The sequence below is a fragment of the Bidens hawaiensis genome, unplaced genomic scaffold, assembly GCF_021521415.1.
Source record: "Bidens hawaiensis isolate Kalapana, Puna unplaced genomic scaffold, B.hawaiensis_p1.1 tig00044041_1, whole genome shotgun sequence".
In the NCBI taxonomy this organism is placed as follows: domain Eukaryota; kingdom Viridiplantae; phylum Streptophyta; class Magnoliopsida; order Asterales; family Asteraceae; genus Bidens; species Bidens hawaiensis.
This window is the reverse complement of record NW_027497803.1, coordinates 5,943-77,832: the sequence shown is the minus strand read 5'-3', so window position 1 is coordinate 77,832 and position 71,890 is coordinate 5,943. Positions and strand designations below refer to the sequence as shown.

The 71,890-nt window shown below is 37.0% G+C and overlaps 6 protein-coding genes and 2 pseudogenes across 7 annotated transcripts in view; 5 read left to right on the top strand and 3 right to left on the bottom strand.

The window, feature by feature from the left end:
• LOC143594642 (protein CUP-SHAPED COTYLEDON 2-like) overlaps positions 1-10,735 on the top strand; it is an 11,215-nt gene extending 480 nt beyond the window's left edge. The window contains exons 1-3 of the mRNA XM_077073905.1: positions 1-187; positions 9,639-9,922; positions 10,247-10,735. The exon at positions 1-187 is cut by the window's left edge and continues 480 nt beyond it. Coding sequence (XP_076930020.1) covers positions 1-187; positions 9,639-9,922; positions 10,247-10,735 — 960 coding nt within the window. The remainder of the gene's footprint in view (positions 188-9,638; positions 9,923-10,246) is intronic.
• Positions 10,736-21,890: 11,155 nt separating this feature from the next.
• Positions 21,891-31,517, top strand: LOC143594652 (uncharacterized). The gene is made up of 17 exons (XM_077073912.1): positions 21,891-22,067; positions 22,177-22,240; positions 22,395-22,503; positions 22,769-22,831; positions 22,924-23,027; positions 23,124-23,190; positions 23,264-23,335; positions 23,434-23,595; positions 23,676-23,749; positions 29,351-29,448; positions 29,523-29,630; positions 29,707-29,801; positions 29,893-30,027; positions 30,796-30,843; positions 30,942-31,056; positions 31,132-31,232; positions 31,308-31,517. Exons 1-17 carry the CDS (start codon positions 21,995-21,997, stop codon positions 31,395-31,397), a joined length of 1,578 nt encoding a protein of 525 aa, XP_076930027.1. The 5' UTR covers positions 21,891-21,994; the 3' UTR covers positions 31,398-31,517.
• A 3,299-nt stretch (positions 31,518-34,816) lies between these two features.
• On the top strand, positions 34,817-35,410 carry LOC143594654 (ethylene-responsive transcription factor ERF071-like). Its single transcript, XM_077073914.1, has one exon. The coding sequence runs from the start codon at positions 34,817-34,819 to the stop codon at positions 35,408-35,410; it is 594 nt and encodes a 197-aa protein (XP_076930029.1).
• A 4,958-nt stretch (positions 35,411-40,368) lies between these two features.
• Positions 40,369-42,858, top strand: LOC143594641 (protein yippee-like At5g53940). The gene is made up of 5 exons (XM_077073904.1): positions 40,369-40,505; positions 42,114-42,157; positions 42,276-42,384; positions 42,475-42,530; positions 42,604-42,858. Exons 1-5 carry the CDS (start codon positions 40,410-40,412, stop codon positions 42,680-42,682), a joined length of 384 nt encoding a protein of 127 aa, XP_076930019.1. The 5' UTR covers positions 40,369-40,409; the 3' UTR covers positions 42,683-42,858.
• A 399-nt stretch (positions 42,859-43,257) lies between these two features.
• On the bottom strand, positions 43,258-49,187 carry LOC143594651 (uncharacterized). The gene is made up of 21 exons (XM_077073911.1): positions 48,992-49,187; positions 48,663-48,765; positions 47,532-47,588; positions 47,374-47,401; positions 47,169-47,291; positions 46,973-47,084; positions 46,834-46,871; positions 46,641-46,694; positions 46,473-46,541; positions 46,253-46,369; positions 46,102-46,170; positions 45,926-46,005; positions 45,723-45,836; positions 45,416-45,620; positions 45,248-45,334; positions 44,520-44,690; positions 44,308-44,438; positions 44,093-44,225; positions 43,869-43,993; positions 43,622-43,804; positions 43,258-43,530 (listed from the first exon to the last, which is right to left on the bottom strand). The coding sequence occupies exons 2-21, from the start codon at positions 48,755-48,757 to the stop codon at positions 43,491-43,493; spliced, it is 2,031 nt and encodes a 676-aa protein (XP_076930026.1). The 5' UTR covers positions 48,758-48,765; positions 48,992-49,187; the 3' UTR covers positions 43,258-43,490.
• A 1,384-nt stretch (positions 49,188-50,571) lies between these two features.
• Positions 50,572-52,897, top strand: LOC143594653 (putative protein phosphatase 2C 39; annotated as a pseudogene). The gene is made up of 4 exons (XR_013146372.1): positions 50,572-50,631; positions 51,582-51,830; positions 51,925-52,211; positions 52,549-52,897. The product of XR_013146372.1 is annotated as a putative protein phosphatase 2C 39 (transcript).
• A 1,425-nt stretch (positions 52,898-54,322) lies between these two features.
• On the bottom strand, positions 54,323-55,938 carry LOC143594640 (uncharacterized). Its single transcript, XM_077073903.1, has 2 exons — positions 55,786-55,938; positions 54,323-54,850 (listed from the first exon to the last, which is right to left on the bottom strand). Exons 1-2 carry the CDS (start codon positions 55,897-55,899, stop codon positions 54,356-54,358), a joined length of 609 nt encoding a protein of 202 aa, XP_076930018.1. The 5' UTR covers positions 55,900-55,938; the 3' UTR covers positions 54,323-54,355.
• Positions 55,939-57,228: 1,290 nt separating this feature from the next.
• LOC143594649 (phytosulfokine receptor 2 pseudogene) lies at positions 57,229-60,416 on the bottom strand (annotated as a pseudogene).
• Between the last annotated feature and the right edge of the window lie 11,474 nt (positions 60,417-71,890).

Sequence of the window (71,890 nt, the reverse complement as noted above, 5' to 3'; positions counted from 1 at the left end):
ATGGAGTTTTTCAACCAACATTCCGATCATAACACTGAAGCTTGTTTGCCACCGGGATTCAGGTTTCACCCGACAGATGAAGAGCTTATCACATGCTACCTTTTAAGGAAAGTGCTTGACGGCAACTTCACCGGATTAGCGTTTGCCGATGTTGACCTTAACAAATGTGAACCATGGGAGCTTCCACGTAAGTGTGTTTAAACATTAGCCTAGTGAAGAAACACTAAGTGACCCCGGGCAGATTACGGATAATCTGGGGGTTAAATAGATGTTTCCCACGAGGGTTAGGTCCGGCAAGATGGTTGTTCTTCAGATGACCTGCAAAACAGACACCGTGAGCTCGTCACTGAGAAGGGGGTACCTCCTTGTGACCACCCTCCGGCGTGAGAATCAGACTAGATTGCTCTTGAATATAAGTGTATATTAAGAGAATTAGCTAGAGAGAAGATGATAATACCGTTCCAAGGTGTTGGAGTATTTATAGCCGAAGGTAGGTGTCCAAGAAGGTACAGCCGGCTGAATAGTGTTACTGTTCTACCAACTGTGGGCTACGCACGTGCCATCTGGTGGTTGGTGGGTAGGCAGCGGCTGATAGTGACCAGGCCGGCTGTGTACTATTCCTTTTCCACCAACTGCAGGCTATGGACGTGCCCCGACGGTTTGGTGAGTAGGCAGCGGCTGATAGTGACTTTAAGTACCAGAGCGTGCTGCTCGTTGTACTGTTGTCAGTGAGCTGTCGCTGCTTTGGTCAGATCTTTTGTCCATACCTCGTCAGGTACAGTACAAAAGATTCTCCAGTAGCGTACGGACTGGCTCATTTGGGCGGGAGTTTTCCCGGCTTTGGGCGGGAGTATTCCCGGCTTTGCTCATTCCTTCTTCAGGTGACATTACTGAATTATTCTGAGAGTTAAGTGTCTTGTGCGTGTAGCCTTGCTGTTAGTGCGGGTAGCCTTCCCTGATGGCTAGTATCCGCAGCTGCGGGAACAGGCGGAGTACGTTACCATTGGGAGGCTTTTCCTGCGGGAACAGCTTGCGTACTGCGCGTAAGGACGTCATCTCTCTGAGCGTGGTGGGTCCTGCAGATCTAGTTGGTCTTTGCGCAGACGTCCCTTTTAAGGTGAGTCTTGCGGGTCCAACTGCGCAGACGTCCCTGTTCAAGGTGAGTCTTGCGGGTTCAACCGCGCAGACGTCCCTGTTCAAGGTGAGTCTTGCGGGTCCAACTGGGCTCTGCTGGGACCTACCTCTTCAAGTCCCCCCAGTCCAATGTTCTTCTCATGAATTGTTAACAAGTGAGGTGAACTTTTGGACTTAAGCAAGGGGTTTTGAAAAGGGTTTAGTTTTAATGTTTTCCATTGGGATTCTTCCCGCGGAAGTTCTAATGTCACGTGCAGATTTTCCCACTGTTCTGCTTGATCTTTGGGTATGATGCGGGTAGGTGTGTAACCTCCTCGCAAGTCAGGACCGTTGAGAAAACCTTGTGTAGATTCTCCACGAGGTTTTGGTAGTTTTAGACATAGTGATCAATTATGTTTAAACAACCAATTCCATCTTGGGGATTCAAACAATTTAGTTCTCAATGTTCCCGCTATGCGGGGATGTTATATCCCTTTCCGCAAGCATGGCCCAGAAGATCCTTCTTGGTTTCAATTCCCTGCGGAGTGCTAAGTATGTGAAGGGTTTTGCCTTGACACTGAACCCGCACTCGTCTTATAGTTACTTTACTTCCATGGTATTCCTGGCGTCAATTCCCTGCATGTGCTAAGTATGTGAAGGGTTTTGCCTTGACACTGTACCCGCACTCGTCTTATAGTTACTTGGTTGCCGAGGTATTCTTGGCTTCAATCCCCTGTAGGTGCTAAGTATGTGAAGGGTTTTGCCTTGACACTGTACTCGCACCTGTCTTATCGTTACTTGGTTGCCAAGGTAAGGGGTAAAGTCCCGCTTACTTTTGAATCTTTTTGAATCTTTTTTGAAATTCGAAGAGTTGGTGAAAGGATAAGAACAGTCTAACCTGTTGAAGGGACGTCAGCGTGGTCTGACGGTTTCTTCTGACAGTTTCAGGACGTGCAGGAAGTTATGGCGACGTGACAGTATATGGTCATTCCAGACGCTTTTTCAGGCGCGTGGGCGCGTGGCCGCGAAATTTATGGCACGCGTCCTTTCAACAGCTGTTGCTAGCTTGCTCTTTGTCACGTGTCATAGTTTCATTGCACCTGCGATTTCTCTCTCTTCCGCATTAAATTCATCGCATTCATTGCGATGAGTATATAAAGGGGGAGAGGGTGCATCTTAATCCACACCTTCACTCTTCTTCTTCTAAGTGATTTCCGGCGAATACTCTAACTTTCTGTCGAGCATTCTCCTGAAATCACTCTTCTTTACCTCCAAAACATGTCTTCTCATGATCTTGAGGCTGCTGCCGAGGAGTCTGACGTGTATGCCGTGAACCCGTCCACGTCTGATAAGGACGATAAGAGTACTGTTGGCGAGTGCCAGTGTGCTCTTACCGTCGAACTGTACCAGTACATCGTTAGGAAGTTCAAGCTCGAGCCTTTCGAGCCTGAGTTTCCTAAGCCTCATCAGACGGTGTACGATGCCCCCAAGGGCAAGATAGGGGTATATGCTGCATTCTTCGTCTATGGGAATCTCAGGTTCCCATTGACGAAGTTTGTTTACCGTGTTTTGGAGAGACACGGTGTACATCTGACGGAGGTGTACCCGATGGCGATGGCAAAGGTTCGCCACTTTGAATGGGTGTGCCGCATTCTGGGCGCTGAGCCCCACGTTGACCGCCTGATGACCTTCTATTCGTGGAGGTGCATCCAGGGGTGGTATACCTTGGTCACCCGGATCAAGGGTTTGAAGATCTGCGCTACCGAGCGCAGTCTTCGGTCTTGGAAGCGGGAGTTCTTCTACATCTCTGCCCGTGTCGTCCCTATTGCGATGACATTCAAGAACGGGAGAGCACTCCCCAACCTTCAAGCCTCCAACTACCAGGAGGCGGAATGGTTTGCCAAGATCTCCCGGATCCAGACTCCGGTCTACCGCTTTGCGGAGTCTGGGATGGTGATGCTCGGGATGAGCCGGGTATGGAAGGATGCTGGGGCAGAGGCGTCACAGATTCCCATCGTCCTTGAATACGGTTTGAACTCTATCCCTTACGGTATGTTCCGTCTTCTTTGTTGATTTAGGGTTTTTCTTCTAACCATTTCTTTCTTTTTATTTCAGAGGGGAATGACTTACAATCGCTCCTGCATCCGCGGGAGGCTGGTGGTCCCGCTCGGATGGGTATTCGCGGTCTTGATGAAAACGAGTTGCCCATCCTTGAGCAAACGGCGGATCGGTTTGTGGAGGTCTACCCGCCGGGCCACGAGATATTGAGTGCCACGCGGCCAGGTAAGGAACTCTTTAACCCCCGCCCTCTCCATGCTCAAACCTCTGCTGGAATTCCTCTAATCTTGTCATCTTCTGATGAGGAATCCGCAGACGGTCCTTTTCTCGTGAGGAAGAAGAGGGCTGCTGGCGCGAAGGGCAAGGCGAAGGTTGCCTCCACTGCCGATCAGGGGAACCGGTTTGAGTCGGAGACCGAAAGCGAGGAGGCGGCGGGGAACCTTGGTGGTGCTGAGACCACTGTTCCGGAGGTTGAGACCGCTGTCACCTCCGGGCAGCCCAGTACGGCGACGGTGACCGGCGTGAAGAGGCCGGCTCCATCTGGTTCGTCCTCGCCGATCAGAACCTTCAAGCTCAAGAGAACTCGTAAGTATTCTTTATTTATCTTACCCGCAATTCTTTCCGCCATCATACTTATATCTTGTCTTCGTGCAGGCGTGGATGCAACCGCATTCCCGAGTGGAGCGGGAAGGAGCGTCCCTGGACCCATGACGGTAGGTTTGGTCAACCTACCCGAGGCGATGACCCAGGCGGCTGCGCCTGTTTCAAGTGTTGGTTCGGTTGCTCACCCGGTTGAGGCAACTGTTCCAATTGTAACTTCGTCTCCGCCGGCTGTCAGTGCCATCTTCACTGCATCTTTCACTGAGCCGGCAGTGATGTTTTCTGCGGGTTCCTCCGCAGCGGCGGCCACGGTTGTGAGTTCACTTCCAGTGAGGTCACCACCGATGGTCTCTACCGCGGCGGCTTCAACCGTGCCTCCGGTACCGGCGACTACCTCGTCCCCGGGCGGTCCAGCAGGTATGTTTGGAGCTTCTAGCCAATCTTTGCCTCCTTCCCATCTGCCTGACCTCTTGGATGGATATCCCTTAGGTTCGGGTGATGGGTTTGGCGGCTACCGGCCAGTTGTTGACCCTACAGGTGCGTAGGGTTATTTTGGCCTTATATATATATATATATATATATATATCATCTTTTCCTAACCGCTTTTTGTTTTTTGCAGTGTCGGATTCCAATGAAGTGTATGTTCCACGATGGAACATCCGCCGAGGAACAACCCTTCGCACGTCTGTGGACTGCGTGGAGTGGGCGCGCCACGCAGCTCCCAGTGGTGCGTTGGGGGAAGCAATGGCTAGCTACCAGGAGGGTAGGCTAACCAATGAGCTTCGAATTCTCCTTGCCCGGATGCAGCCGCGCGTCGAGTTGCTTTGTCGTGAAAACGACAAGTTAAAGGCTGCGCGTATCCAAGAAGTGGCTCAGGCGCGGGCTATCCGGGATGAGAACAAGAAACTTACCGCCATTGCTGCGGAGAAGGAGAAGGAGAAGGCCTTCAAGGCCCTCGAGGTTGAAGTTCAGGCCCGTCTCAAGGCCCTTTCCAAGGCTGCCCAAGCTGTTAACGAACAGCTTCGGTTGGCTAAGGAAACTGCTCGGAACGCTACCGAGAGGGCCACCAAGGCTGAAGCTGTTGCTGAGCCTCTTCGCGTCGAGAATGAAGAGCTTAAAGCCAAACTAGAGAGGCTCCAGCAGGCTCATGATGCCTTGGCCATGGAAGACGCCAAGAAGCTTCAAGAGATCTTGGACCAGAGGGGTATGCTTGACCATACTGAGCGTAAGCTAAAGGGCGTTGAAGAGGCTGCTGCTAAGGAAGTGTTGCTTGCCAACCTTAACAAAAGTGAAGCCGAACGCGCCCGTAACCAAGCTCAAGCTGCCCTCCAAGAGGCTCTGGTTACCAAGGAATGGCTTCTTCGAGAAGCGTTGTCGCAGGTATGCGTAGCTTCATAATGTCTTCACGCTTTTCTTTGTACTTAGAAAAGGTTTTGACACATTTTTTCTTTTTGTAGGTTGTGCATCGGGTCTTCACGGATACATCTTATGACGATGCTATGAGCGCAGCCCTCAACGCTTCCCATGATGATGGGGAAAAGGCAGGTTTCCTGCTTGGTCTGGGGTATGTTGAGAAGGGCATCCCGCCTTCCAACTTCCCTCTTTTTGACGTAGATACTGAAGTTGCTTATGACCAAGCAGTGAACCAGTATGCTGCCTTCCCGCATCCGGTGATGGAGAAGGTGAACGAAGTTGCTGCTGCTGATGATGGGCTAGCTATCCTCAAGGCTTTCCTTGAACCGCCACAGCCAACTGATGGTGCGGGTTCAAGTGGGTTTGGGGGGAGTGGTCCTGAAGTTGAACCTTGAGATCCCTTCCCACCGTTAGGATAGATTTATATTACTGTAGGCGGGTAGATACCCGGCCATTCTTGTAATTAAATTTTTTATGAAATATAAATGTTCGTACGGGTAAGACCGTCACTTTCACTGGATGACTTGCTTTATAAACGTTATATGACTTGCTCATGCATGTTACAGCTTAATTTGGCACTTGTTTTGCCGCATAAACAATATATGATTTGCTCGTGCATACTTTAGTTTAACTTAGCAATTTTCCAAGTGTTTTGAATAAGTTAACCGTTCGACGCGCGGTTGTCAATAGGTTAGTGTTCAGTTTTCTCTATCATGATTGTGCGGGTAGGACCGTCACTTTCATTTAGTGGGATGACCAATCTTCCCCTACAACTAACCTGCGTGAAAGTTTTCCTTAGAAATTTTTGCCGTTTTTCGTGTTTATGCGGGTTTTGCCGCCGTCCACACGCAACGACTTCACTTATTTATGCGGTGAAGACCGGCATACCAGTGTTTTGGATAAGTTAAACCGTTCGACGCGCGGTTGTCAATAGGTTAATGTTCAGTTTTCTCTATCATGATTGTGCGGATTGGACCGGCACTTTCATTTAGTGGGATGACCAAACTTCACCTATAACTGACCTGCGTGAAGGTTGACCTCATCTCTTAGAAATTTTTGCCGTTTTTTGTGTTTATGCGGGTTTTGCCGCCGTCCACACGCAACGACTTCCTTTCACACTTATTTATGCGGTGAATACCGGCATATCAGTGTGGAAAGTTCATAAGTATAAATGTAAGATCATCAGCGTCAATGTGATAAGGAAAATCATTTCCATTAGAAGTGGCTCTGGGCCTTTTCTTTACAAGTTTGGAATTGATCTACATGCAGCCTGTGTAATTGAGCTCCCTTCCATGTTGTTGGGATGGGAGTGCCATCGAGCCGATATGCACCTGGTTCGGAATCTCGTTGTTTACGCAGGATGTAGTCTCCAACATTGAAGCTGCAGTTTCATCCGTGTTTTCCCCAACTGGGGTTCTACACGCATTAGTCTGCTTAGCATTCATTACGCCACGAGGTGCGTAAGCGTCCCATCTCTTACAAATTCTTCGACGATGTCCTTCAAGTCTAAGCATTCCTCGGTGGTGTGGCCTCTTGTCCTGTGGAAGTCACAGTATTTGCTCTGATCAGCGTTGTGACGATGTCGGATTATTGGAGCCTTTGGCCATGGAAGCCTCTCAGTGGCGAATATCTCGGTGACGCTTTTGGTAAGTGGCGTCCATCTGGAGTTCCGGTTCGACTGTACGTTATCCCTTCGCCTAACCGATGGTGCGAGCCGGATGAGGTGTCAAAGTTTACCCTTGACAGCCAAATGCCTAGCTTCCGCTTTTTGTTTAGTCGGGCGGTAAGGACGTTGTCTTCTCTTGTTTTCTGGGTGTAGAGGTTTGTGCTCTGGGAAGATCTCTACCCAGTTGCTTTTCCGTTTCCGCGAAGCGTTTAGCTGCTGTCATGATGCCATCCCACGTGGATGGCATGCCATCTTTACCCGTTAAGGTGCGGATGAGCTCTGGGTATTCGGCGCCCTGGATGAAAGCAACGCGAACAAGATCTTCGCTAATATTGCCCAGACTTAGCTTCTTTGAATTGAAGCGCGTGATGAAGTCTAATAAAGACTCATCTTCCTTACGGATGCAGTTGAGGATCGTCCATTGCTCTTCGGTATACTTTCGTTGTTGACTGAAATGTTGGCTGAACTTCTGCTGGAAGTCTGCCCAATCGTAGATGTGGTGGACCGGTAGACGGTTAAACCACGCTCTGGCTGCTCCAACCAGCGTCATCTGGAAAATATAACACCACGTGGGTTCCGTCCAGTTGCTGACGGTTGCCCCCGCTATGAATCTGTTCAAATGATCGTCTGGGTCGGATGTACTATCATAAGTGCCGATGTTGGACATCTGTTTGGCACTTCTCGGGGCGATTGCTTCCGCAATGTCCCTTGCAAACTTGGACGTTCCCGCATTTGCAGCAGTTGGTCTGAAGGTTTTAGAGAAGTCACGTGGGTTTCCACCCGCGTTCCTTGGTTTGAAGGTTTCTCCAAAATTCCTTCTCGGTTGGAAGCCCGTTTCCTTACGCTTCCCTTTCGCCCTATGGCGAGGGTTTGCGTCGGAGTCGGATTCCTCCGAATCATCGTTCCAGTAGTCGCACTCATTGCTCATGTTGAGCTGTTGTCGAGTGCTTCCAAATTCGTCAGCCTGTTGGATGGAACGTAAGCGTTCGTCCAACTCAGCTTGGAATTCCTTCTGGCGTGCTTTCGCCCACGCTTTAACTTGTTCAAGTGTTTGGCGAGGGAGCCTCGTCTGTTGTCTTTCCACCTGGGTATCCCAGGGGATGATTGTTTACTGCACTTGCCCCGGCTCGAGTGACCGGGGTAGTGTTACTGCACTTGCCCCGGCTTGGGTAACCGGGGTAGTGTTCGTAAAATTTGTATTTTCGCCGGTGTTCCCCCCAGTAGCTGGGGTTGTGGTTACCGGGGTTTCTTGGTCACTCGGTGGCCTTGGGACCGGAGTAACTTTAACCATCTTTCCAGAAGTTTTGAAAAAACTGAAAAAGAATTAAGTTCTAGCTTTTATGCACGGATGGCGCCAATGAAGAAACACTAATTGACCCCGGGCAGATTACGGATAATCTGGGGGTTAAATAGATGTTTCCCACGAGGGTTAGGTCCGGCAAGATGGTTGTTCTTCAGATGACCTGCAAAACAGACACCGTGAGCTCGTCACTGAGAAGGGGGTACCTCCTTGTGACCACCCTCCGGCGTGAGAATCAGACTAGATTGCTCTTGAATATAAGTGTATATTAAGAGAATTAGCTAGAGAGAAGATGATAATACAGTTCCAAGGTGTTGGAGTATTTATAGCCGAAGGTAGGTGTCCAAGAAGGTACAGCCGGCTGAATAGTATTACTGTTCTACCAACTGTGGCCTACGCACGTGCCACGCTGGTGGTTGGAGGGTAGGCAGCGGCTGATAGTGACCAGGCCGGCTGTGTACTATTCCTTTTCCACCAACTGCAGGCTATGGACGTGCCCCGACAGGGTTTGGTGAGTAGGCAGCGGCTGATAGTGACTTTAAGTACTAGAGCGTGCTGCTCGTTGTACTGTTGTCAGTGAGCTGCCGCTGCTTTGGTCAGATCTTTTGTCCATACCTCGTCAGGTACAGTACAAAAGATCCTCCAGTAACGTACGGACTGGCTCATTTGGGCGGGAGTTTTCCCGGCTTTGGGCGGGAGTATTCCCGGCTTTGCTCATTCCTTCTTCAGGTGACATTACTGAATTATTCTGAGAGTTAAGTGCCTTGTGCGTGTAGCCTTGCTGTTAGTGCGGGTAGCCTTCCCTGATGGCTAGTATCCGCAGCTGCGGGAACAGGCGGAGTACGTTACCATTGGGAGGCTTTTCCTGCGGGAACAGCTTGCGTACTGCGCGTAAGGACGTCATCTCTCTGAGCGTGGTGGGTCCTGCAGATCTAGTTGGTCTTTGCGCAGACGTCCCTTTTAAGGTGAGTCTTGCGGGTCCAACTGCGCAGACGTCCCTGTTCAAGGTGAGTCTTGCGGGTCCAACTGGGCTCTGCTGGGACCTACCTCTTCAGTAGCTTAATTAATTAATTTATTTTTGTTACCAAATGAGATTTTGGCTAGCAGTACCAAAACAGTAGATAACTATATATATCTAATGTTTTGTTACCGCTGACTGCCTGACTATCTAATGTTTTTGTACCGTTTTAATAATTAATATATTGTAACGTTTTTAATTTTGGAGGCCCTTTTTTTGTATTTAATTAGATTTTAGAGACAGTTAATTACTTTGAAGGTACCAAAGTGTAACTTATGACTTATTTCTTTCACAACTTTAAACTTATAATATTTTTAAAATGTTATCAGGGTAAAAATAAGCAGTCTCAAATGCCCCCTTTGTACTGTTAAAAAAAAAAAAATTTAACGTGGAGTTGTCGTTTTAAAAAATTAATTTCTTTTTTTGTTAATAAATTGTGATAATTTTCTAGTGTTAATTTCTTTTTACAGAAAAGGCGAAGAAGGGAGGAAAAGAATGGTATTTTTTTAGTCTTCGAGACCGGAAATACCCGACGGGGTTGAGGACAAACCGGGCGACTGAGACCGGGTACTGGAAGGCAACCGGAAAAGACCGTGAGATCTACAGCTCAAAGACTTCTGCCTTAGTGGGTATGAAGAAAACCCTAGTGTTTTACAGTGGTAGAGCTCCTAAAGGAGAGAAAAGTAACTGGGTGATGCATGAATACCGTCTTGATGGCAAGTTTGCCTATCATTATCTCTCAAAGAATTGTAAGGTATGATATGATTAATTAGCAAGCTTAGGGTTTGTAAGAGTTTGAGTTTGCATGGTATTTATTTACTCAATGTTAAATTATTGGATAAGTTATTAAAAGATTTATTAGTTATCCGTACTAAAGTGTGACTTGAAGGTAGTTTAATAATGATAAAAAAATATTAGAAAAATTTATAATTATCCTTACCATATAATATAAAGTTATCTGTGGTTACATCAGTCATTATTGATACGTAATGCAGGTAAATAATTTACCTCATATTATTGTTATTATTATTATTATTGGTGTTTACATCAGTAATCTTATTGTTGTTACGTTTTTTAGGACGAATGGGTGATCTCCAGAGTTTTTAAGAAAAGTAACGCGGGACTTGTTGCTGGCGACGTTGTTGGTAAAAAATGGTCAACCGGCGGCATAAATTACGGGAAAGAGTCTAGTTGTGTTTCGGCTGTTTCGGATTCACTACCACCGCTGCTTGAACAAAACTATCCCTACGACAGCACCGGTGTTTCAAAACAGCACGTAACCTGTTTCTCCACGGCCTCAACCACCAATTACTTCGGCTCACAACCCCTCTTCGACTTCCCGCCACCAGAGCCTCTGACGTCATTTTCCGAACAAAAGAATGCAAGTGTGTCGGCCTTCCCTAGCATGAGCACACTACACGACAATCTTCAGCTCAGCTTCTTTAACTCCGCGGCAGTGCCACCCATGCACGGCGGCGGAGAACCAAGCAATTACCACATGATCAGTTCTTCCGGCGAGAACCAGAAACTTGGGCCCATGGAACTGGACTGTATCTGGAGCTTCTGATAAAAGGACGGCGGCTTTAAATGTATGTGTTGAACAATTTATGGTGCTTTAATTTATCCGGGGTTTAGGATATTAAATGTGAAATTATTAAGTATGGTAGGACGCTATATTATGTTGTGTACGTTAGTATGTCTGGTCTAGTCGTCTTTATATTTATAATTATTTGATCTATGATCATGATGTTTTGGTGGGCGACCAGGATGAACTATTTATGATCTTGTACCTTATCTTGTATTTTTGTAATCCATTAATCCATTAAGCATGATCATTATAAATCGCTTCTTCAATTTACGCAATGTGTAATTGTACAATTAGATTTTAGGTTATGCGGTTTGTTTCACAACCCGAAACCTTGAGATGGATCTTCTTACTTGTTATTAGGTTGCAAGCTTTAATAAGCGATTAGAAATTCCCAAGACATGATATGTTGATCTGTCTATTTGATCGATAAATAATTGATAGACTAAGTATTTGACTATTATGTTTATCATAACTTAATTCAAACAATTGACACATGAATTGAATAATCTTTAAATACTGTTAAAGCAATACAATGTGGACACATTGTCTTTTTCTAGGTTATCTACATGTGCAATTCAGTCACCATGTTTCCATTCTCATGTGCTCTAATATTCTGTCCTGTGTCATGTTGACCAAACACCAAAAAACTTATTTAAACCTTAATATTTTCCACCAAAATCATTTTAATATATATATATATATATATCTCTCTCTCTCTCTCTCGACTTAATTACTAACTTCACCATCCACCATCTTCTATATTCTGTTAATGTAGATCGTGATTTATCGTTTTCCGGTAAGGTTATATATTATACTCTAATGGCCAACAATTGTATATGATTTTCCGACAAGGTTATATCTTTTTCCGGCAACATCATATTTTCTTCCGGTTATTGTAGATCTAACATTTTATCTTTGTTTTCATTGTTAACTGATTTTTTTAAAATCAGTTTAGGTTCTAAATCAAAAACGGCGATGAAGCTAATATTTCTACGTTTTTACGTTTTTCCGGTGAGTTTTTCCATTCATGTTTACACCTATAACAATGTTTGTTTTATATTTATTTGAAGTTTTATATTTTTTTCCTTTTTGTTTCTTTCACATGTTGTTCTTCTAGATTCTAAATAAAAAGTTTCATCCATGGACATTATCATTATTCTTTTTCCGGTAAGGCCAATAATAAATTGTAAATCAGTGGTTTAACATTCCATAACATGTAGCATTACCGCGACTAGTTTTTTTATTTCTAAAACGAAACAATTTCGAATTTTAAATTTCAGTTAAAGTTGATATTTGTAAATGGTTGGTCAATATTCCATAACGTCTAAACTTACCATCATTACAATTTATTATTTTCTAAAACTATTTGATTTAAAAAGTTTAAATTTCCAAATTTAAATTAAAGTTGATTTTTTTATTTAATTGCTGGTCAAACGTTTAAGTTGGTCAAACATTTTTAAATTGCCTGGTCAAACATTAAAGTTGATTTTAACTTTAAGTTGAACTTTTTAAATGGTTGCTTAAACAAACATTCATAATGTCTAAAATTACCATCACTAAAATTTATTATTTCTAAAACGATGTAATTTAAAATTTATAAATTTCCAAATTTAAATTAAAGTTGAATTTTATGAATTACTGGGTAAATATTTCACAACATGTAACATTACCACGATTAAAATTTATTATTTATAAAACGAATATTAATATTTAATTTTCTCATTTCAGGTTATGTTCCTAACTTAATATAACTAATTTCATGAGTTGAAGATTTGTTGATAAGATATCTTATTTTTTTGTTTAATATTGATGTATATTTTTGTTATTTTTCATGTATTTATGTATTTTTCACAATTCATGTAATTTATTTGATTTTTATATAATCAATCATATATAGTTGTTGGTTTTGTCCATTTAATATATTTTAATCAGAACCGATGTATTAAAGAAAAAAAATATTTTTGTATCTTATATTTATCTATTTATTATTGATAATCTCTATAATTTATAATAATTATTATAATTTTAGTAAATTTGTTATTATTAATTCATTACCTTTTCTAATTAGTTGTTACATATTATTTTAACAGAAATAATAAAATTTACACCTTACCATTTTTATGTTTCAATATATTTGACTTAAAACATTATTATGTTATTATATTGCAAGATACGTTATATTTTTTATATATAACCAATTACGTTATATATGGAAAACACAATAAATAAGTTATAAAGTTTTCATGATTTTAATTATAAGATATTTAAACTTCTTTTAAATTCGGAAATTTGCCAATCTTTCAACAAATTTTTAAAAGTTTTAATACTCTCCATAATTTTAAACTCATTTCAAAATTTTTCCATAATTTTTTAGGTTTTCAAAGTAACGGATTTGATCTTCATATTTGTAGTTATTTCTAAATTAATTAGTCATATTAGTAAAAGTAGAACATATTTGATTTTAATTTTTGTGATTTGACATTAACTAGAATAAGTTATCATTTTAATATTCAAAAAACTGATTGTCAAACTAAAAATATACTTTTGTAAGGCCCCGTTACCGGTGTCTCACATTTGGACGTTGGATTTACTCATAAACACAGTTCATAATATCAGAGTTAATAAAAACATTCGCAGAATCTTAAAACATTCAAACCATCATATTACAAAACCATACTTTGTTGTCTTAACGGGCATTCAAATCATTTAAAACATAAAACATTGTCTTTAGAATAACACAACATTTCTTGAGATGCCAGCTTCTTCAAGTCCATGCCATGTGCTTCCTCTTATGTAAGCTGCCTCAATCTACTCACCTGCGTGCATACTAAAAGTCAGCTACGCTGAGTGAGTTCTAGTTAATCATACAACATACAATCTGTTCTCATACTTGCACACGTGCCCGAAGGGGTGTACATTATTCATACTTACTTTTCATACATAACTATCCGTTCTATTTAAAGAGCCTTCCGCTCTATAACCTCACATATATTATAAGAGTCTGGTCCCTAACATCACAGATATTATAAAGGGTCTGGTCCCCAACATCACAGATATTATTAGGGTCTGGTCCCTACCATCACAGATATTATTAGGGTCTGGTCCCTACCATCACAGATATTATAAAGGGTCTGGTTCCCAACATCACATATATTATTAGGGTCTGGTCCATACCATCACAGATATTATTAGGGTCTGGTCCCTACCATCACAGATATTATTAGGGTCTGGTCCCTACCATCACAGATATTATTAGGGTCTGGTCCCTTTGTTTCGTGTAACTGTACCGTACCTGTTCATACATACTTTCCTTGACAATACGTGCAATCTCCGAAGAGCGTTCACGTACCATCATCATAACATACATACATTATGCATACATCATATATTCATACATACATCATATCTTTCATCACACTTATCAATCATATCTTAACTACCACCTGACGGTACATGCAATATCCGAAGATCGTTCACGCACCGTCAAACAATCAACGTACTTAAATCATACAAGGCATACACTTACCACTTAAGATAAGTGTATTAACTATCACATCGAGTATGCACACAGCCCCGAAAACATAACAAGGAAGTGGTGCTAGAAACTCACCTCAATGCGGTTGCCTTCACCGTTTACGGTTATTCCCTTCTTGAGCTGTGCACGACTAACTGTATAATAATTACAGTATTAAGTACCGCTCTAGTAATCTCATTGCTACTTAATTAGTCTTACACGTCTAAGCTGTTTTACTTCATTAAATCATTACTTGGTTAGTTAATCGTTACTCATTTACCTTTAAAGGTATCTTTCATAAATTGCCAAACTCCAAGGGCTGTTATGTAATTACATAATTCTTTTCTAAGTTCAGGGACCATTCTGTCTTTATATTAAACTCCTAGTTCGTTACTTTTCCCTTAACGAATTGGATAAAGAACCACCCTCTGATTCGCTAAGCTCCCATAACGAACTAGCTAACGAATCACCCTCTGATTCGCTAAGCTCTCATAACGAACTAGCTAACGAATCACCCTCTGATTCGCTAAGCTCCCATAACGAACTAGCTAACGAATCACCCTCTGATTCGTTAAGCTCCCATAACGAACTAGCTAACGAATCACCCTCTGATTCGCTAAGCTCACATAACGAATTAGCTAACGAATCACCCTCTGATTCGCTAAGCTCCCATAACGAGCTAGCTAAAGAATCACCCATAACGAATCACCAATAGTTCTTATCCAGACTTTGACTCAAGGGTCAAAATCAAAATCGTCAAGAACAGCAAATAGTCAACAGATCTTAGATCTGCAATTAAACCTTCGTTTCTTAACCAAATATCACGATTTTGGTATCAACGGAATCGTCTTACCAGCGCCTACAAACCCCAACCATCAAATCGGCCTAACATCGATGTTTAAGGGGTGCGATTTAGGCATATAGGTTACGGGTTTACTTATGTTTACAATTAACCCATCAAATGTTAACCAATTTCCATAAGATTTGTTGTTTTGGATTCGTTTATAACAAACCAACACAAATCTATGATTTCCTTAATCAAACCGAACCTATATGAACGATTTCTAAATATAAACGTACCTTAGACGAGTCGGTATACGAACACGAGCTGGTCTTTGATGTTGTTTTGGTTCGTCACAACGATCTAGCACCAACAATCTTGGGTTTCGACTTCGGATCTTGGTTCGGGTTATAGGATGGTGTGTGTGTTTTCCAAGTGTAGGCTATGGTGTAGAGAATGGATAAAAATGGAAAGGTTTAGGGTTTAAGGGGTATTTATACTCCCTTAAGCCCATGGACCTAAGGCCCATTCTATTCCTTATTTTCCATCTTCTAAAGTCCAAGCCCACCTTCTATTAGTTTATTTATTTAAACCGATACACGACACTTTATAAAATGAACGAAATTTATTTTATTAATTCTTATCAAAAGCAGGATGTTACAACTTGTCATAATTGTAATGTAATCTTACTTTAGTTTACGTGAATATTAATTTTTAATTAATACTAAAATAATAACTGTGTTATTTTAGAACACAATATTCAAACTGAAATAATTTCTAATAATCAATACTTAATATATTATAAATTAAATAACTGTTTTATCATCATTTATAAATATTATTCGTCACATATGATTTAGTGAATATTGTTAAACATGACAACTTTTCATAATTTATTAATATTATTGTTTCCATGAATCAAGATATTTCAAATTATTTCTATCTTTACATGGAATACCAAATTCAAACTTAAACTACAAAATTTAAACTCCTTTTTAATTAATATATTTAAACTCCTTTTAAATTCAGAAATTGACCAATCTTTCAACAAATTTTTAAAGGTTTTAATACTCTCCATAATTTTAAACTCATTTCAAAATCTTTCCATAACCTTTTTGAAGTTTTCAAATTAACCGATTTAATTTTCATTTTTGTAATTATTTCTAAATTAATTAGTCATATTAGTAAAATTAAAACCGATTTGATTTTAATTTTTGTGATCTGACATTAACTAGAATAAGTTATCATTTTAATATTCAAAAAATTGATTGTGAAACTAAAAATATATACTTACCATAACCGTAATGTAATCTTACTTTAATTTACGTGAATATTAATTAATAACTAATACTAAAATAATAACCGCATTATATTAGAACACAATATTCAAATTGACACAATTTCTAATAATCAATACTTAATATATCATAAATTAAATAACTGTTTTATCTTCATTTATAAATATTATTCGGCACATATGATTTAGTGAATATAAACATGACAACTTTTCATAAAATATTAATGTCACTTTCTATTTAAAAAATTAAACTAATCACATATTAATTTCTTATTGTTATTATTTATAGTAGATTCAATTGATTATGAGATTCCACACGCGAGACATAAGTTTATTTTTATATTCACCGTTTTAAATTTGGTTATGTATGTTCAATTTTTTTATTTTTTTGAATTTGTGTTCACAAAATATTAATGTCACTAAATTTCTCAATAATATATAATAAACACGTATTATATTTTTATCCATTTTAACTAAAAAGTATTTTAAACATAATATAAATCTTCTAATTATAACATCCAAACAATTTGATAGTCTAAGTCTTCATAATGTTCACAAAGAATACTAAAAATATTTGATAATTTATTTCTTATACATTTATATTTTGTTTTCATTGATTTTGCATCATATTTTTTCACCTTTAATTATTTTCAAAGTCAACATAAAAATTTTTAGTCTTTCCAAAGTTATTTGAAAATTCATTTATTGTAAAACGGTTTCAAGTTTTCCAAGTTTAACAAAATATTAATGTCAGTGATTTAAAAGTTTGTTGCAAGATTGGTTAAAAATAAGAAAAAATTCATAATTTTTTAAATTTGACTAATTCCAATTTTTTTATATTTTGTAACTATTTTGAAAATATTTCAAAACAGGTTGTTTTAGAAGAGTATCAAATTTGTTAGGTATAAAATGACGACCAAAAAATGTTTTTATTGATATATCTTTTTGGTTTAATGGTTTAAGTCAGAAAGATATTTTTGTTGTCATTTTACTTTGTTTGTTGTTGTATGTTATTTTGTTTTAATAAAAACAAAAATTTAATAAAAACAACTTTATTAATGTTTAAATGTTACTCATTATTAAATATGTTATTATGGTATATTTAATTTGGATGCTATTGTTTTATTATATTTTCAGGTGGTGAAACAAAATGAGTTTCTTTTGGTAGAATGTTTGAAAAAGTTGATGGTGGTTTAATATGAAAATACATGTTGATGTCTTTTGTTGATGTTTTTAGGTTGTTCGATGTACATTAACTTATTGTAAGTTTTAACTTTTAAGATCTAGACAATGTAAATGGTTAACGTTTTGGTCCGAAAGTTTGAAGAAGTATTGTGTTGCTTGAATTTGTTATTTAAATTTATTATGTTTGTTATGTTCAAATTAACTTCCTGTAATTTGGAAGTTTTAATATTAAGACAACGTAAATCTATTACTTTTTGGTTGGTACGGTGATGTGTTAAGTGACAATGTAAATCTATCAAGTTTTTATAGTTAAAGAAATATTATGTTTGTTTAAATTGATATTTAAGTTGATTATGTTTAGTGACAAGTTATTCCACCCACGTGTCACGCGGGTATATACCCTAGTATAAACTAATTAATTACCGGTTTTATGTTTTAAAAATACCTTCAAAATAAATGGTTAATGGTAAACGTTGATGATTACAAACTAAATCAATAACTGATGAAATCAAAAGCACATTAATTAAAAAAAATGCATAATCAAATCAAACGAACATAAGGATTCAATTAACCGAATGATTAAATCAAAATCAAAAGTATATGTAAAATCAAGTTGAATCCAACTACTAACATTAGCTCTACCCGGATATGATCATATGTGATTTAGCCTTGCATTAGATGGTCTTCGATTATATCTGGATGTGGATGTAGAAACTATGGTTGTAAACGTGATTGGTTGGTCCTTGATGGTTTTCCTATAAAATCCGCCCAAAAACAACGGGAGAAGGAGGGTAGTTGAATTAGGTTAACATCCCCTTATACAGGAATGAATTTTTATGACAAAGACTAGGATGTCGAGACATAGCGTAAGGTATGCCGAGCCCAGCGTAAGCTATGATGGGTTGTCAACCTACGCCAAGTCAAAATGTTAATGTTCTTGCTTCTGCCCTCACATTTCCACCTAGCACAATCTACAACCTGCCTCGCGTAACCTACACCCACGTCTTGATCCTGTGAACCATCCCGGACCTTCCTTGTGCTTCCTTCCTCTTGGGTTTTGTTTAATCTTCAACTTAAAATCTCCATAACCCTCATTTAAGCTCCCATTACGTGCACATACAAAACTAAACAAATTAAGTAATTGCATTTGATATAATAAACAATTAAAAAAATATGATATTAAACCTTAGAAACACGTCATTTAACCCACTCGATCATCAAGGTTCCTTTTCTTAACGAACAAACACGGACACACAAACCTTGTTCGTTTAATTGTTCTTGTTCGATTGTTTATTCTGTTAAAGTTCAATAAACGAACATGGACATGCTCCATTCATGTTCTTTCGATTCATTTACAAGCCTGGGTGTTCATAATCAATTAGAACTGATTAATCCGTCTAAACCAAAACAACTTCTTGGGTTAAATGAGATCTAAAGGGCTCGATTCACAGGCTGTTTTAATTGATGGTTGTTGAGTTGCGTACGACTGGATCTGGAACATTGGAATTGGACGTGCAAACTGAACTGATCACAGTTTAGCTTTTATTGTTTCTATATACTTGTTTATTAATATTAAGTACGTATATGTATTGTGTAGATAATAAATCTTGACATGTTAAATACAAGCATATATACTACTGCTTTGAAAAAAAATCAGTACAAATTTCACACCGTCAAATCAGTAAAGTAGTTGTTCTTGGCTTCTTGCTACCTAAAATGTTTATCAAAACTTATCAAATTGGACCGTCAACACCTACACTAAACAATATATTAACGTTCTCATTCTTAAAATACCACCTTATAATGATCTTATTTTTGTAGATTATTGGCTAATATTTTAAACTGATCGTATATATGATATGCTTAATTATAACTTTTATAAATATATTAATGATAAGAACGTGGATATAAGAATGACAAGAAAAGTAATGTTCAAATCACGTACAATAAAATCACAAAAGTAATATCTCAAGACATGATGACCCAATTATAAAATGTGTACGTGAAATGTATTCGTACGTGTGTTTCATGATCAAGAAACTTAAGTTTGAAAATATAACTTCTTGAGTTGTTATATAACGTTTGTGTTGTATCATTGTTTTTTTCTTTTTTAAGTTGGTATAATAGGATGGTTGGATATGAGATCTTGGTCATTAAATGGGTGATTGCGGTAGGTATAAAACTGAAAAATAAAAGAAGATGGTTAAGTTCAGGTTTTCACATGGAAGCTAGGACTAGGAGGCTATTGAGGTAGGGGAAGACTATTATGTATATGATGAGGAAGGGACATATTTATTTCAATTAAATGCTACCCCACCCCACCCCACCCCACCCCACCCCACCCCACCCCACCTCACTTTCCCTAATTACCCTATTACCCCCCTTTGATTTTACAACTCCCCACTGACCCAACCATCTTACTGTGCCCCTACCCCTATACCTTTTATCATTCTCTTGTTTTATTGCTATATATGCATGTATACAATATGTATATACAAAGAGGGAGACTTAAGTGTAAAGGATTGATTATACGAGCCATTGTATTTGCAAACGGTAGAAGTGTAACTAAAATTTATTACGACAGTGGCATGAACCTGAAACAGTTGGGTGTATCCGTGCACTGTTATAGATGATTTAACCGAATCTTTGTAACCGCATACTTTTTTTTTTCTTGTTAAATGTCATAATTTGAAAGAGCATTACAAACTATGAACACTAATAACTATTTGTACCCTTGAATGATAATTACAAAAAACATATTAACCACACGAAACTATGATCACACTCGAAACTAAAAAGCAAGAAAGGGGATTTGAAATTTATACAATATTGATATGGATTGTTGTGATCTCAATATTACACGAGTCTAGAGATTCCGCATCTCAAATTTGAAACGATTCAGTTGACGATTTTGGTACGTCCTAACAACAACTGCTTGGTCAAGTTCCACTAATCTACCAGTGACTAAAGATTTGGTAAAAGTTGATGCACACTTGTCATGCCACTGCGCGCTAAGATCAGTGCTACTGATTATTCGCTCCAATTGATCATCAATTTCAAGCCATTTACTAGTTATAAGGCAAATTGGATGCTACTTTTTGTACTTAATAATATGCCAAAATTAGTTTCTTATGCTAGTATATTAGTGCTACCCTCGCCAAGGCTGTTGCCCCTTGGACCTCAGAAAGGGCCAGCCCGTTGCTGCACCAGACCTGCCAAAGGGCGATGCCCCTTTGAACCCCATATGGTATCAACGCCAGAGTGATATTTTATCACCAAAGTCAAAGTGAACTTAACGAGTATGTACACCACGCCTCTAAACTCGCATTAATATCTATTATGTTTCTCATTTGATTTATAAGTAAATTAGCCCAAAATAAGTTGATAACACTAAAATCACAAAACACGTTAACAAAGGGCCAACCATGAGTCTATTGCCTCAACTTTTAGCGAACGGATACAAGTGCGACTTGTTTGTTTACACCCATATGTGTTACCAATAGCTAAATAAGTTAAAAGTTAGATCTTAATTTTTTTAACTTTTGTACATGCATATACCTTTTATTCTTGAGACCATATAATTTATGTGTTGTTTTCCATGTGCGGGTTGTATATGTGATTTTCCTCTATTTATTATTCTTATATTAAGATTCATATTTACCTATATATTATTTTATTATATCAGTTTTGTTGCATGGTTTATTTATCTCTGTTGGTATTTGGTTTATTATTTATCCTTAGTACTGTTTGTTACTCACTATTGTATCTTTAGTTCAAGTATTAGGATAATCTTTAACATTTTAGCTAGTATTATTAGTTGATTACCTTATCATTTTCTTGTCATTGCAATATCAAACAAAATATAGAATAAGAACTATCGAACAAACTTATAGATAAACAATAAATTAACAAGTGATAACAATAACAGGAAACATCAAGGTAGTTATTGATCTTCCGTTTCGGATAAATCTAGGGGTGGCAAATGGGTTGGGTTGGGTCGAACGGGTAGGGGCAGAATGGGTCAACTAAAAAAAGGTTTGTTTTGGTTTCGGACGGAATGGGTTTAGGGGTTAGAACATGTCCAAGTTGGAACGGGTCAAAACGGATTTGAATAGATCGAACCCGAAAAAATCAATCAAAATGAAACTTAAAAACTGAAACTGAACAGAAATGAAACTGAAAAAACCGACCGAAACCGAAACAAAAACTGAAACTGAAAAAAAAAACCCATAAAATTTATTTGGGCCGTGGGTCAGGCCCGATGGTCTTTTACCGGGCCTTGTTTCATAAAATACAAATTCCGGGTCAACTAAACGGATCCCCCGCATCCGTCGAAACTGGAACTTTGAAGCGGTGGGTTTTTGGCTTATTTTGCACGAAACGAAACAAGTGTAAGTGTGTGTTTAATATTAATAATCGGTTTTCATACTTGAGTATCATCTTGTTGGTTGTTGTTAGGAAATGGAGGAAGAATATTCTCTGGTTGATACCTCCAAGCTGCTTCAAGCAGCTTCTGACTTCTCCTTTAATCCTGGTTACTTCAGCTTAATAATAATAATAATAATAATAATAATAATAATAATAATAATCACTCATTCACTCTGCTTATTTGATTATTTATTGACGTTTGTTTTGATGCTCAGGTACTCGTTCCGAAGCTGCTGTGAAGCAGTTTCTTGATCAGTTTCCTCTTCCTCTCATTATCAGGTTATCTCTTCATTTTGTTTTAATTGTAACTTAATTCATTCAATTTGAAATTGTTGACATCAAAGGTGCATGTGAAGTTAGTTAGTTAGTTAGTTAGTTAGTGTTTTATTTATTTATTTGTTAAGAAATTAATGGATTTTATGTTGAATTGAAGTGCTTTGCAAACCAAAGGAGATGTACCTGGTTTAGAAGATGCACTGATTGATTGCTTAGAGAAAATATTTAGAACAAAATATGGTGCCTCTCTCATCCCACATTTCATGGTATGCTTGCTTCATTTTGTCTTACTTTTTTTTAGTTATAAATAATCATTTAACATTCATGAAAACAAGTTAACAAGAATCACTAGATATCAGAGATCCAAGTGTCGAGTTTCATAAACAAATTTTCTTAAGATTCATGTTAGTTTGTTAATCTAAATGACATTTGGTCACAGTGGATTTATGCGATTAAAATTTGTTCTATAGAAACAAATTTGTTCTATATAAACATTTGGTCATGTTTATATTTACTTTTATTCTTGTTTAGCCTTTCATTGTGGTTGGCCTTCAAGCGAATTCTCAGAGAGTCAGAGCTTTATCATGTAAAACGGTAACTACTATTTAACATTTGCTGTTTCTGCTACATAAATTTACATTTTGTGTAGTTTGCTATATGATCAAAGCTTACGTTGTTAATCTTAGATTTCTAGCCTTTTGGAGCATCTTGAAGATAATACTGGTTTAGCTACTTCATTGATCAAAGAGAATGACGTGTACCCGCTTTTGCTTAGTTGTCTCATCGATGGGTATACTCTAAAATTGTTGCTTTTCTTTTTCAGCCATCCTATATTTCTAATTTAATTCTCAAATCTTAATTTTTATTTGATATTGTTATTCTTTAGTGATGAGCAAGTGGCTGTTGCTGCAACTGATGCAATCAAGAATATAGCAGTATCTCAACAGGGGATAGTGAGTTCAACTTTCTTTCTGATTTAAATATAATATAACTTCAATCTCATATTGTATTTGTATGTATTTGTAGGAAATCATATTCCCGTCCACTCCCAATGATACTACAGATATCACAAAATTAGCATCAAAATGTTCATCACTGGTATGATAGTTTTTACATATGTTGATATTAGTATGTGTAACCTTTGTTAAAACTTAAAAAGACATTTATTTGATAATTAGTTTTAAAATTTGTTTTAGGGTCGGGTTCGAGTATTGGCATTAGTAGTTAAGCTATTCTCTGCTTCAAGGGCAGCTGCAAAATTAGTTTACAACTCAAATCTTTTAGGTCTTTTGGAGGCAGAAATTCACAATGTTAATGATACACTTATAACTTTAAGTGTTTTGGAGCTATATTATGAGGTTTTTCATCATTGTCCATTTTCTTATTTCATTTTATTTTCTATCATTAGTTTTGTTTAATCTTGTGTTAATTTATGAAGTTGGCTGAGGTCCAGCATGGAGTGGAATATGTTCTCCAGACCAATATATTGCAGTTACTTATATCCATAATAAGGTACTTGCATTCTAAAATAACCTTGAAGCTAGATTTTATCAAAATCCGTCTGTATACGAACCGAACGTTCGGTAAATCGTTTGGCGGAAAGTTCGTATATTTAATAAGCTATCAGACACAAATGCATGCCCCGTCCGTTCATTTATGTTTGTTTACGTTTTGTCACGTTCATTCATTTCATTTTTTATGCTTGTTTGTTTACGTTCATATATATTTGTCAGTTTACGTTTGTTAATATATTCATTTATATTATACATTATAGGTCAATTATATTTTAATCTAGTTTTAATTATTTTTAGGCCCAACACGTTCGCATATACTTCTAATTAGCTCAGTTATGTTCGTTTGTTTATACTGTTAGCGAACGAACATAAACAAATACGTTCATTTGTTAATGTTAATTGTATTAAGTTAGGGTTTTAGCCCATATTGTTGGCTAAAGCCCATGGGCCTTTTATGGGTTGTTAGCTAGGGTTTAGTTGTGTATATATAGATGTAGTTGCTTATGTATTTCTCACACCTTCAAGTAATAAACATTACTTCACTACAACCATTTCTTTTCATGGTATCAGAGCTACGGCTCTCGATCCAAACCCTAGCCGCCACTTAATCTGAACCGAACCAGCCGGTCCTAGATCTGAAACCGAACCCGTCTACCTCCTGTCCAGATCTCGTAATCCTTTTTCGAGAGATATTCCGCCGTCACCGCCTCTCCCACTGTCACCATCACCCTCCGATTAGCAAACCCTGAAAATCCGACGCCGATCCGCCGCCGCACGCGCCCCCACGCGCCACCTGAAGACCGCCGCTGCCACCCACGCGCCGCCGCGTGACGGCGCGTGTACCATCCTCCGGCCGCCGTATTTTTTCAGGTTACTTATCTTTTGCTTCCGCACCACCCTGTGTTAGTTTTTCAATTCGGGATCGTTTAGTTTTTCAGTCTCAGTTCGCGTGTGTATTTGTTCGGATAAACTTTCAGATCCAATGGCTGATAAAAAGGCTTCAGAAAATTAGATTGCTCCAGGTATTATTAATTATTCAGCTGTTCTTCGCATTCCGATCAAACATGACTCAAAAAATTGGGGTTCGTGGAGTCTCTTTGTCCAAAAGGGTCTTGAAAGTATGGACAAAGACGATCATCTCACTAAACCACCCCCGGACCCGATTACCAAAGAATGGAAAATTGATGATAGCGGAATCTTAATGGCCCTATGGAATGCTATGGATACACAAATCCTTACTATTGCTCAGAACTTTTCCACCGTAAAAGAAATATGGGATCACCTCTCTTCATCCTTTTCGGCTAAGGAGTCTATCTCTCATGCTTATTCTGTGGTTCAAGCCTATGGTCGGGCCGAGCAAGGTGATTCTACATTTACCGACTATTTCACACGATTTTGCAAACTCCGGGATGAGCTTCGCACTATGTTTCCACCCACTACTGATTTGAAAATTCAGGAGGAGCGAAACGCCAAGATGGATGTCATGACCTTCATTGCCGGGATATCACCTAAGTATTCAAGCGCCCGACCCCTACTGTTGAGCAACTCCGCTGCTACATCTTCAGTTGCATCAACCTTTCACCTGTTACGGGAAATGTATGGTCCTGGTGCAACTCTACCTCCTACTGATACATCGGCTATGTATACATCTACTGGTCGGGGTACTGGTCGAGGTTCTCATATGACCCACAAAAAGAGTATTGGACGGGGCGGTGGTCTTGTTTGTCATTATTGCAAGGAACCAGGTCATACGAAATGGGACTGCCCGAACCGCCCTCCTGGAAGTCAAGCCACCTCCTCGTCCCAAAGCTCGTTTGGCTGCCGCTGGTGAGACTTCAGGTCCAACCGCCACTCCCACCTACACAGTTAGCGAAGAAGACTATTGTCGTCTCCAGCAGCTTCTAGCCTCTCAGACTCCTGCTTCTGTTCCTGCTCCATGTGCCAATACGGCCGATTCAGGTACGCTTCCTAGTCCTTCATCTTGGATTATTGATTCAGGTGCCACTCATCACATGACTGGGAACTCGGGTATTCTGTCCAACCTTAATAAAATCTCCCACCAACCTGTTCGACTGGCTGATGGGTCTTCCTGTCCTGTACTGGGGGTTGGATCCATTAACACCTCATCCAACTTAAACCTCTCGTCTATTCTATATGTTCCTAAATTTCCCGATAACCTTTGTTCGGTAAGCCAACTTACTAAACAACACAATTGCTCTGCTAAATTTTATCCTACTCACTGTATCTTTCAGGAACTAGGGACGAATCGTCTGATTGGCACAAGTTTTGAATCTGGAGGCCTCTACCGCTTAATCTTCCCGTCAGGTCCTACATGTTCTACAGCAACTGCTTCAGTCAAGGAGGACCACTGTCGGTTAGGTCATCCCTCTACAGCGGTTATGAGGCAAATGCGTCCAGATTTACCACTTTCGTCTTTTAATTTTCATTGTGAGTCGTGTCAACTTGGTAAACATACCAGGCGTCCCTATTCCCCTAGAGTGTCTAATCGAGTCAGTTTTTGTTTTGAACTTTTGCATTCTGATGTATGGGGGCCTTGCCCTACCAAATCTACTTTGGGTTTTGAATATTTTGTTAGCTTTATTGATGACTATTCTCGCACTACTTGGATTTATTTGATGAAATCTCGTAGTGAAATTTTTTCCATATTTCAAGAATTTAATGCTTATGTTCAAAACCAATTTAACACCACCATTAAAACTTTCCGATCCGATAATGCTAAGGAATATTTTTCCACCGATTTTTCTTCGTACTTGAAAAACAACGGTATTATTCATGAATTATCATGTGCATATACATCTCAACAAAATGGTGTGTCCGAACGCAAAAATCGTCACCTATTGGATTTTGCCCGCACACTCATGATCCAATCACGTGTCCCTCATCGTTTTTGGGGAGATGCCGTTCTCACAGCTGCATATCTGATTAACCGTATGCCCACACCCGTTCTTCATGGTAAAACACCGTTTTCTGTACTATGTCCCATTGGTACTCCTTTTCCTCTTGCACATAAAGTCTTTGGTTGCGTTGCCTATGTTCATGACCATCGTCCGAAAACAATCAAACTTGATCCCCGAGCCCTTCGTTGTATCTTTGTTGGTTACTCACGGGTTCAAAAAGGGTATCGGTGCTATAGCTCATCTCTTCACCGATACTTTACTAGTGCCGATGTCGCTTTTAATGAGCCCTGTCCTTACTTTCCTGAGTGTTCCACTCCTGTTTCTGACCCATTTCCTGACCTCGATATACCCACATCTCCCTTCATCCCCACCATTCCTGTGTCAGTTCCTTCTACCGATCCAATCTCTACTGATTCTGACCCACCGACAGAATCTCCGCCACTGCTTTTCACATATGCTAGGCGAGGTAGGGGTCAAACATCAGCGACTCTTGGATCACACCCTGGCCATGACCCCGAAATACCCTCCGATACTCCGCCTACATCTGAGCAATCCACACCTCTCACTACTACATCCTTACTCGATCCACCAACCTCTGATACACCCGTTTATGATCCTCCTGGTGCCCCACTTCCCGATATACCTATTTCCTTTCGCAAGGAACCCCGGACATGTACTCGTTACCCAATTCAGGACTATGTTGCCTACACCCACCTATCTCCTGAATCTCATGCGTACACCACTACCCTTGATTCCTACCCGATTCCTAAAAATGTGACGAGCGCTCTCGCTCACCCAGGATGGAGACAGGCTATGGAAGATGAATTTGGGGCTCTAAAGTCCAATCATACATGGGATCTTGAAACACTTCCTAAAGGGAAGCGTATTGTTGGTTGTCGTTGGGTATTTACGGTTAAACTACACCCGGATGGCTCCCTACACCGCTTAAAGGCTCGGTTGGTTGCAAAAGGGTATTCTCAGGCATATGGCATTGATTACGATGAAACTTTCTCTCCGGTGGCTAAAATGCCATCTGTCCGTATTTGTATCGCTCTTGCTGCCATTAATCATTGGCCGCTCCACCAGCTTGATGTCAAGAACGCCTTTCTTAATGGTGTTCTTGAGGAGGAGGTATATATGGAGCAGCCCCCAGGGTTTGTCGTTGAGGAGGAGGCCTCGAAAGTTTGTAGACTACGTCGTTCTCTATATGGTCTTAAACAGTCTCCCAGGGCATGGTTTGGTCGATTCTCTAGTGTTATGGGACAGTTTGGGATGACTCGGAGTGCCTACGATCACTCTGTCTTCTTTAGACACCAGAAAGGGAAGACGATTATCGTAGTTGTTTATGTGGATGACATTATAATCACAGGTGATAACGAGGTCGGGATTTCCGAACTCAACCAGTTTCTTCAGTCTCAGTTTCAGGTCAGCGACTTAGGTCGATTGAGGTATTTCCTTGGCATAGAAGTATCCCGCTCTCCACAAGGAATACTTCTCTCCCAACGAAAGTATGTTCTTGATATGTTAACTGAATGTAGCTTACTGGGTTGTAAACCTGTTGATACCCCAATGCTTCCTACAAAGAAACTCCTCCCAAAGGAAGGAGATCCAATGAAAGATCCTGAGCGATACAGACGGTTGGTTGGTAAACTTAATTATTTAACCGTCACACGACCGGATATCTCCTTTACTGTCAGTGTTCTGAGGCTACACCATACACCGGTCACTGGGATGCTGCCCTTCGTGTCTTAAGATATCTTAAGACCTCACCTGGCTTGGGTATATTATACTCCGATCAGGGTCATTGTCGTGTAGGTGCCTTCACGGAAGGAGATGGTCGGATATCAGGGTTCTCAGATGCAGATTGGGCAGGTTGTCCAATTTCTCGACGATCTACCACCGGATATTGTGTTTGTTGGAGGAAACCTTGTATCATGGAAGAGTAAGAAACAACACACGGTTTCCCGGTCGAGTGCCGAATCGGAGTATAGAGCCATGGCAGATGTAACATTAGAGATGACATGGGTTCGTCGTCTTCTCAGAGAGCTCGGGGTTGTTTCTAATGACTTGATGAGGTTATACTGTGATAATCAGTCAGCTATTCACATAGCTAAGAATCAAGTATTTCATGAGAGGACAAAACATATTGAGGTCGACTGCCACCTTATCAGAGATCGGGTAGTAGGCACACAAATTGATCCTCCTTCCATTCAACCAGTTCATGTGAAGACAAATTTTCAGCTAGCAGACATTCTAACTAAACCGCTCCGGAAAGCTCAGATAGATTTTATTTGTAACAAGTTGGGCATGATTAACATCTATGCTCCAACTTGAGGAGGAGTGTTAATTGTATTTAGTTAGGGTTTTAGCCCATATTGTTGGCTAAAGCCCATGGGCCTTTTATGGGTTGTTAGCTAGGGTTTAGTTGTGTATATATAGATGTAGTTGCTTATGTATTTCTCACACCTTCAAGTAATAAACATTACTTCACTACAACCATTTCTTTTCAGTTAAAAAACAAACACGAACATGAAAATCTCGCACATTTAGCTGTTTGTGTATGATCATTTATTTGTTAAAAGTTAAAAGAACTAACGCGAACATGCTCTGTTCGTGTTTGTTTACAAGCCTATCCATTCATATCATCAGTTTTTATTTTTTGTTATATAATATTTGTACAGAAATTCTTCTGCTGAGTCAATGTTGAGATCGAGGGCTATGATGATAAGCGGCCGACTTTTATCTAAGGAGAATATTCTCACGTTTATAGACGAATCTGGTATCCTTATTTTTTGTACATATTTAAATAGTTTGTAAATTATCAGCTGATTGATTTCATTTATTGTAATGTAGGTATTAAAGCTGTAATCTCAGCCATTGATGAAAGGCTTTCATTACAAGATAGTCAAGATGCAGATGAATATGAATGTGCTCTTGAAGCATTCGGTCAAATAGGGTCATGTAAGCAATTTAACGTTTTTATTAAAATAGTAGTTTTGTGAATATAAACATGCTTTTGTTTATTTTAATGCTTTAGCATCGCAAGGAGCTGCATTGCTACTGTCAAACACATCTGCTGCTAAACGTGTTGTTAATGCTGCATTTGACTTGCATGGCCGTGGAAGACAATTGGTTTGACTTTTGTCTTCTATAAATATGTTACAAATTTACTATTATACCCTTTGTTTTTACGATGTGTCATGAGTGTTGATTTGGAAAACAGGCTGCTTTGCATTCTCTTGGAAATATTGTTGGAGAAACACGACCCGAAAACAAATTGCTGAATTCTGATGCTGAGGAAGCCCTGCGTAGATTAATTTATGAAACAGCATCTAACTCTCCAAAGCTTATACCATCGGTTAGTTTTTTAACCATCTTAAATATTAGGTATACATTCATAATAACATATTTACCCAACAAAAAATCATAATATCAAACAGTTAACCCATTTTCTAATTTATGACATTTATACTGTTTCATTAAAACTTGCATTAGGATATGAGTCTGTAGTAGTGAGGAGAAAGAGAAAGGTAATATGGTCATATTATAAATTACATTTAAAGAAATGGGTAAATATCAAGTACCCCATTTTCAACTTTCTAACATTTATACCATTCTATTAAAACTTACATCAGGATACTAGATTTGGTGTAATGAGAAAGAGAAGGGTAATATGTTAATGCTATAAATTACATTTAAAGAAATGGGTAAATAACAAATATACAAATTATCAACTTTATGACATGTATACCCTTCCCTTAGAACTTGCTTTAGGGTATGAGAGTTTGGAGTGCAAGGAGAAGGGTCATATGCCATATTATAAGTTACATATAAAGAAATGGGTAATAATATATATAATATCAAACCCATTTTGTAATTCATGACATTTATACCTTTCTTATGAAACTTGCATTAGAATACGAGAGTGTGGAGTGTAAGAAGAAAGTGAAGGATAATATGGTCATATTACGCATTACATTTACCGAAATGGATAAATATGTAATTTGAGTATGTTGAATGCGTATAGTTGATGTTAATTTTTTAAATTACATAAATAAAATATGTGGAATTACTAGAGACTATTATTTGCCTTTATAAATAACAATATTTTTGTTGTCATCTGCAGGGTCTCATTCTATCAATTCTTAAACTTGAGTCTGAGTTTCGGATTGCGGTGAGATATTTTATCGTCGTGTAATAATTTCTGAATACTTTATATCTAATATGAAACATGAAATTATGTTGAAGCTTTGATTTGCAAATGATTTTCAGGGCTATAGGTTGATTACGGGACTGTCTGCTAGACCATGGTTCTTGATGGAGATTTGCTCAAGACAAGAAATAATAAATATAATCACAGATTCATACACAGAAACAACTAAAATAGGTACTATTATTATATTTAATTTTAAATCAAGAAAATTATATTTAAAATTTGTTCTTTTTCTTATTGTATTTTCAGGTATGGAAGCACGATTCAGCTGTTGTGAAGCAATATATAAATCTCTTGCATCATCGTCCAAATTTCTGAGTGATCCCGCACTTTCTGGGGTTGCAGAAAAGGTTTGTTTCCGAATTTAAGTTTTAAAATAATACATTTTTTTTTATATTTTAGTCTTCACATAATTTTTAATGCAGCTGCTGGAAGCTATCAAAAAAGGTCCTTATCTTGCAAAAGGACGAAAACACGAAGCCCGACCTGAAGTTGCAACCGCTGACAGATTTTAGGTTTGTTGATATCAAGTGGTTGCACTTTACTGTAAGAACTAACTGTTTGAATATTTTTCTTTTTGTAAGAATGTAGTAACGAAATGAACGGTCGCAGTATTATATTATCGGTGTTTGAATCTACTAAAGTAAGAACTAGAATTCATAAACTGATTATGAAACATAACACTAATTTATTCTCTTTAACAACTAGGGACTAAAAAGCATTACTTGTTAATCTTCTTTGCGTGTGTTTATGGGTTTTATCCGACTTTGACTTATAATTGTATAACGGCTGTTCATAGTTCATGGAATTCATCTGGATCTTAATACCATAAGTATCATCAGTCATCACTGATGCATGTTCATGTACACTTTTAACATGACCAGTTCACATTCAGTATACTCAATTTCTTATGAGCACCATTAGCCCATATAATTTCACAATGAGTGGATTTTCGCTTTAAAATCGTAAATTACCAAATTTGAACACGAAGCACCATCTAGGCCATTGCACGAAATGTAGATGGAATAATGATATATTGCTTCAATTTCAAGCCTCCTTTTGGTCTCTTTCTGGATCACCCGAAAGAACCCACACCCGAAAGTACACTAGTCGTTGGACTTTATTTTCTCTTATGTGACCCACGTCAAACACCCCACCCCACCTTTCTATTTACGGAATTAAGCTTTAGCAAAAGTTGACAAATTACACCCTCAAACTTTTAAGAGTTAATTGATTTAGGTAATAGTTGGATTATTCCCATTAAATATGTTTTTTTAACAGCAAATGTGCGGACACCTGAGACCACCTTGGAAAGTTGATCGCATTACCCCGAAGAACTGAAAGTGGTGACCCGAACCACCCACCCAGGAACAATTCACAACCAGAAAACTCTCCTAACTCAAGCTGCAACAAAACACTTAGGGATGGTAGTGAAACCCGAACCCGATGGGAAAACTTGAAACTCGACATAATTGGGACGGGTAATACCCGACCCATTAAGGTTTAGGACGAGTTTGGGATTAGTTTTGAAAACTTTCGTGGGTTTGGGACGGGTTTGCGATTCGTAACATACTTGATTATCCGACCCAATTACCCGATAACATTGACCCATTTACCCGATTAGAAACCGATATACCTGAAATAACTTTATATATATATATATATATATATATATATATAAAAGAGTTCAAATAAAAAACAATTGTTTTGTAAGAAGGGTGTGAAGAGCTTTAAAATAAAACAAACCACCTAAATATGACACTATACAATGTAAATATGAAACAATACAATTATTTAGAAACTACCAATCTCAACCACTAGATCATAGATCCAAGGGCCTAGATCTATTCTTATTCTTCTCACAAAAATATTGTTTTTTACATTAACCCTACTATATATATATATATATATATATATATATATATATATATATATATATATATATATATATATATATTTGTTATTTTAAATATATGTTTATATCTGACGTATAAATATTCATCCATAATAGTATATTCTAATTCCCATATCCTACAAAGTGTGAAAGATTATTCTCATTCTAGTTTCCCACATTCTCAAGATGCAAAGAAGCAAAGATTATTTCTATGTTATTTTCTTTTTTGGGTTATGTTGATGCACGCATAATCTTTTAAGTTAAGTATTGTATTAGTTATATTATGTGAAAACCCGATAAAAACCCAACAGGTATGTTTGGGGCTGGTTATACCCAATGGGAATACGGGATACTGAAACCCGACGGGTAATTATCCGATAAATACCATACGGGTTTGAGACATGCTTGAATAATCGGGTATGGGTCTGAGAATACCTAAACCCATCTCAAACCCGACTAATTGTCATCCCTAAAAACGCTTCATGCAAAATTCCAACCCACGACCTACTATAAGAAAATTATCATAGCCTCATAGGACTACTGCTATATACATATGTTGTATAAAAGGACGGTGCACTTTTAAAAACACAAGAAAAAATCACTCAACAAATGGTATAGTAATATTTAAAACTATATTCTAATATTTAAAACACAAGAAAAGATCATACACTTGTCTAGAATGCATAATATTTAAAACTATAATTTCTTACTCATTAAATTTGTAAAATTTAATTAACTTACATTCTAACTTTTATTTTTTAAGAATGGATATATGCATTAGCTATAACGGGTTATTGTTTTAGATATATTTGTTTTTGGTTCGTGCGTGTATACTAGACCAGTTAAGGACTTTAATATAATAAAACTAGGCTGAGCGATTGTTCTTCTTTTTCTTTTGTAGAGTGTGTAGAGACTCTTATATATACCAAAATTACGTCGAAGAATTTTTTGTAAATGTAGTGGACAAGGCGATCGCGTGCAACATATGTGTTACAAGGCTATAAGGCGGGTCATGAGATCTAATTGATGGACTAGTAATATTGTTTCGGAATTAGTAGACTGTCAAAAAGATATACGTCCCTATGATTGCGTTTCTTTAAGGTGACCAAAACTTTGATTCTAAAGATGATTCTAAAGATGTAGTCGGGGCACACAACCAGTCCAGGTGATGGATGGTTGCTGCACACCGACATCTATATGACAAGTGTCCCTTATACGATGGTGAAACTAATATTCAAGGTGCTACCCCGGTAAGTGCAATATATGCATGGGGAATTGCACGATTATGGTGGTGAGTGAATGTGTTGTACCAAATGTTTGATGATCACCGTTACTTGTTTTATGCTTTGACTAGTCCTTATGGGGAAAGAACTCAGTGATTCGTGCTTACACATCAAACACATCACTAGTCAAGAGCTATTATCGCTCTCCTTATGAGTCACTAACAGGTCGAAACTAGTGACTTTCATTATAAACGAGACTTCACAATTGACTCTTAGACAACCAAGAGTGTTACATAGGGTCTCAAAAACCAATAAACAACTCGTGACATATAAGATACCATAAACTCTTAACATTTCTAAAGACGCGTCTATCATGCTAGACCATGAACACAAAGTACGTATACACCCATTATAAAATACTTGTATCACATATAACTAGTTTAGCATCACATCTAATAATAGAAAACACAATAAACAACTTAACAACCAAGAACACGCATCTCTTACAAAACCGTCTTTAAAGATTCACCAACCACATACAATCCTACCCTAGATATCATACAAACTAATTCAACCAAGTAACTTATTATTTAGGCACCATTTGAAAACTTAATAATAATACAACTAAACATGAAAGTAGGAATTGTATTATTAATTATTGTAACACCCTTAATTTAAGGAAAGCATGGGTGTGTGTGTGTGTATGGTAAAACCGACGTCTTAAAATTAGCCCTAACCCACGGAGTAACATTTCTTCCACACCCACTATTTAAATCCCCAACACCCCCACCCTTTTTTCTCACGTCATCATCATATCATGCCTCCTCACGTCGCCAACACCGCCGTCTCCGAGACTCGCTACCGCGGCGTCCGTAAGCGTCCGTGGGGCCGTTACGCCGCCGAGATCAGGGATCCAGGTAAGAAGAGCCGTGTCTGGCTCGGTACGTTTGATACAGCCGAAGAAGCCGCACGTGCGTACGACTCCGCCGCACGTGAGTTCCGCGGTGAAAAAGCCAAGACGAATTTCCCGACGTCAACCGAATTGTCTCTTCCGGTTACCGGTAATAAAACCGTCAGTAAAAGCCCTAACGCCGTTAAATCATCTAACTCCGCCGTTCCGGCATTGGATCTCAGGCTTTCGAATATTCCGGTAGCTTATCCGATGCGTCATCCTTTCTTCATGTTCCGTACACCTATCGTTAATCACGGTAACCGTCTGGATTTGTTTAGATTTGAGAGATCTGGTTCTCATACGCCTAAATTGACAATCGGCTCCGGTGACGGTAACGGCGGTCAAAGCGACTCCGATTCATCGTCGGTTGTGGATTTCGGTTACCGTACGCGTACGGACAAGGCGTTTGTACTGGATCTGGATCTGGATCTAAATTATCCGCCACCGGAAGTTGCATGAGTATTATTATAATTATATGAAATGAGAATGAGAATGTAGTGGATTGATTAAAATTAAATCTTCCTTCCGATTGTATATAATATACATGAACAGGAATCAAGCAATCGGAATTTTGATGCTGGAAGCTTGTTTTTTTTGGTTAATTAACTGGTTGTAACTTAGGCTTTGGTGGTTGTACTTTTGGTATTATCTGGTTTCCAACTGTGCAGCCAGGTGTAGGCGCATGGTAGCGTTGCCGCAAACGGAAGGAACAAAGTACAAACGGCTTTTGAAAAATAAAATATAAGGTTTTGAAATATTAAAATAATAATAATAATTAAAGGATTAAGTTAATGGACTTTCTTTAATGTTTTGAACACGTCTTGATTTGTCATATAGAGTTTATATGTTGATTTACTTGGTCAATGTTAGAATATTGACTTTTATATCTTCATTAAATAACACCTTTGACCGTTTGAATAATTAAAAAAATGCAATAAATATGTTAGTTATATCCATTTTTTACTGATATATTATAATTAAATTTACCAATTTGTATAAACTTCATACATATTAAATATATGGGTAATATGTGCATTGTAATGCATTTGATTAGTATTATTATTTATTAGAGCCCACATTATTATTTGTTGTATTCGTCATGGAGATGAGATCATGCAATTCTACATTCTTCACAAAAACGCCACTCATCATTTACCTCACGATATCTATTACACGTGTTGTAATAGTCTAGATGGGCCTTGATTTTATGATATTAATGCAAATTGTATATTCTCTTTACCATATTTAAATTGTTATTTGTACTAAATCTTATATCCACATAGCCATATATTACTAGCAATATTAACTCGATTATGAATAACGAATTTATGTATTTAATGTTTAAACCACATAAACGCTATATTGATATTTCATTTCTTCATTTGGATAATTGTAGTTCTAGATAGGGGTGTGCAACTTAACCGCCATAACCGTTAACCGAAAAATAACCGACATAACCGAACCAATTTTAACCGTTAACTGTCATAACCGATGAGTCGGTTTAATAAGTTTTTAAAACCGCCAAATACGGGTCGGTTTTGGTTAAAGATAATTATAAACCACTATAACCGAACTGACCTATTTATTTAACCAACAATATGTTTGGGATTAACTTTCACTAACATATTTTTGGATTATATTATTTTGATGATTTTGGTTATACGCTTGTTATAAAATCAAGTTGAATTTCATTGTTGAATTATATAATGTCATTCTCTTTGTTTGATAAATTGGTATTTATATTATGGATTATATATATACTTTGACACTTTGTTGTATTATATTATATCGTTTCTTTTGAATAATTTGTGCCAAATTTTTAGGCATAATTACATTGTTTTGATTATGATTAACCGACTCATAACCGACCCACTATAACCTTCAAAACCGATTAACCGAACCGCCATAACAGGTCGGTTATGATTATGATTATCCATTAACCAACATGTCGGTTATGATTATGGGTTTGGCTCAAATCCGCCCCAAATCAACCCATACACCCCCCTATTTTAAGGTGAAGTGCATTTAGTACACGTGGCATCAGAGACTTACAGCATAGAACATTCAAAATAAGGCTATGTAGGGGTGTACACGGACCGGACCGAACCGGACGAGAGCATGTCCGTGTCCGTCCGTTAAGCTTTTGACGGACAAACGGACGGTTCACGAACACTCTACCGAACGAAAATTCATGTCCGTGTCCGTCCATTAAGAAATTGAGTTTGTCCGTGTCCGTCCGTTAATATTTTAAACGGAACGTTAACGGACAATAATGGGCAAACAGACACTAATGGACATTAATGGACAAACAAACATGTGAACATTAATGGACAACGAACACTAATGGACAAATATAAATGGTTACATATTAACACCAAGCATATATCTAAACAACTTCACATACAAATTAGGAATTACACCATATAACATTCAAATATACTTAACACTTAATATATTAACATAAAGTGGATCACTATAATATAAGAGACATCAAACATGTGTAGTAATATAAAAGTGTTATTAATCACACTAGAAATTCCGCAGTTAAATTACAATGCTGGATAGATATAAACACTAACGATACCTGTCGGACATTACCGGACGTAATCGGACGAACGTTACCGGACATTCACGAACACTATCGAACGGACTTGGCCCTTGTCCGTGTTCGTCCGTTAAGCTTACCGAACGAAATTTTTGTGTCCATGTCCGGTTCGTTTATTAAACGGACGAACATAAACGAACCTCTTGCCGAACGGACGCCCGGATGTCCGCCGGACGTCCGGTTCGCTTACAGCCCTAAGGCTATGTATAATCGCCGGTGGTGTTTGTAAATAATATTATTTTAACCTTTGGGGTGTGGGTTATGGATTTAGTTGGATTTTGTGTGGGGAGTAAAGATTATTAGGAGTTGAGGTTGGGTGTGGAAGAATGGAGGTTGGAGATTTAGAAGATGATTAAGTAAATATTTGGTAGGTTTGGAGTGGAAAGATTTTGTTTGGTAGTTTTTTTTTGTGTATTTTTTTTATTTTAATGTATTTATTTAATGAATTCTTATTTATTTAATTTAATGATATCTATTTGTTTAATTTAAATAAAAAAGAAAATAAAAAGATGACCTGGTGATAAAGGAGTTACAACAACATTACACCCTTAAAATAAAAACCCTTATTTGATGACTGAGCGCCACATGACACGAATCACCTCATCTTGTAGGCCCTCCGCTACACATAGCTTAACAAACCTCTATAAACCATCACATCAACGTCGCCTCATATTCCAAACTTTTTTTAAACACCTACATTTTTTCACAACAACAAGCCTACGCAAACCACATTAAATTTTGTTAAATTTGTACGTATATATCCAATATATATGTGTGCATGTGAGAGAAATGACCACATCATCATTTTATTTCTAGTTTGTTTCTGCCGACTTTGAAGACAAAATCCACCTCCAAAACAAGGAGATTTGTGACCAAAAAGTTTGTCTCTTGCCACATGGATTCAAACCTTGGGTTTTCTAACTCATTGTAGTTGCTCTTATTTAATAACTAGTGTTTTTCTCAAGCGTTGGTATAACTTAAGCGTTGATTTGGTAAGTCAACGAAATTCTCTCGGTTTCGGTTAGATGGGTTATTGTGCCGGAACTAAGACAAAAATAAAACAAAATAAAATATAAAAATGGGGGTAGATCAATGGCGCGACGTTGGTCGATAAAACTTGACCGTTATTGATCCCATGCGTGAGGCGGTTGAGTCTACGTGAATTTAGTTGGTTTTCATCATGGTCGTTACTATACCGAAACTAAAAAAACAAAAATAAGCATTCACTCGGTTCTCGTACGATACTGGAACTAAATCAAAATGCAGGAGTCTACGTAACTAAAACAAAATAATAAAAAAAGAACAAAAACACACATCTGTACTTTCATTACGGGCCGAAACAAGAAAAAAAAAAACGAAAAAAATAATACTAATAGGGTGCCACAAAGTGGCCCAATAAGAGCTTTGTGGCACTAAACTTGCACCTTGTTATATACGAAGTATAATATTAGGGTGTAGTTTAAGTGATTATTAAACCAAACCATTAGTAACAATTTTATCATGAACTAAACGAAAAAGTTGATACTAATTACGAAACCAAACTAAATCATTACTAATAGTTTTGCTTTGCTTAATTAAGTTTTTGGTTCATACTTATTTGACCCAAAGAAGTACAAAAACAAAAACTAGTCTCTAACTTCCAAAAACTTAACTATGATACCTTGTAAATTTTCTTTTAATTCTATATCTTGTTTGCAATAAACTAAAATCCTCAACCATTTATTGATGCACTTTTCACACGCCTTGGTATTGGCTAGGCTACAAGCCTTTGTTATGCATAAATTTATTCATGTACTTATTTTGTGTATGTGTATTAATAAATTACAAAATATGCAAATTTGTTCATTAGATAATATACCCACTTCATTTTAATTTTCAAAAAAAGTTCCCTAAAATTTTACTTAACTTTTACCTAGATATTATTTTTAATTTCAGTTTAAACAAACGCCCCCCCCCCCCCCCCCCCCTATTTTTAGACAACCATAACCTTTTCATATATTAATAATTTTTTTTAAAAAAAATTACACCTTAAAATTAAAGTTTATAGTCTTTAGTTAATTTAAATATGATATTGCTGTAGTTGTTTTTAGTTATAAAAAAATTGGCATGTTACATTCGGGTGGTCATTGTCCAATTTTAACAGTCTTAAGTTAAACCACGAGTAACTATTTACCTAAAAATAATTGAAAAATATTTTCTCTTGTAGAGTCGTAGTTAACAGAATAAGATATGATTAAATGGTTATTAAATAATATAATTTACATAATTTAGAACCAAACATAAGTGAGGATGAGGTGGAATAAGTTGGTTGTGGCTTAATGGTAGAGCACTCATTTTACAAGTGAGAGGCAGGGGGATTAAATCTTACTACCACCAACTTATATGGGAGATATGAGGAATGACCCTGGTTTGCCAGGGTTCGAGTCCTGATCTCACCCGGTTTTACCGGCTCCTCGCTGTCGTGCCGTTTGGCGGGCGTGGAGGGTCGGGTTTTATCCGGTGAATCCCTCAACAGGTTGACCGCTAGGGGCTCCGTCCGTCCGGAGTAGTAGCCGGCTCGGGCTACCTTTAGCCAATGAGGGCCGCGTACGGGATACCCGGCGTTACTTAGTTGGCCGTTAAAAAAAAATTATTTTAGGATGCCCAATCCAAGAATAGCGGCGTTACTCGCCACGTAACTAGAAAATGTGCGGTGGATATAAATCGTTAAGTCTAATTAATATTAATATTAATATTCTTCTCTCTCTTTCAGTTTGTTGACATCCACTTTGATTTGATCATTCTTCTTCTTGATTCTTCTCGGTGGTAGATAGATACTCTCATCAACTCATTTTGACTGTTTCGGGTCAACTAATGGGTCGGGTATTTCTGGTGGAGCTAGACGGTAGGGCTTACAAATGCAAGTTCTGCAAAACTAATTTAGCTCTTGCCGAAAATGTTGTCTCCCGGGTAATTAATTAATTAATTAATTATTATCTTCAATTTCATCCAATTTGTTATCTTGTATGCTAGCATCAGTTATTAGGGTTCTATTTGTTTTACGATTTCATTGATTAGCGATTGATTGATTGTTCATGGATCACCGTCAAGATTGAGCTCAATTACAATTCACTAGCTCCTGTCTTCGATGATTATCGACTTAAATGCTCTAATTTTTGTTCAATTAGGGTTTATGTTACAACAAGTGTTCAATTGGAATGCATGAATAAATTGACCTTGTTTTATTTAGGGCAAATTTCTAGTATCACAATAATATATTAATTAATTTTCACTTCTCTTTTAATACTCTGAACCTTTTTACAAACTGGCTTGTTGCGCGAGTAAATAATGCTGACATGGCAGGCAGGCTAGTTGTGTAAACTACCTGTCCCGGTATCTGGTTTATAAGCCTTATGAGCCTGATGACACAGATCATCAAATTTATACAATTCGCTAACTATCAATGTGCTGCACGGTTTATCTGAATTTAAATTTATCCTCTGCATTAATTTTTTTCGTTAATATTAATAATGGGGTACATTCAAGCTAGTAGTTAGGATGTGCACTCTATATAAACACCAACGATTACTGGTCTAATCATGCACATTAAAGTACTCATTTAAACATACAACGTTACTAGTGGATGTGCCCATGTGGCCGGGAAATGAAAGTTTTGAGGACCTTTTTTCATGTGAAGGCTCTGACATTGAGTTACATGTACCTTCTCAACAGGAGGCACCGTTGGAAACATTTTGGTGACCATGGACATCAGAGAAACAATTATTAACATGGTTTCTCACGTTATTTTGTTCAAGCTGGCCAGTCAGATCCGAGAACCCCATGTCCGGTCTTCTTTATGTGTTGTATGTGCTTTGCTGACCCAGGAAACAGCAAAGCACATACATCACAAAAAGAAGATCCGTCATGGGCTTCTTGGATCCGACTAGCCAGCTAGAACGTAGTAGCACGAGAAACCATGTTAATAATGACTTCTCTGATATCTGTGGTATCCAAGTTGTTTCCTATGGTGGTTCCTGTTGAGGAGGTACCTGTACCTCAACTCAGAGACTTCACATAAAAAAAATGCTCAAAACTTTCAGTTCCCGGCGACATGGTCATTTCCACTTGTACCATACTACCATTGTATGTTTAAATGAGTATTTTAATGTGTATGATGAGACTGATAATCATTGGTGTTTATATGGAGTGCAGAGCATATTATTATTATTAACAATAATAGCAGAGGATAAATTTAAATTCAGAATCACTTTACAGCATATTGAAACTTGAGTGGTTAAACGTCTTTAAGAAAGTTAGCATGATAGTCGTGAAACTTGATTACTGTTTAGTGACGTGTTCCCGATGGGTCTGAACTATATTTGAATATTTTACCTGAATATATAGGTAGCTAAAATAACTTAAAAACACCTCATTTTTTTTATTTGAAAATGAAAATTTTCACTTTTGACATCATTTTAATTTCAAACTTCTCTAGTATGTGACAGTGTGACATGAAGGATTTTGTATCATGAGTATGTTAATATCATGTTTTTCATGATATTTTTTCTATGAAACCAGGGTTTTCATTGCCGCAGAGGAAAAGCTTATCTCTTTAGCAACGTGTAAGTTGTTCAAACCATGAGAAATGGCTAATCTTGATTTTGAATCTTGAATCTTTGTTCTTGAATCTTGAGCGTTTGTTGTAAGCAATTTGGTTACTGCAAGTATTTTGTTATTTAGGGTGAATGTAACAGCTGGACCTATTGAAGAAAGGACGATGCTATCTGGATTGCATACTGTTACAGATGTATATTGTGTATGCTGTGGTCAAATTGTTGGCTGGAAATATGTAAGCACTCGTGTTACAACTATTATCATGTAACCATGAGTAACGCTTTGGATATTAAATATTTGTATTTGGGATGATTGTTAATAACAGGAGACTGCACATGAACAATCGCAAAAGTATAAAGAAGGCAAATTTGTTCTTGAGAGGTATGCCCCGCCTTTGAGGTTTTTGTTGGTTTGACCCGATTTGTATGTTTGATGAACATGTGTGTTTGGACAGAGGAAGGATCATTGACGGGCTTGATTCAGAGTTTTACATCGATACGCGTCCGAGTTCAAGTGATGCTGAAGAAGCCTGATGTTTAAAGGTTTTAAGTTTAGTAATGTATGTAAGAAGAATAAATGATGTGAGGTGATGGAAAGATGTTTTGTAGGATGTTGTATTGGATAAAAATGAGTTGAGCAATGTTTTCTGTCCACTTCACTTTTTCTCAATGCACACCACTTAACCACTAAGATGCTCCCCTCCTAGAGAAAGCGCCTACAGAAAGAGAGTAACGTTTGCTGCGACATGTGCCAATTTTATACGACTTTTACTTCTAGGATTTTGATTTCTTGCCCAATCTTGTTGAAATTGTCGTTACGTAATTTCTGTTTTTCTTCGCTGATGGTTGATACCTTTTTCAGTGTTCTAGTATTAGAATCTGAGATCTCTTGTCAATTTACGGTTCTTAACTGTTTTAGGCGTCGAAATATCTAAAACTTGAATTGATATTGGAATTGAACATGGAATTGAACTCACATTCGCTTTTCTCCATGTTCTTGTTGAATACGATGTCATTTGAGGCTACAAGAAAAGGACGAGCTTGAAGAAGAGAGTGTATGATTATGTGAACCCCGTGACACAAATGAGTTTTAAAACATAAAATCAAGTTACAAATAAACAAACTCCAAACAATAGGTTTTGATGGCGGTTTGACAAGATGTTTTACAACGGAAGCAGAAAGTTTACAACTCACAAAAAAATTGAGATGTAAGCTCGCAGCTCAAACAATATACATATTCCTCTAAATCTTATATACATTTGAATAAATTAATCAATACCAAACATAAATTTAAAATGCACCACAAAAGTTAGTTTCAACTCAACAAAATCCAAAATTGCTTTCAACCCACATTCACATCTTTAGAAGTATGCCCTTGCCATCTACATAAATAAATAAATATAAATAAATTATTGCAATAAGAGTTTGGTGTGCATTAAAAATAGTTTTAATAACAATAGTCACTTGATATACCTTGAAAGCAAAAACCTTGTAAGTGGGCTTAAGTTGGCATTAGACTGAGCCTCCTTGTTTTGTTGCTTCTTTTTGCTATCGGGTTCCGGATTCACATTATCTGGTTGTTCATTTACCTTTTTACCCTTGGAAAATCCACGGGTCGCCACATCTTGAAGATTTTTCAATGATGGTTCCTTTGAACTGAAAAGAAGTCTCATAAGCAAAAATAAACACAAACAAACTATAACTTTATAACGCGACACACCTTGCTAGCCGATGAAGCAGCCTTGTAACAAGAAATTCACAAGAACCAGGTTTCGTGTACTCCAAATCGATTAAAGAATTTATAACCTTTTGCACAACCGGAGCTCCTAAATCCTCAGAAATTTCCTACATTATATGCAAAAAAATAAATAAATAAAATAAAAAAATTGGATCATCATGTGCTTAACATATAAACCGGTGACGAATGCAATAACCAGCGCACACCTCTTTCAACGACGGGATTAGCAGAGTAGACAGTGTAGCAGATGCTGATGTGGCGGCTACTTTATGTCTCTCTTCTTCATTGCTACTTGTTTGTCGAGGTTTTGCAAATGATCTTATTGCATCTTGGAAATCTCTGAAGTAGGCATGATAGTATTTTATCCAAAACATAATAATGATACATAAGGCTCGAGTATAGAAAGAAATAAAAATCATACCTGGACGAATCTGAACTATTTGTTGACCTCTCAGGTTGTTTATTTTCGTGAGCATCTTTGTTGAGTTTGCTCAAATTTGACTTATCTCTCACATTTCCTTTCCTCATTCCCGCTTGAATTGCAGCCTTCGCCTGATGATATACAAACTCACAATCAGTTGACATTGATAAAACATCATTCAAAACAGAAAAAAAAAAGATTAAAGAAAAAACCTCAGCAAGATTTATTGCACTGTCTTCAGGGGAAGCAGAGAAAGCGCGCTCTTGATCACCCAATCTTGATTTAGGAGTTCCGGAAGAATCTGAATCATCATGTTGTCCACGGTATACAATCGTACCACTGGTGGAAGCATCCTCGAGAGAAGCATATATGCTGCTACTTGACTGTAAAACCACCAATAAATCAATCAGCAATACAATCGAATTAGGCCTGCAAACAAACCAATCGAACACAAACAATTGAACGAATGTTTTCTTGTTCGTATTCGTTTATGCCAATTCTTTAATAATATAAATGAACGGTTCACGAACGTAAATGAATGGACATAACTGAACATAGATCAACGAACATATCCGAGCTAAAAGCAATTAAAACTAAATACGAACAATGTGTTGGGTTGTAAAAGTTAATAAAACAAGAGTAAATTGTGATGGTCCTAAAAATTTAAATAAATATATTAACGAATGAATATAAATGAACGAAAATAAACTCATTCAAATGAACAAACGTTAACAAATGTTCACGAGCATAAATTAACAAACGAGACATTTGTTCATGTTCGTTCACTTTAACAAAAATTTTCTTTTTGTTCATGTTCGTTTATTTAACGAACATAAACACTTCCCGCCGAACGGTTCACTGAACGTTCAGTTCATTTACAGACCTGAAATGAATAATTTTAATTATCAAAAACATAATGTAAGGAACATGGTAAGCTTACCGTCCTGTGATCACTGGAAACTGATGACTTTTCAGATTTCAAAGGTCGAACCACCACCGTTCCACTGCCAACCGGAGATATATCTTCCTGTAAAACGAGACAAAAACATTAAAAGTGTCAGGAAGGAAGTGTGTGCGTGTGTGTGTGAGAGAGGGGGGGGGGACTCACATCATCCCTGTAATAATCTTGATTTTCTTCAAGAAATGACTCTCGGGTATCTTTATCAATGGAGAGTTCTGATGGAAGTTGGTTAACGCTTGCTTGATTTGAAGAAACATCTGATATTCTATTCCTAATTTGAGGTGGTCTTACAGAGCTTCTAACTGTCCCGGTACTTTCGGACCCACTTATGCTGAAATCCCAGCCGGCGTTTCTGAAGGTTTAAGGTCATGGTCCAGTTTTAATTATCGTATTAGTCAACAAGTTAATTAGCATATTAGTGGTCGAAAGTTAAAACTCGAAACTTAAAACTCACTTGACTTTCACAGTATCTTCAACCCTAGAACCCTTCACGGTATCAGAACCTTCAAGAACTTTTGTACCATCTTGCAAATTCCCGTCTTCTTTCAATTGGAACTTCGGTCGTTCTCTGTTAAAAGTAATATATTCTTTTTTCTGTCAAATTTTTTACATAACAAAGTTTTCATGTTAAATATACAATTAACTATCAGCAGAAACCTGATTCTCTCCAGAAGTTTTGGACTCTTTCTAGCATTTTTAATAAAACGGTGCTTCAAAAGCTCCTTTGCGCTTGGCCTCTGAAATATAAAAAATAAAAAAAGAAAAACATAAACCATACGGTTTGATATATTTAAATTAAAAAGTAGTAAATTCTGTATTACAAACAAACATACTTCAGCAGGCACTTTCCTTAAACACAATGAAACAAATTCTTTCATTGGACGAGAAAAATGCTCGTCTAACTGCAAAAAAGAAAATATAAAATGTTATTGAAACTGTAATTAATGAATTAAAAAATGAAATTGAAAAGAAAACTTTAAGGACCTGAGGTGGATTTTCTCTTGGTATAATAAAAAGAACTCTCATTGGGTGAAGATCAGCTAACGGAGGCTCCCCTTTAGCCATTTCAATTGCAGTTATTCCTAAAGACCATATATCAGCCTGCATTACAGAAAGTCAAAACCGAACTTCAAAAATATTTTGACTAAAAAAAGTCAACAGGCTCCGTATGTGTGTGTTTAAGGATTGTGTAAGAAAGTAGAACCTTCTCATTGTATCCCTCTGAATTCTGAATTACTTCTGGTGCCATCCAAAACGGTGTCCCTACAAACGTCTATTTTACCAATGAATTTATAAGAAACTGGAACGTAGGTAGCCGGCATTTTATCATTAAAAAACACAAAATTGTATAATGAATATGAATCGATAATACCTTTCTTCTAGAAATTGTCCTAGTTAGCTGTGCAGACACTCCAAAGTCCGCCACCTTTCACAAAAACGAGAAAGAAATAAGAAGTTTGGTAGTAAGCATGACATTTCATATATTCATACATTAACCATGAACTTTTAACAAATATAGCAAGAATAATTATTGATAGTTTTAAACAAGTAGATATCAGTAGTACCTTAACATCGCCACTCTCGGTCAACAAAATGTTTGCAGCTGTCAAAATGTATAAATGGTGTCATTGCGCAAGAAAATACGAAAAAGTTAATATTTATCAAAATAAAGATATCAAATTACTAAGTCCAAGGATTTGTAACCTTTGATGTCTCTATGGATTTTGCCTTCGTTGTGGAGGTATTCGATTGCAAGAAGCAAGTCACGTAAAATGCAAGCTATAGACATTTCATCCAATGGTTGATTTGGTTGGATCTGAAAAACCAAGTGTTATTAGTTACAAATAAAAATAAATATAATGTTCTAGATTAATAATCATTTAGTATAGAAGAGACATACTAGATCAGCAACAGATCCACCAGCCATATATTCCATTATTATCCATAGTTTAGTTTGGTGAAGATAGGAACCGTAATATTCTGTAATATATTGAGATCGACATTGTTGCAAAACCGCTATTTCCTGGCAAAAACATTATTGATGATGTATTAATTCATTATATATTTAAAAGAAGCACGTAATATTTGTAAGGGCATGGATATACCTTCTGGATGTCCTCAATTTCATCCTCTCTGCATAATATATATACAAATATTATAATACAAAACCAAGAAATAAAACTTGAAAAGCCTACCAACAAACAATTGGCTTTCATGTGATATAACAAAGAAATATAACAGAACGAAGAAAAAAACAACTCACGCTTCTTCCAAATCGATAACTTTAATAGCAACTTCTTTGTTGATGTCCTTGTCAAACCTGTAAATAAAAAAAAAACTATAACTGTTAGTTCAGCTAAAAGAATGAAACTGTAAACATGCATTTAAACTGATTGACATATAAAAAGATGTAAACCATTGACCAATTTTTAAATATCAAATAGACGAATATAATAAATTCATTCATGTCCATAAAAAAGAAAATCAGAAACCATTTATACGATCAGACCTAGATGCCTGTTATAGTTATTTTTAATCCTTTTCCTATTATTGTGTGTTTTTTTGGTCTCGCAGGTAAGCTTCTGAGCTACATTGAATGCACCTTGCGACTGTGAATATATCTTCAACACACTACATAATTAGTTCTGACAAACTTCTAAGCCACATACATCTATAACATGATTTTGTGGCATATAAAACAGCATAACATGTACGGTCTTCACAAAACCCCGAACGGAGTTGTTTACTTGGTAAGTGGTAACGTCTCTAAATCAGTGTTTGTGGACATCAAATTCACCTAAAAGATGGTGAAAAACACTTATGAATAACGACCTAGTGAAAATTTTACTCCACGTAAAGTTATCATCGATTCAAAACATAAAACTATGCAAGTCTATAAAGTGCCTCACAATTCCAAATTTGAACCTTAATCAAACAGACTTAACAAACAAGCATACTCATAGCAGAGCTATTAGCAGGGTCACTGGAGGAAGCATGGAGGCAAACCTTACCTCTATCCCAAAAGATTCAGTTCTTAATGTACATACATCTAACTCACAAGATTAAAATAACTTTCATAAATCATAATAGCATCTGCATCGCCCGTAAACCTCATTACCAAAAATTAAAAAACTATCTTTCTTGAAGTGAACTAAGTTTGTATACGACAACAATTAAATCCAGAAACTTAGCATGACAACACTAAAAATGTGAAATTTGACCTTCGTAGAAGCACAAAACCCTAATTCTCTATCCAACATTAAAACATATTTAATATTATGGGTGCATAAAAATCAATAAAGTTTGAAGCTTTTTAAAAAAGATTATAAACCAATAACACAAATCGCAAAAGCAACACAGAAATGAAGTAAAGAAGCAATTTTGAAACAATTACCCTTTATAGACATCACCAAAGGAGCCTCTACCAATGAGTTCAAGATTACTAAACCTGGACCCTGTTGCCTCCATAAGAGCAGCAGCATCTTCCATCTCAGCACCTAACTTTACACAACAATCAAATTCATTAATCCCATCAGCCAATTGATACTTTTATCGGTGAAGATAGTAATGCGGAAAGCAAAAGGATTCAAAACTACAGCTAAGCTAAATTATTTAATAACAATAATTAGGTCAAGTGAATTGACAGTCGAACGATTAAATTCGAGATCTTTAAGGAAAAGAAAGAAAACTGAAAACAAAACACTACCAATAGAAAGCAAGTACCTTGATTTGATTACACTTTTGGGGCTTAATTCTAATTCAATTATAATTAAACTAGGGTTTGTTTGTTTTAATTGAATTGAGATTGAGAAGATGATAGTGGTGGTGGGTTTTGAATTCTATTGGAAAATAATAATTAATAATAATAATAATTGAAAAATGGAAAATTGGGTGTACAGAGAAGAGAAGGCCTTGTTATTGTTTATTTAGGGCAGAAAAGAAAAAGAGTTTGTGTTTATTGACGTCACCCTGACGTCCAAAAATAGTCAATCTGATACTGATACTATACTCCACCTGAATTCACTTCGGTTCTGGGCTTTTGGGGCCTCAGCTGTATAATAATATTTGTATTAGGTTTGGAACCAGTATGTTTGGGCCTTGAAGGGAGACTGTGTTGGGCTATTGGGCCTGTCTATAATATCAATACTTAAAGGTGTAAAAAACCGGGCATCAAAGCCGATCCAACGTTAAAACCGAAACCTGGGTTCAGTTCCATAGCCGATTCTACCCGCCGATTACATAAGGGCATTAAATTTTAGTTTCGAATCCTGACCCATAACCAAGTTCTTATAATCCCCTAGCCTAAATTTTATAAGTTTTAAATAAATATATTAACAAACGTAATGAACTTATATAAACAAGTGTAATTGAACGAACATGTAGGATTTAAAAATTTATTTTTTTTATCAAGGATTTTAAAAATATACTTGAAAAATAGTAATTACGTCTAAACAGAAGGCAAACGGGCAACAAGTTACACCGGTACCTTTTTTAAATTGCAAAACTCAATCTTTTAAAAACTAAATCGTTAAGCTTGGATATGTTATGAACAACGTTAGTTTTAAATCACTTACTTTTTATAATTGTGTTTTTTATAAAAGACGATATAATATAATGGGGAAGGTTAACGTACAAATGAAATTAACGTGCTAAACGTGAGAATTAAGTAGAGTAATTATATAATTACATTATAAAGTATTTACATACTTACTCTACTTGTATATATAATTACTCTACTTGATTTTCACATTTAACACGTTAATTTTATTTGTATTTGATCCAAACCAATAATATAATAATAGCAATAACATCCTCATCTCCAAACAAAAGTTTCACATGAAAGTCACTGGTAACTCTTATATTTTAAGGTTCCACACAAGTAAATCCAACAACTTCAGTTCCCTGATTTTTAAGAAGATGAAGATGTCGGCTGCTGGCAGAATCAATCAGTGAGTCATCGTCCACCTCTTTATCGTGTCAACTTTACACCATATCTCATCATCCAATACTGTCGGCGTTTCTTCCTATATATATATATATATATATATATATCTTGCACCCCAAACCCACCACTCACCGGAGTTTGCTTTCCGACCAATACAACATGCAGGAGATTCGTGATTTGAGTTCGTCTGATCAGAAATCCACCAAAGATCATTCACCCGAAACCCACCATGAGAAGCAGGTAACCTGTCGTTTAATTACTGATTTAATTTCGCATGCTCTTACTATTACGATTATTATAACATTTCTTGGATAATTTACGATAGGAGGAATGTGACCGGAGTTCATCTGCAGCAGACCAAGGTCATCATGATAATTCTACCAAACATCACTCACCAGAACACCGCCACAAGGTAAAGGTATCACAAGAAAGTCGTCATACTAAAAAAATAAAAACAACAGTATCACAATTTTTAGACAAGTGGTTATTGTCCTTGATAATAAATATAAACATTTTCATAATTTAATTAACACGTTGATTTCATTTGTATTTGATACAAATTATGTATATTAGATACTTAGATTATTGACAACATAATCTATACTATATATAATGTAGTAAAGAAGGGCAAATTAAGACACTACTTTTTAAAGGATTTATAAGTAAATGTTGAATATGGTACAACCTTGTAGTGAGGCAAAATAGTTATTCTCACATTAAAACAAAACTCACGTTTATTTATTATAGTTACAATATTCACCCCTCAATTTTAATTTAATTTAAAAAATAATTACAACAATAACCCTTAATCTTTTACCTAAATCTTATTTTAATTTTCACTTTTAACCCAAATACCCCCATGGTTTTTAAACGTTAATAACTTTTTCATACGTTAATATTTTTTTTAAAAATTTATACCATAAAAACGAGCATATTTTTATCTTTAATTTGACTATGATATTGCCATAGTTTTTTCAGTTAAAAAAAATACATGAAATATAAAAGGAGCATTATTTTCCAAAATTTTATATATGTGTATTTCTGCATGGTTATGATAGATTTAAATTAAATCGTGAGCCAAACCTTTTGTAACAATTGTTTTTGTAGTCGAAAACCAAGACTTGACAGTTGAAAACAACTGGCGAAAAGATAAAAAAAAATCAACCGTCAAATCAAAGGATGAACGGCTTTACGGTTTCAAACCGAACAATAAAAACCCATAAACTGTTTCCCGCTGCATGGTGCGGGCACCCATCTAGTAGTAGTATGAATTATTTCCATTCAATGAATTATATTTTTTTATTATTTAAATTTTAAAAAAAATTAATACACACAAATTGATTAATGAATACATATAAACTGTAATAGGGTAAGCGAGAGCTAACCACACATACAATAGACACCGGAAAAGGAAGAAGCAAGATAAACAGAAAAATCACACACGGGTATCATTCCGTTGAAGGCAAAATGCCTCATTCAGCAGAAGATTATGTTTTTGCACAATTCAAACAAGTTGCCGACAACGAACTCGGCCTGTTTGCTGTCTTTGATGGTCGTTCAGGTCAAGAAGTTCCTGAATACTTACGCTCACATTTATTCAACAACATCATAAACGAGGTAAAGATACCATCACACCATCCATATATATCAGTATTAGCACGTATTTACACATTTTAATGAAGTTAATTATGATCATTTCAATTAATGATAGCCCGATTTTTGGACGGAACCAGAGGATGCCATAAAAAGAGCGTATGCGTACACTGACTCCACGATAATGAACAAAGCGATCAAGAAACGAAAAGGGGGTTCAACCGCGGTTACTGCAATCTTGATCAATTGTGAAAAATTAGTGGTGGCTAATGTTGGTGACTCGCGAGCCGTTTTATGTCAAGACGGTGTGGCTAAACAATTATAGGTTGATCATGAACCTAATAAGGAGCGCAAAGTTATTGAAGAAAAGGGTGGATTTATAACAGAATTTCAAGGTATCCTTATGTGAAAGTCTTTTTCTCAATCTCTCTAATGAATAATTTAAAGTCTCTATTCATAGACTTATAGACTGGACGACATAACCCTAATAAAAGCTTTACGCTAACATCCCTAATTGTTATACGCAAATATTATGGGTTGTTAGCATATAAGGGTTATGTAGTCTTGGTCTATATTACGGAGTATTATTCATTGTCGAGATTCAGAAAGATATAGATTTTCATGGCACCAAAGCTATAGGCCCAATACCTATACCTATCATTAATGTTTTTTTACACTACTTTCATGATTATTGAAATAAAAAATATGCAAACACTTATTTAACATTTTTTAACTAATAAAGATTGTTGGTGTGCTTTTAGGGGATTGTGCGTGTTGATGGAAATCCAGCGATGTCAAGGGCGTTTGGTGACCGAAGGTTGAAAGAACACATAAGTTCAGAACCGGATGTGTGGGTGGGTGATGTGGATGATGAGAGTGAGTTTATGATATTGGCGAGTGATGGTATTTGGAAGGTTATGTCAAATGAAGAGGCTGTGGATTGTGTGAAGGATGTGGAGGATCCGCGGTTAGCAGCAAAGCGGTTGATCAAAGAGGCGTTGACGAGGAAGAGTAGGGATGATATTTCATGTATTGTTGTTAGGTTTCAGTGATTATGCTATTGATAGTTTTATACTTTTATGTATAGTTTGAGGTTTGAAAGTTTGATCAATAATGTAGGTGTTTAATTTTATAAGCAATTTTTGGATTTTGAACTTAATTATTCGGTGTCCTATGTCGGATTTGATCTTTTAAATTTAGTCTTAACCCATACGTTACGCCGGGTCACGAGATGATCATACGGGGTTTGTGACCGAGATGATCATACGGGTTTGTGACAGATGATCAAATCCATGAATATCTGAAAATATTAATGGCACACAAATTAAAAAATTAACATCAAACACAAAATCAGTAACTAAAATTTCATAACATAGTGCTTAAAAAACTCGAACTGTGAATTAAATTACTCGACTTATTTCACTGTCATGGATGCAACATAGATTGTCATGCTAAATAGTTGAGTACCATCACAGCCTTTGAGGAGACCAAGAACAACATAAAGTACCACCCGTCGTTATAGACATAGACAATTAAAAATGACATCGGAAGGATGCTCAGACGCGTCAACAATCAACAAAACAATATTTGCCTCGCCACAATAGCATCACCGTCTAACTGTCAACCAACCGCCTGCCACCACCACCATATATCCTCTGCATTCAACAACAAAACACCATCATGCCAGCCCCGTGAGGGTGCTAGGAATTTTTTTCCTATACGTTCGGAATTTTTTTTGCTTGGATTAATTACTTATCCAACGTCAATTTTTCGAGTCCAAACGGGTTTGATCGGGTCAAATTAAGAACCAAGGTTGGTTAGCTTTATTTTAAATGTTTCGCAAATAACCCCCAACTTCACAAGTTCAAGACAATCGGAAAATATATAATTCTACACATGATTTTAAACATAAACTTGTAATTCTATTAAAATAATAAACAAATACAGTCAAAACAAAATCCAACCGTTGATGTTTTTGTACTCACATTGGATTTGAAAATCAAAATCAAAGATGGAAGATGGATGAATGGTGAATGATGATTGATAATTTTGAAATTGAAAACGAAATCTAGATTGATTTAGTCGAGTGTTGAGGAGGGCTGATTTGCTGAACAGTTCCAAGCTTTTGATTATATATGTTGAGTAATTAATCATCTATTCTTTCTCCCTCTTTTTTTTTCTAACATTTCTTATTTAATTTTGTTAAGTTTTATATATTTTAATTAGGCTATTGTTATATTGGTCCACTTTTAAAGATTCATCATAGTTAAAAAGAATTTATCAAACCTCCTCCACTAAAATGAAATTTACTTTGGCAAACATTGGACATGATTAGCATGTAGCAAGTTGGCGAATTTATCAAACCTCTTTTCCCATAAATAAAATGCAATGTCACGTGTACCATAGGTCAAACATAAGCTATATATCGTCACTGTTGCTTGTGTTACAAATACAAAGTTATGAATGCTAAAACAGAATTACAAATAACTACACTACACTACACTACACGTATTAAAAAGATACAAACCAAACATTACACCAAAAACAAATCAGATATCGTTTATACCACTTGGTCCATTTCTCTCTCTATTACGTCTGAGATCATACCCATCCCCATGCTTCCTCAAATCATCAACAAAATGATCACTCGCCGGAACATCATACTTCTCATCTCCAGCCACCGCCTCCTTCACCTTATGACCAGCATCCTTCGTTACATCATACATATTATCCAATGTGCTTTTCGCCATCTCTCCGATGTTTAGTCCCGTTTCCACAGCTTTCACCACTCCTTGCTTCACTGTGTCCGCCACAAAACTCCCACTTTCATCGTCGTTGTTGTTATCTCTTCTGTTGAAGCTGGCTGATGAAGAGGTTGGAGTTGTAGATGTATTCACAAAGGTACTGTCGTTATCTCTTCTGTCGAAGGTTGTTGAAGACGGTGGAGTTGGGGTTGTTTTAACAACGTTAACACGGTCGGATGACGGTGGTGTTGGCGGTAATCCAGATGCTGATTCTCTTATATCGTCAACTAAGTTTCGCTTCTGCGTAGGTTAAGAATGGTTACGGGTGTGCAAAAACTGAATAAACTGATTTGAAACCAAAGAAACTGAAAAATCCTAACCTAAAAAAACCGAACCTAACAAAAATTGACGGTTTAGTTTTATATTTTTCTAAAAACCGAACTAATGATTCAGTTTTCTTTTGAGTGTAATAAAAACCGAAAAATAAACTGAACCAAATTCCTAAATTTTTATTTTTTATTCTAAATAGTTTATAAGATTTAAATAAATACGTAACGGATTGTTTTTATTAAATGTCTAATAGTCTATTAACTAACAAATAATAAAATTATTTGTCTAAATTTATTATTTTTTAAAATAACTTTCTTTTCAACCTAAAATTTTCAAGCTAATATGACAAAAACCAAAAACCAAACAAAAACGAAAACGAAACCTGAAAAACCAAAACCAAACGGTTTCGGAAAACCTAAAACCAATGTTTGGGTTTTCAATGTTGAATCGTACCCCACACCTAAAACCAATGTTTGGGTTTTCAATGCTGAATCGTACCCCACGCACACCCCTAACAAAAATTTATTATTAAACTAGTTTTGAGGCACGTGTACAACATAAGTAGTTCTTGAATATAAAAATATTTAATAAATAACCAGTATACAAGTAACAATAAACCCGTAAACACTATTAATACAATCGATGTATAATAGTTTTTTAAACAATTTTAAAGTATAAAATAATTATAAATATCAAATGTTTGAAAAAACATAAGAAGTAAATATTAAATTAACAAATTTAAAGCATAAATTTTAAGAATGGTAACTATTATTTATTATTATAAATTTGTTAAAAAAAATAAGAATTAATACAAGGATTACAAGTGACAAAACTTTTAACCTTTTAATATAAAGTATTAAAGTATAAACACTAAATTATATATTTGCATGCATGTACGTACGTACCTTGTAATTTGGTTGGGTGGATAAGAAGAAAGCGGGATGAACCCTAAATCCAACGGTGGATGGTTGAACGACATTAGCACTGTTAATGGCGAATCTGATGGCTCTTCCGTACATGGCTGCTGATATGATATGGATGGGATGGATTTCAATACAGGGTCAGGTGAGTTTAAGTAGTGGTCAAGGTACGGAATCGGTGGCAAGGACCAGCGTTTATATGGAGACACGTAGTAGTGACGTGGCAGAAATGTTTCGTACTTGTTCGGTACGTGGGACTAACTCGTTCAATGAGCCAATACTGTGGATTCTTTGATAAGGTTCCGTCAATTGAATAGGACTCGTCAAATAGTTATGACAAAACCTTTTTATACTTAAATTAATGTAAGACCTTAACTAAATTACACGTAGTTTGGGTATAATTAGATGATGTTTTAACCACTACGTACTTAGCTCTACTAACATCATGTCGAGAAATAAAGTGTTAAACTGACTTCGTTCATGCAGATTGACAAGTTAAACATGTACGAAAGTTTGACATGAACCGGTAAAAGAAAATGGTGTCAAACATATAAGCTTAACACAACACACGTTTTTTATAACTTATGTGGTTTAGATGTTTTATTTTATACTCCGTAGTAAATTACGGTTTTTATCCTTATGTTTTATTTATGAAATCATTATTTATATCGATATGTTGTTACCGAACTTGTCATTTGTTGTCTATTAAGTTCAATCATGTACACTATATATATATATATATATATATATGAAGTTATCTTGGTCCTTTTACTCTTTAGGTGACTATTCTTGTAACTGAATGGCACAAAAATAACAAACCATCAAACATTATGCAATTCCTGAAGTCTTGATACATACAAATTTATATAAACCTAATTTACTATTTATTTTATATTCTGTATGTTAATAATCTAAAATTATATTGGTTACATTCATACTATAAAACATGATGCTCATTTATTTATTTGTGCCATGAAATATCAAATTAGTTTATGTTACGGCTTAAAACTTAATATTCAAAAAGTTGTATAAAAATAAATGGCAAATGCTAGCAGGTTACAAGGACACAAGGTAGTGAATAACACCAATCCAACTTGGCCTCATTTTACAATCAGGAGTATAACAAACTTGTTCTAAAATTCACTTATTACATCCAGCACTCATTTTACAATCAGAAGTTGCTTTTATTTATTGTAACAACAGGCTAAATATGCTTTACATATTGATAAATATCAACGGATTAACACTGGGGTGTTCACGGTCCAGTTAATAACTTTTTTCGAAAATTTGAAGCTAGAGGTTTTCAAAAACAGCAAACCAATCTGTTTGTGTTGGTTGACTGGCCAAACATGCCAAAACTGTTTTGATTTTGGTGGTCATCTTGTAAAATATTAAAACAATGGGTTTGGTTTACACAGTTGGTTTCAAGCTCGAAATAATCAGCCAAACCATGAAGCCACTAAAACTCATAACCTTTTACATGCCAATAAAACACTACAACAAACTTGATAACTTACATTCATCAATCAAATCACTTTACAATCAACACCTTAAAAACTACCATCCAACAATCACCTACCACCTAGTCACACAACCTCATCAAGCCACAACACAACCTGGTCAATCAAAGGTCTTTTTCTAGGATCTTGTTCCAAACACTTACAAGCAATGTTCAAAACCTCCAACATTTGATCCACACAACTCTTATCCCAAATCAACAAATCAAAAATCTCCCCATATTTCCCTTCACCTTTCATCTCAAACACCCATGAAACCAAATCCCTACAATTCTTCCCCTTAATAACTTCAACCGGCCGTCTAGCCGTAATCAGTTCAAGAAGCACAACACCAAAACTATACACATCGCCTTTATAAGTCGCGGTCAACGTTTGACTGTATTCAGGCGGTATGTACCCCAACGTCCCCACCAAATCGGTTGTCACATGTGTGTCATACGGGCATAACAACCTCGCAAGCCCAAAATCAGCTAAATGGGCCTCGAACCCGTCATCAAGTAAAATATTACTCGTTTTGATGTCGCGGTGGATGATTTTGGGCCCGTTATGGAGATACGCTAACCCGCGCGCGGTTCCTTGTGCTATCGTTAACCGTGTGCGCCATTTTAATGGGGACTCACCCTCCAAGCGTTCGTGTAACCAGTAATCCAAACTGCCGTTTTCCATATACGAGTAGATTAATAAACGATCAGGCCCATGTTTGCAATACCCTTTTAGGGAAACAAGATTCTTGTGCTGGGCTTTTGAGAGGGCTTCAACTTCGGCGTGAAATTCGCGTTCCATTTCACCGCAATCACTTGAAAGTTTCTTGATTGCGGCTTTTGACCCGTTTTGAAGATTCGCTTTGTAAACGAGCCCGAATCCGCCACACCCGATTATGTTAGATTCACTGAAGTTATTTGTTGCTTCCACTATGTTTGAAACTGTGAGATCCTTGCAACCCGAAGCGAGGAAAAGAACGGGCTTTGACCAGTCAAACCGACCCGATAACCCGTCCATTATGCTGTTACTTTCATCTTCTGATTCCTCAATCGAATCAAGACGTGTCTTTCCTGACAATTTAAGAATAACGCATGCTAACAAGATCGCGATTCCGGCTCCAATCCCAAGTGTGATTCCTAATATACGATTTCTCCTCGATTTTCGAACAGAACCAGAACTAACAGACGGAATCTGTTTCACCGTGCAAGGTGAAAGTTCTTCCCCGCAAAGCCCGGGATTTCCATCAAAACTCGAGCTCGGGAATCCTGAGAACTGGGTTCCAGAAGGAATAGACCCTTCCAAGTGATTATTAGCAACCGAAAACGTCGAAAGAAACGTGAGCTTGCTTAACGAATCGGGAATCGATCCGCGAAGATCGTTTGATGACAAGTCCAGAAATTCCAAATTACCCAATTCAGATAGAGTGTCGGGTATCGTTCCACTTAAGTTATTCTTGCTCAAATCAAGAACAAGAAGCTGCTTTAACTTCCCGATTGATAACAAAATCGAACCGTTTAATCGGTTATTGCTAAGGTTAATCGTTGGAGGAAAGCTTGCAACTTGATTGTACTGAAGACCTTTTCCACTTACATTTCTCTTAACGAATAACGGGATTCCAGTAGTCGATCCAATAATCGAAGAGCTTTTGTTTAACGAAACCAAACTCTTCAAATCTGTCAAACTTTCAGGGAGTTGACCCGTGAGCGAGTTATTAGAAAAATCTACGTAAAACAGCCTCTCCATTTGCCCGATCCAAGACGGTACGACCCCATTTAACCGATTCCAAGATAAATCAAGTACTTCCAGACTCGAACAACCAGTCAACCAATGTGGGATTTGACCTTCAAGTTGACTATTTGCAATTGCAAGAACCATTAACCGCTCAAACCCGTTAACAAAACCCGGAATTTCTTCCTGGTCAAAATTTCTAGTCAATATCAAAGTGGTTAGGTTCTTGCAACTTTGTAGAACCGATAACGTGCGACCTAAATTGGTCAACGCGTTATTCGAAAATGATAAAAACGAAAGATTTGAAAGATTCGCATACCCATCAGGAATCTCACCATACAACTTGTTCTTTGCAAGATTCAAGATTCTCAATTCAGCACAACTAGCAAGTGATTTTGGTAATAAGCCCGTGAAACGATTACTACCAAGATTAAGTGTGCATAAATTAACCAACTTGGAGAAATCAAAACTTAAATCGCCCGAGAACGAATTATTACCAAAATCAAGTATTCTTAACTTAGAACATGTTTCTAAGGTTTTAGGCAATGGACCCGAGAACGAATTGGAATGTGTATTTATCAGTTCTAAATGCGTTAACATGTAGAACACATCAGGAAACGGGCCCACAAACTGGTTACCGGATAAAACTAACGATTCAAGATTCGAAAGCTTACTGAGATTCGTGCTGATCGCGCCCGACAACCCATTGGAAGAAAGCGATAACCGTTGCAGAGATGAAAACGAGTATATAAACTCGGGTATACCGCCCGAGAACGAATTGGAATTGATGTTAAGTTCTTGAAGAGATCCACCGCAGTTCTTAAAGCTTTCAAGACTGCCAGTGAACCGATTCAGTGACAGATCAAGAACCCGAATGCTGCTAGATGAACTGCAAACATTCGATTTAAATTCACCCGAGAACGAGTTGTTACTCAAATTAAACGCGATAAGATTCGGGAATGGGAATTCCCCAAACCCTAACAAGTTCCCAGACAACAAATTACTAGACACATTAACAACTTTAAGATTCTTCAAACTCGAAAGGCTTTCGGGTAATTCGCCATTAAGCTGATTAAACGAAAGGTCTAGCGATCTCAGGTTCCGTAAACGGGATACAGAATCCGGAATCGGGCCGGTTAGACCCTTTGCAGATAAGTTCAACATTACAACTCTGTTTGGGATATTAATTTCACAAATTACACCATCCCAGTTACAGCAAAAGAAATCATTGGACCAAGATGATATTATAGAGGCGTTTTTAAAAGCTAAAGCAAGCTCATTTAGAGCTGAAAGATCATCTGGATGGCATGTTTGGCTTAGGGTTTTGGTACTAAAAAATGAACAGAAGATGAAAACCAGGAATACCCAGTTGATGGAATCCATTGAGCAATTGAAGCAGATAATAATTAGGGTTTGAAATGAGAAAGCTAATCCCCAAAAAGGTGACAGGAATCATATGACATTGCAGGATTGATTAAAAGGTGAAGAAGAAGTAGAAGTGAAGTGAAGTGAAGTGAAGCAAAGCAAAGGGGGCCATGGAAATTTAAAAGGAAAGTGAGTGATTGGATGATGACATCAGTTACACAGCTTGGTTTTGACTTTTTATAGATTTGGGCCAACAATTTCTCTCCCTATCACCTGACTAATTGAGCCTTTTTTGTCGCATGTGTTCTTAAAATAATAATATAATTAGAGATAGTTACGCTAATACTTACTTTAACAAATTGTTTTAAAAAGTTAACTTTATATTAAACTAATTTTTATGCCGTATTACGGGGTTGTGTTATATTCTTCGTTTTCGATATTTATATTTTTTTTATTTTAATTTATTTGTTGCAGTAAAGTTAATAATATAGTATACTTAGTGTTTGATAATGAAAGAGTTTACAGATAAATGTGACGTTATAACTCGTTTAAAAGTTACATGGGTTTGGTGAAATTCATACCCGTGAATTCGAGTCAAATGCATGAGAAGTCTTTATTTACAAATAAAACAAACTAGTGACTTGAAAGATGGTAGTGAGTAACCATTAAAATCATGCTATTTTATTATTTTTCGTTACCAAATTTATTTTTTCTTTTAAATCTATATTAAATTAATTTATAAGTATTTTGAGAATTATAATTGAAATAACGGACCTTGTTTTTTTTTATCATTTGACAAACTCGTGTAATACACGAGTTGAAATGCTAGTTTAAGATAATAGAGAATCCTTAGTTAAAGTTTTAGAAATAAAATAAACAACATTTTATAATTTGCTCGATCACATGCTAAAGAATACTCAAGAATTCTCTGTTTCATCTCCCGACATGTTCTCTTTTGTTGGATTTTCAATAGATTTAAAAATTTTATTCAATATTTTCCGTTCTTTAAAAAGAAGAAGCAACACTCATGTCACTTGTCTCAAGTCTTGACCGTAACTTATGACTTATATAAGTTATAAAGAGGTTAAATAAGGAATCCCAAACACCCCGTATAAAACCACCAAAGATAACATTTCTTATATATGGGACAAACCAAGTACCTTTCTTATATATGAGATAAACCATCATAATATTACGGTTATAATCGACATTTTACCGGTTATATCAGGAAAAGCCCTATAGTAAAAACGCTATATCAATGGTATTTTAATTACCAGTAATAGCCTAGTTCTTACAAGTTACAACTATGCTACTGATTATTAGTTATCTTTAAACATAAGTTGTTACCAATGACCGTTTCTCTTTGGTTATAAGCTGCGACTGGCAACCATTTGCCAATCATGGATCAAACTGATGCTTACCATGGTTTCGGCTTCAACAACCTTCGGACTTATACAGGTCGGGTTGGTTGGTAGGTACAGATCATATCAGTATATATCATCAAGCCTCTGTAAATTTGGTAAAATAAGATGTCAAAAATTTCAAACTGCTTCTAGATTTGGTAAAATAAGTCAGCTCGTTCATTTTTACGTTGCCACAATCGCTATATATGTAATATCCTATATGTCCTACTGGAACCTGAATTCAAAGGTGTAGGTGAGGCTAATCTGGTCACCAACTCCACCTTCTTCAAAAACAACCATGTTCGTACGTCCCTAGCTATTTATTTTTTATTCTTTTTAAAGTTGAAATATGTACCCATTTTGTTACAAGTCTACGTATTAGTTATGAAATTATTATTACTAAAAGTAAACAAGAACAAAATAGCTGACATTTGTTCATTTACTATTTCTTTGAATCAAATCTTATTTTTTTTATTTTGTTTTTAGTAGGCCATAGTGTTGAAAATGCTTAGTTTTGTAGAATTATAATACAACCTAAAAGGATAAAAATACTCATTAGTGAGTCATAAGTATTTAAAAATTATGTATCGATTTTCATGCTTATATATGTACTCCACACTTGATTGGCATCGTTAGGTTGTTTGTTCTTAAAGCCATGGAGTTGAATCATAACTTTTATTTAAGACAAGTATTACATTTCCTTTTTGAAAATCCGTCATAACAACGAACAAAGAAAACATATTAAAATCATAGATCTCATAATGCCACCGACCAGAGTATCACTATTAGAGCCTATTGATTATGCATTTAGGCAATTAGCTCACTCTCAATGCGTACTATCTAGGATACCAAGCATGTTGGTAAATCCACGTACCGATTCATGCCGATTGTACAATTGTTGAATGCCGCTCTCATGCGTAGCTATTTTCCAACGTGAGACTAACTCAAGTGGTTTTATTAGATATTTTAAGCCTCAATCCATTGATGTTATATTAGGTTCATGTCGTATTTTTATTTATTGTAAGAAAAACATACTTATATGAGACCTTTGTTTATTAAAAGGACTCCATCATTTATTGGTGTGCCATCTTCGTAGAAATTAACTTGTAACACGTTATTTGCATGTTTTCTTATAAATCAGTTTCAAGAAAATATCTTGATCTTTTTTTAGCATAAGTATATGACAATATTTCCTTTTCGACAAGTTAAAAATAATATATATTTAAACATATAATAATTTGACAAAATGCCAATCAAAAGCTATTTTAAATAAGGGGCCAAAGAACGTCCCAACATACAGACCGCATGTCGAAAAGGTAACTTTGCGACCCCTTTGTGTCCATCTAAGCCATGTCATTATTGCGTGGGTCAGCGGACCCTTATATTCCGGCCGTGTCCTTTGTTTCTCTTTCACACTTAAAATACATATTTACAAAAACATAATAATGATTTACATATACAAATTGGGTTCGGCTGTAGTGGTAAGAATCGAGCAAACAAGTAGCATTTGATTTAGTTGAGTGCACGTGGTTTAACACGGTTACTTTAAAACATCATGTCTCTACTTAGGTAAAGCGCCGGTTTTCTAGAAACATCGGAGACTTCAATAGTTAGACTATGTTGTGGCTGATTGTAGGATCATCAAATGTGAAGTTACGTAGGCGGACAGACATTCACGAATTAAATCTTTAAATATGTGTAATGCTTTAACCAAGTATTAATGATTATATATTTGTAGTTTTTTTTGAAATAGAATACGAGAGTGGGATAGTTTGATTTGTTGAAATTGAATGTGGCTCCGCTTCTTTTTCCCTGGGCCTAGTTTACCTAGTGTTGTGGAGGAGTTTAGTTAATCAAAAGTGATGTCACGTCACTGTCATATATAGACAACGAGACATTAACTAATCAACCTGAAAAACAAGTGTTACGGAGGTGGATTAGTGAACCAGAATATTTAAAAAAAAATAAACAAAGAAGGTGATAATCTGTTGAAATGGGGTGCACCCCACCTTTTTAAACACTCTTGGGTGTGAACTTTTTAACTGGGGTTACAGTAGAAAATAATTTAACATGTATACAATAAGAAAATGACAACTTAGAGAGCACGGTTTAAATCCTTCAATGCCCCCTACCACTTAATCTGCTCCTAATTGATCCAAATGGTTCCATCGGTTCGAATTATTTTCCCTCGTAAACGGTTTCAATCCCAACCGATTTAGCTATGATTCGGTTTAAACTTTGTTAATCAACTCCGAAACAACTTTAATTAAAACCGATCCGGTTTGAACCAAAATTTTGGTTTTCACACCTCCAAATTCGTCACCCTTGATATTAGGGATGAGCATTTGTCTCAAATACATGTACTTATACACCATACCGTACCCGTACCAATGTAGCTTATTCAGTACGGGTATTGGTACTCATTTTTGTTGAATTTTGATACATGTACAATCGGGTACAGGTACGGGTACATTTAGTATTTTTTTTACTTGTTCGGAGTATATAAATGTTTAATTGTGATTCTTCATATTTATTATATAAAACAAATTCTCTAAGCATGTTATTTTTGAAAAAGTATCAAACATTTTCTTCAAAATTAAATAATATAACATTCAAATATCGAACCAAAAAACAAATCACTTAAAGTCGGCGACCGGATTAGGGTTCTTCAATACCATCTTATCATTAAATCGACGACCGATTTGGTACATGTACTAATTTGGTACCTGTCACGTGCATGTGCAAGATCGTCGAAGATTTGGAAATAAAAAGGCAAAGTGGTATAAAAACGGATATTGTACCGTAATACCCGTACCATACCAAAAAGTTTGGTACAAGTATTGATACGCATTTTTATTGATTTTTGATATGAGTATAATCGGATATATATGTACGAGTACGAATAAATGTACGATCCCACTTTATATGAGAGACACATTCCTTCTAGTAAAATGCAAGATGTCATGGTCCAACAAGGCAAGTTTTTAGATAGTTTTTTATGGGCTTACATTTAAATTGGGCTGGGCTGTTTTCCCAAAAAGCCGAAATGGGTGGTTTGAGTGATTACCAGTTTACCACCTCCCAGTAGGCCAGCCGCCAGTATCACATCAGTTATTACTTATTATTATCATTAAATCATAATATAACCGACTCATACATAATACAGATAAATTTTTACTCACAAGTTTGTATGTATTCTTTATATTTCACATGTTAAAAATATTAGAGACTTATTACTATTACTTTACTACTATATATAATTTTTACTACTATATATAATTTGCGGCACCGTATTGCCAGGTAAATTTTTTTTTTTAATTTAGTTACCATAATAAACTGATAGAAACTGATTAAATGTCAATTATTTTTTGTTTTTGTGTCGGTACCATAAATAATTTGAAAGAAACCAACCAAGTTCGCGTAAACTCACGGCCTTATTAAATCCCATGACCGGCAATGCTACTGATTAGAGGTGCACAAATCGGTTTTTTTAAAAAAACCGGTTCGGTTAATAACCGGACCGGTTAATAACCGGTTTTTGTGTATGAAAACCATAACCGGTCAAACCGGTTAGGACCGGGTTGGGAACCGGTTAGAACCGGTTAATAAACCGGTTTTTTTATTAACCGGTTTTTTGATAACCGGTCTAACCGGTTAACCGGTTTTTTTTTTTTTTTTTTTTTTTAAATAACCATTATTTTTTCACAGTATAAACAAACCGGTAACTACAAGGCAAACCGGTAACTACAAGCATTAAATCGTTATCGCATATTCGTAACTCAAAAATACATGACTTTCATTTATAGCTTTTACATTAAAAATACAAACATTAAATCGTTATCGCATATTCGTAACTCAAAAATACAAACATTAAAGAATGCTTAGACACGATTACATTAACAACTTGCTGTTTCTTACTCATTATTTTCATCGCTACCCGATCCCGAGCTATTCCTTAGGTAATCGTCGTACGTGGCTTCTTCATCGGTCATTGGTTGAGTGTGTCCTTGATTGACCTCGTCTTCATACAAGCCCGCCTCATAGTCCATTTCCCCCTCGAGTGAGCGTTGATGTTGTGCCCTATCTAAAGAGTCCAAGTAATCCTTGTAGCAAATAGACATCTCTACAGCTGGTGGAGTGAGTCGAGTCCTCCTAATCGATATAACCCTGCCAGAAACAGAAAAAGCAGACTCCGAAGCTACCGTGGAAGCTTGGACCGTTAGTAAATCTTTGGCCATGGCGGCGAGGATCGGAAACTCATCCTCCTTACCTCTCCACCAAGCCAGCAAATCAAGACTTCTAAATTCATCTGGAGTCATGTGTTTCACAAAGTTGGTACCACCATACCTTCCAAGTTCACTGCTTGGGGTGTTTACCTTTTGACGTTTACCGGCGTCTTCCCAAATCATGTAGTACATCCCCATTTCAAGGTCGGTTTGGGATTGGGATTGGGCAACAGCTCTTAACGAGTCATGAATTTGGGAAGACGACCCGTATTTTGTAAGGTAAACATCATACATGTTAGACAAGGTGGTGTTGAAAGCATTCTTTAAAGTTTGGTTATAATAGGGGTTTTGATCGTCGTTTAACTCTAGCTCATCACAAATTTTTTCTATTAAAGCTTCAACACCACCAACATTTATGCAAGGGTTTAACGCAGCAGCACATGTCAAAACAGCGGGTAGTTGTTGAAAATATTTTCTAAATTTTTCTTTCATTTTTACACCCATATCAAAATAAGGTGCACCCCTACAATGAAGTTCACTCAACTTTGTGCACATGACAGCAATTTTTGGTAAAGCAATGGGGCTTGTTGGATAGTAAACCCCGGATAAACTAGTTGTGCAAGATTTAAAAATTTGAAGGACCTCCGTAACGATCTCAATCAATAACCAGTTTCTAGGATCGTACGGTGCACATTTACCCCTACTTGACATTATTTGATGAAACGCAATTAGTGATTCTTTTTGTTGGATGGCTTTCTCAAACATATCACAAGTCGAGTTCCATCTTGTTGGACAATCCCAATTGGGCCCCAACCATTGACAATTAGCTTCATCACAAAATTTTTTGTATCTTGAAAATGTTTTATTGTTGCTAAAAACATCTCGTAACATTCTTTTAAAATTGTTTCTTTGCGTTTCGATCACGTTTAACCCATCTTGCACGGCCAAGTTGATAATATGTGCAATGCATCGGCTATGAAAAAACGCTCCATCACAAATAGGTTTATACTTTAATTTTAAATGGCCAACCGCGGCCGTATTGTTGGACGCGTTATCAAACGAAATTGAAAAGATTTTATCTTCAATCTTGTATTGTCGAATGACTTTATCCAAGAGTTTAAAAATATTTCTACCCGTGTGCGGGTAATCAAACAATTGAAACGCAACGGTTCGTTTCATCATTTGCCACGACCCGGGGTCAACCCAATGAGCCGTCACACAAATGTATGAGTCGGGCGAACCATTAGGTACCGACCACACATCCGTTGTTAAGTTTACACCAGTTTGTAAGTTTGAAAAGTATGAAATTAGTTCGGATTTAGCGTTTTTCCAAGCTTTAAGACAATCTCTTCTAAGGGTCGAACGACTTACGTGTTGGTAGCGTGGTTGAACATACTTTTGCATCATCTCCGTGAATTGAGGGTTGTCGAAGTGGTTGAAAGGAAGTGTATTTTGAATCACAAAGTTTGAAAACTTTTGACGTACCGCTTCAAGGTCGTACGTAAACACCGTTCCTTGATTCGTCATCTCCGGCTGCGAACTACTTCCCGATTCGTCCTTCAAGGCCTTGCAAAAGGGCCTTTGTACATGCGCTCTTAAAGTGGAGTTTGCATCTTTGCCATAAAACTTCAAACAATGTTTGCATCGAGCTTTTTGGGTACCGTTAGACATTTCGCATAGGTCGAAATGTTGCCAAACATCTTGGTTTCGTTTCGTGGGGATGACCCGAACGACCGTTTCTCCCGTGTTCGAGGCACCCATGTTGACGGATGAAGTAGCACTTTGGGAGGCCATGATAATCGACTACGAAATAAGAGCGTATGGAGTGGTAATGTGGTATAATTGAGCGTGAGATAACAAAATAATCGCGTATGTAATAAACGTTTAGAGCGTTTGGAGTTGTATAATCGACTGTGATCTAACCAATACCCAACCTAAGCTATATATAGATGTTTGTGGGGGTAAAATGGGGGAAAAAAAAAAACGGTCAAAAATTATAAAAAACGGCTATATGGCCGTTACTCAACGGGAAAAAACCGGTTTTTAACCGGTTAACCGGTTTTTTTTATAACGGTCAAAAACCGGTTTATAAAAAAACCGGTTAACCGGTTTTTTAATAACCGGTTATTAAAAAAAACCGGTTTTTTTTATAACCGGTTATAAAACCGGTTTTGGCTCCAAATTGTGTAACCGATATATAAACCGCCGGTTTGTAAACCGGTCAAACCGGTTTACAAAAAACCGGTTTTCTTAAAAACCGGTTTCCGGTTTAAACCGGCAAACCGGTTCGAGGACCGGTTTTTTTGACCACCTCTACTACTGATGCCCCCCCCCCCTAAATTGGTCGTTGGTCTACCTCAAGTTTTATATTTTTTCGTTTTTTAGTCCTGGTACCGTAAGATACATAATCATAATCGACCGAATTCGTGTCAAGTTATCGTCTCAATGCCCAGGTTCGACAACGTTTGGGTTTTACCACCGACCGGGTTTGCCAACCAAATAAACATTGTCTTAAATATTTATTTTCTTATATGTTAATGTTTTATATGTTAATTTGACGAATTAATTTCTAGAGTTTTAACGCTCAAATTTTACCAATTGGGTCTATATGTAATGAACGCAGCCGGTACTGACCGAATTCGTGTCGACTCATGTTGTAACGTTCGGGTTTTACCAACGTCCAGGTTTCAACGCAAGAATTTTGCCAGTTGGCCGGCGCAGATGAGCATTGATAATATTAAATTTAAGAGAAATAAAGTATCTTAGTCGATGAAGAAAACAAAATATATGTGTAACATTTACAAAGCCTTAACACATTAATCTAGGTCATACCTGAGATACTGTGATCGTAATGGGATTATGTCAATGGGCATGACATAATCGCACCATTTCAAGATGGGCGTTTGCACACCTGTTACAATTTACAACAGATAAAAACAACCACAAATTGCCACTCTCATATTAACCCTTTCAAATTTGACCTTAGTCCTTACAAATACAATACCAAAGCCCACATCCACACAATTTTTGCTCCTGCAAGTCATAAGACTCTTCTTTTTTGGCTTTACCTTTTTAAGTCGACCCAACGGTAACCAAATTACCTAGGTGACCATTTTCAAACTGGTTTCATAATCATGAGGTGGATAGACGAAATGAAGACGTTTACCTCGGCATTTCAACCATACTGATCGCAAGATGCATGAGGTAACCTCGGTCAAATGATTGAGGACATGATCTTTTCCACTGAGTTTTTCAACAACATGGTATTATCATTTACATGATACCCCATGTACACATGCAGCAACAAACTGTATTTACTTGCATATGATCATCAACAGGAACAAAACCGTGTTCAGTATTGACATAGGCATGACAATGATCTGGATAAAATGCATTATATCATTACAATCAGAGAACTAATATGTAATTTTCATATTAAATATTTTTAATATTTTGCCCAGCATACAATTAGTATTTCACTATTTCTTGAATGCCAAGGAATACTGTCACCATTTATAAGATCAGGAGTGATTGGGCAAAATGTGAGAACAAATCATGTTAGGGTGTTGAAGAGGTAGGTCCCAGCAGAGCCCAGTTGGACCCGCAAGACTCACCTTGAAGAGGAACGTCTGCGCAGAAACCAACTGGATCCGCAGGACCAACCATGCTCAGAGACGTGACGTCCTTACGCGCAGTACGCAAGCTGTTCCCGCAGGAAATGCCTCCCGATGGTGAAGGACTCCGCCTGTCCCCGCAGCCTCGGATACAAGCCATCAGGGAAGGCCACCCGCGCAGCAAGGCTACACGCACAAGGCACTTAGCTCTCAATCATTCAGTGTCACCTGAAGGAATGAGCAAAGCCGGGAACAATCCCGCACAAGGGCGGGAGGGGGAATACTCCCGCCCAAATAAGCCAGTCCGTACGATACGGGAAGATCTTCTGTACTGTACCTGACGAGGTATGGGAAAAAGATCTGACTAAAGATACGACAGCTTATTGACAACAGTATGGCGAGCAGCATGCTCCTGTACTGTATGTCACTATTAGCCGCTGCCTACTCACCAACTACTGCCATACCACGTGCATAGCCGGCAGTTGGTGGAAAAGGAATAGTACACAGCAGGCCTGGTCACTATCAGCCGCTGTCTACCCACCAACTATCAGCAGGGCACGTGCGTAGGCCACTGTTGGTGGAACAGGAACACTGTTGCAGCCGGCCACACCTCCTTGGAAACCTACCTTCGGCTATAAATACCACGAATGGTATGATCATCATATCTTATCACATTATCATCATATTATACCTGATATCTGCTCTAGCAATATCTTAATATACATTTATATTTAAAGAGCAATCTAGTCTGATTCTCACGCCGGAGGGTGGTCACAAGGAGGAACCCCCCATTCTCAGTGACAAGCTCACGGTGTCTGTTTTGCAGGTTATCAGAAGAACCATCTTCTCTGGGTCTAACCCCTCGTGGGAAACATCTATCTAACCCCCAGGTTACCAGTAATCTGCCCGGGGTCCGGTTAGTGTTTCTTCAGGTGTCTAACAATCTAAACGGGCCTAGTACACATGAATCTTAGTTTATATAATAATAATTAATAATGTGTTTCAAAGAAGTTTGTATGCCTTCAATTTGCCACTTCACTTTGTTAATTCCACGACAAAGAGAATCAGAAAGCGTTATCTTCATATAGTTGTTTACACCGAAAAAGTTTTGTTGGCCCAGTTATATTGCAAAAAAAAAAAAATAGAAAAAGTCGGGTAAGGTTTACCTAACGGGTCAAACTCAGGTATGTTTATCTAACGGTTCGGAGTCGTGCTAAAATTTATTTTCTAACGGCTTGATCTGGGTTATGTTTGACATCTTAACGGCTTGATTCAGGTTACAATTATCTCTAATGGGTCAAACTCTTGACGATTTTCTCTAAATGTTTTATCTCTTAAGGGGTCGATTCGGGTTGTATGTATGCCACTGGTATTGCAAACACCCCTACACCAGCTCACATATACAGAGATAGAACCTCCATTTGATCAACATATAAAAATACTAACACTGAAAGAACATCAAAACTTACATAATAGATGCTCTCGTGTCTGTATAAAAGTGAATTACTTTTAGCAATAAACCACTCGTCTTTGTTCATTTTCGAAAGAAAGTGTATACCAGAATCAAAATTGGGACCTCAATCAACTGCAAGAACAAATTCAGATGTCGTTGCTAAATAATGTAATTCATTTGACCTAAGAACGGTATCCACTATACCCATGACAAATAAGAACGATGAGTAGTTAGTGATTTACCGATGCTACACGTCGACGATCAAATTAACAGAGAACACACCGATTGCCAGGCAAAACGGAAGAAACACAAACCGATCGCCGTCCGTCGCTGCCATAAACGGCCAGAAAACCGCTGGCAACAACATATAGAGAGAGAAAGCAGATGTGCAAGGTAAACAACTACCAATCGGCAGCCATAAAACAACAACACCGCATACACATAATAAATCTGTCACCGCCATCAACAAAACAATGACCATCGCCTCAAATCTAAGACAACCGTGGAATCACAATTTGGTAATTGAACAACAGAAAGAAACCAACCTTGCTCATCCCACGTCAGGATTCCGAACGGCCATTTTTTGTCAACTACAATTAGGCTCAGAATTTATGATTGTCAAAATCGATAACGAAAACAAAAGGAAGAATGAAAATAACCTGTTTTTTAGTATATGATACCAGGAAGTTTTCAGCAGATCGATGGAACCCATCTATGGCGTTGGAGTTTAAACAAAGAGGGTGAAGTGAGAGAGATTAGGATTCATGATGTATTTTTGTTGCGGTGGTGGCAATGGCAAGAA

Bases quoted from the DNA above. Each gene is read 5' to 3' on its own strand.
- LOC143594652 (XM_077073912.1), top strand. From the start codon at position 21,995: ATGGAGGAAGAATATTCTCTGGTTGATACCTCCAAGCTGCTTCAAGCA. The intron at 23,750-29,350 runs GTACTTGCATTC...ATATTTGTACAG, and splicing joins TTACTTATATCCATAATAAG to AAATTCTTCTGCTGAGTCAA. The intron at 31,057-31,131 runs GTACTATTATTA...TTGTATTTTCAG, and splicing joins CACAGAAACAACTAAAATAG to GTATGGAAGCACGATTCAGC.
- LOC143594654 (XM_077073914.1), top strand. From the start codon at position 34,817: ATGCCTCCTCACGTCGCCAACACCGCCGTCTCCGAGACTCGCTACCGC.
- LOC143594641 (XM_077073904.1), top strand. From the start codon at position 40,410: ATGGGTCGGGTATTTCTGGTGGAGCTAGACGGTAGGGCTTACAAATGC. The intron at 40,506-42,113 runs GTAATTAATTAA...CTATGAAACCAG, and splicing joins CCGAAAATGTTGTCTCCCGG to GGTTTTCATTGCCGCAGAGG. The intron at 42,385-42,474 runs GTAAGCACTCGT...TGTTAATAACAG, and splicing joins AAATTGTTGGCTGGAAATAT to GAGACTGCACATGAACAATC.
- LOC143594651 (XM_077073911.1), bottom strand. From the start codon at position 48,757: ATGGAAGATGCTGCTGCTCTTATGGAGGCAACAGGGTCCAGGTTTAGT. The intron at 44,439-44,519 runs GTTTTTTCTTTA...GTATATCATCAG, and splicing joins GTGCAATAAATCTTGCTGAG to GCGAAGGCTGCAATTCAAGC. The intron at 44,226-44,307 runs GTATGATTTTTA...TGCCTACTTCAG, and splicing joins AATAGTTCAGATTCGTCCAG to AGATTTCCAAGATGCAATAA.
- LOC143594640 (XM_077073903.1), bottom strand. From the start codon at position 55,899: ATGTACGGAAGAGCCATCAGATTCGCCATTAACAGTGCTAATGTCGTT. The intron at 54,851-55,785 runs GTACGTACGTAC...TAACCTACGCAG, and splicing joins CCACCCAACCAAATTACAAG to AAGCGAAACTTAGTTGACGA.